Genomic DNA, 72089 nt, shown 5'->3' with positions numbered 1-72089 from the left:
GCGGACTTCGTCATCAGTCACATCTGACATCAAGTCAATCGCCGCATCTCCTGGGATACCACCGAAGTTGAGCTGTGAGACTTCCTCGATCAACTCTCGGGAATGTGGAATTGCGGCGTATAGCTGCTGGTAGGGGGGCGTGAAGCACATTCCCTATTGCAGATTGGGTTACGTAGCGACGCCCTTCTTGATCTCTTAGGACGTGAATCAATTTTCGGCGTCGATTTTGGCGCTCTTGGATGATATGGTACATCGACGGATGTTCATGAGGCATGCGATCAGCAGTACGAGATCGTACTATCGCTCCTTCCAAATGCCTTCGCATGAAATTGGAGAGTTGGGCCTTAGCATGGTTCATCCTTGTATGGCGCTCAGGGGAGGCTGGCATCGTGGAGCATTCTCGTAGGATCCTGTAGTAAAAGTCCATAGTGCTCTTCCTCCAGGCGACAACATCTTTGCCATACCGGAGTAAAGTTTTTCGAAGAGCAGGTTTTGCACACTGGATCCACCAGGATATGATAGACGGATATGTGGGTTGGCGTCTATTATATGTGATCCAAGTGTCTTCTATTAGAAGTCGACAGTCAGGTGAATTAAGAAGGGCCGTGTTCAGTTTCCATAAACCACGTACGTGCCATACTGCCTGTCTTGTGAGAACAACATCACAGAAGTAAGCCTCATGATCTGAGAAAGCAACAGGCCAGATTTCAGCCTGTCGAGTGTGGTGAATTAGGGATCGCGAGATGTAGATGCGATCCAGTCGGCTAGAGGAGTGCGCAGTGTAGTACGTAAAGCCCAAAAGATCACCGTGAACATGTCTCCACGTGTCGACAAATTGTAGCCGCGTGACTATTGTTTCCAGAGCTGCGCATGGCGTGTGACGCGGCAATTGATCCTGAGGTCGCTGGGTGCAGTTGAAGTCTCCACCCATGACCCAGTCATCGTGTGGTCCCATAAAAAGGGGTGTAACTTCATTCACGAAGAAGGCATTGCGTTCACGACGGTAGCTGGAGCCCGACGGTGCATAAATGTTGACGATTTGAACACCAAAGAGAGTAAGGGTCGTATCTCTGGCCGTTGGGGAGGTATAGGACATCTTCGGCAGGAAGACCTTCGCGTAAAATGATGGCAACACCACTACCGGTGTCCGAAGCGGGAGAAAGATGCACCGTGAAGCCATGTGGTGGTGAAAAATCGGCGACATGCACTTCCGGAAAAAGCGCAATATCTATGTCCGCATCATAAATCATATTGTCGAGCAGCGCTAGTTTGTGGGGCGCACGAATGGTCGCGAGGTTAATCGTTGCGACACGATAATGCTGGTGTTGGAGTCCCACAGGCACAGGTGGGGCTTCTTCTTCAGGAGCGAGAGGTCGTCGATCTTGCCGGTCCGCTGAAGAGGCTGCTATTGTGGAGAGTTTGCGGGCGCGGGCGCAACCGATGGGGGTGCCCCATCATCAGCACCGTCCACCCCAGTCCCTTCGATCTCCACGTCGTCTCCCCAGGAGACTGATACTGCGGTAGGGCATCGGCTGTGCACATCATCCACGTGGAGAGGAGACGTAGTTTTCGTCTCATCGGATAAGCTCTTTTCAACGTCGACCTGTGGGGGCGACGGCGCCAGTAAGGAGGGGTGTTCGTTGCCAGTGGTCGCCTGTGGCGGGTCTTTCGCATCAGACTTTTGGTCATCAAAGAGCGGTTTGTCGTCCATCTTCGGGTCTGCATCCCTGGTATCCATCCGTACAATGGATTCATCAGGGGGTGTACGGCTACGTTTCTTTCTCTTTCGTGTCGACCCTTGTTTTCGAACAGGTCGTTCAGAGTCCGATTGCGGGTGGTTTTCGTCTGACTCCGGACCAGTCTGAAGGAAAGCAGAAGTGGGTACCACTCCCGGATCAACGTCCATCTCAGTAGCATTTTCAGTCACAGTGCTGCGTTGATTCGGCAGGTCAGGATCTGGCGTCTGTGGCACCTCAGAAGGAATCTCAGAAGCGGTTGCATCTACCTGATCAGACGACGTCAACGGAGCCGGAAGACCCTGTGTAGAGGTGCTACCTTCCTGGGCAACCTTGGCATATGTGACAGGGATCTGAGTGATCACCGCTGGGGACGCTTCCTCGCCGACCGGCGTCTGGATCAGGCGGCGTCGCATGCAGGCGGATCTGACGTGGCGTTCTTGTCCACAATCCGCACATGTTCGGGGTTGGCCGTCGTACATGACAATGGCTCGCACGCCGCCAATTGTCAGGTATGATGGTATATGTTTCTTCAGTTCAATTTTGACCTGACGCACACCATTAAGGACATGGTAGGTCGTGAAGGTTTGCCATTTTTCCTCTACGTAACCGATGACGTTACCGTATGGTTGTAACGCAGAGACAACTTCGTCCTTCGGCACTTCAAAAGGTAGTTCAAACACCCTAATCGTGCTTTGACTGTACTCTGCGAGTTCAAGTGTTACAGCTCCGACGTGACCATCAGAGTATTTGAACTTAAGTCCATTGGCATGGCGGCGAATAACATCTTCACACACCTCGGTGTTTGTCATTTTAATATGAACGACACTACTCGTGATCGAAAAATGGATTCCGATAACGTGGTTAGGATCTAAACGAACTTCTTCACGTATGAACGTTTCCACTTCATGTGCACGAGGTCGCGCATGTTCAGCTGGGAAGGAAACTTTAAGGGTCGCACGGCGGTAAGCGCTCGACATGTTGTTCACGGTGGACGGACACAAGCCTTAAAGCTACGACGCGGAGGTAAACAAACACCTGCAGCGGAGCACTGGCCGGCGCGCGGGGCCGTCCGCACGCTGCCACGGCTAAGAGCCGACTGTGTGAGATTGCCGTGGTCGTCCTTTCAACGCCCACAGTGTCCACCGTGCTAACTGGATATCCGAATGCCGCCGTGCGCTGTGACGAGTGCGGTGGTGTCCTGCACGTCCGCCCTCGCTGGCCGGCTCGGCTCAGCGCAGGTATTCCAGCCATTCCGCGCGGCGTCAGCGGCGTCCGGAATGGCCCAAGGAACGCCGCGCGCGCCCTAAATTTTTCTAGGCGCTCAGAGATATGCAGCTCGCATGAATAATCGACGTTCCCCGCTTTCATCATAAGGCACCCTCTTTCTGCCCAGAAAAAAAAAAATATCCCGGTTACATGGAGGCGGTAAATATTTTACGTCTCGACCGCAGCCACGGGAGGCATGTAAATAACCCGCAGCGTGGGACGTGCAGGAATGTTCGATCGGAACGTGGGCACTTGCCACCGCAGCCGCCTCCACTGCCCCCGCCACCCCCGCCGTGCGTCTTCTATCGTCCCGAATGCCGCCTCTCTTTCCGAGCTGCCGACGTCGTACCCGTGCTAAGCGGCCTGTATTATGCGCGACATAAAAAATAAGACTAGGTCTCATATTCGGTATGACACAGGAAACGGTCTGCGTATAAATATAAAGTCAGTCAGTAGAGGGGCGGTTCAGGACTGAATTAATTAGGAGGCCTTACTTGATAGCGTTTCTGATAATGGCTTCATATTTGCCACCACGGTGGGGCCAAGGAAGAAGTATATTGCGTTCGCCATATGCCGCCACATAACCTTTTAGTACTCCAGCGAATAGGTTATTTAAGGCTTAATACCAGTCTTCGCAGCCGGGGTTACTGCCGGTTATAATTTGAACACGCTCTTGCTACACAATACTGCGCGATTTACAGCGCTGTAAGCCCAAAAATAAAATTAAAGGAAAAGTCTGTTTAGCTGCCTGCAGTGCTTCCCTTCGCATTCTTTGTTACTATTTGTTTCTTTGTAGTAGCTGCAAAATAAAGTGTATGACAGAATTCTCACGTGCGGCCTGAGGCGTCTTGTCACGGATCGCGTGGCTTTCCCCGTCGGAGGTTCGAGTCCTCCCTCGGGCATGGGTGTGTGTGTTGTCCTTAGCGTTAAATTCAGCAGTGCGTAAGCCTATGGACCGATGACCTCAGCAGTTTGGTCCCATAGTCCTTACCACAAATTTCCAATTTTCCACAATTCTCAAAGTAAAGGACGACTTTTTTTCCGAACAGTTCAACTGTTACATCCCAATAAACAGCATCTAAATGCCATTGTTCAGAATTGGTCTTTTAAAGTAATTGAGAGGTAGGAAATGTTGAGGCAAACGCAATAGATTAAATGTTGTCGTTGACATTCGCTGTTGCAAATCGGGACGTGTTCCTATCGGCTGCTTCTTTGACGAGACTTATGGACTAGTGATGCAATATCGCCAGGCGTGTCACATATTCCTCAAAAGTTTCCTGCCAGGATGTTCGTTTCAGTAGTAGACAACGAATTTGTCCTCTACGCGATGAGGTCTCATTTCGCTCTAGTGACGCCGTGAAAGACGGCCATTTTGGGGATACAGTTGATCGACTATGGTAACCTACCCTGTGGCTTCACCTTTACTTATTAGCATTTATAGGGTTTTGAGCCTCAATCGCTAAAAACGGAACCTTCTTCGGGTCACTTTCGTGTCCGTCTTTCCGTCTGAGGACCTTTTCCTCAGTAACGGGTAAAAGTATTAAAGTTGAAATTTATGTGACACCTTTGAGTCGTCGGTTCCTTGGCGATGTGAAGAAGATCCCTTTTCGTAAGACATGGCTAGAGCTAACAAGTTGAAATTTATGTCAAATACTCTAAACTGCCAAAGAAACTGCTCTAGGCATGAGTATTCAAATGCAGAGAAATGTAAATAGGCAGAATAGGGCGCTGCGGTCGGCAACGCCTATATACGACAAAAAGCGTCTGGTGCAGTTGATAGAACGGCTACTGTTGCTAAAATGGCAGGTTATGAAGATTTAAGTGAGTTTGAACGTGGTATTATAGTATGCGCTCGAGCGATGTGACACAGCATCTCCAAGGTAGCGATGAATTGGGAATTTTCCCGTACGACCATTTCACGAGTGTACCGTGAATACCAGGAATCGGGTAAAACATCAAATCTCCGACATCGCTGTAGTCGGCTTGCATGGGGGGACTTGATTCCAAATCCCAGACAGCATTTCGACCGAAAGCGTAACACTAGAGATCTGAAACGCTAGTGTACATATCTTACGACCTCAAGCAGCACATTATCTACTACTATTTGTGATCCTTCTCAATCAACTATCGCCTATAATCCAGTCGATATATCACCGAACTTCTGACATGGCATCGAGACAGAACGCGTTACAAATACTGGAGAAATATCTAGTGGTGGCGGCGTGAGGGATTTGAAAATACTGGTTTCCTTATCCGAATCACTTTCAAAATTCGGTAATTTTATTTCGAGGTTGCACCATCGGTGACGTGTAACGGCACTGTTGTTCTGATACTATACACTCCGCCGATCACCATCTATATTCAGGGTCAAGGCATTTGACTGGAAAAAGCCACTTCATTCAGAGGTAATGCCATACGTAGATTTATAAAGCGAGTATAACTTTTAACACGGATACTTGTGTGCACCTGTAGGACGAAGACCACTTGTGACTTGTGGTGGTAATATGGTTGTGTTTTTTAACGTCTGGCTGTTTCTAATAATATCACGCCTCTCTTTCTAGGACACGTGGTACCATTCGCAAGGAAACTTATCAGACATATCTACCAATTTCTATTTCCAGAGCCACAGTCGTCAGCAGGGTGTATTTCTGATACTTTGCTCATTATCGAATATCGTTCAACTGATACCGCAATCGTAACATTTAATTGTAAGTATAGTGATCAAATATATATGTGACCGATTTCGTAGGTTGATTCTGTCTATGTGTGCTTGGCACGGCGGCGGCGGTGACCAGTGGCAGAAATGATTTACGTTTCCCACTAACAGCAAGAGCTGTCCAAATGGCATGTTGCAATGCAGGGCTGCAGTTGACTTAACCACATCATCCCCTAGACGGCCGAATAGCGAAGTAATACTTAGTATGTGTTGGACAGCTTTCGTGATCACATGTTTGCGCTGGACCGTTATTTCCTCCCATGTAAATTGTCCGATTGACTACTTCTTCACATTTCCCGACTTTATTGGGTTGAGAGAAGATCGGTTGTGGTGTGTGTTGAGTGCATCTAGCAGGTGAAAGATGGGTGGAGGGCCGGCCGCGGTGGTCTCGCGGTTCTAGGCGCGCAGTCCGGAACCGCGCGACTGCTACGGTCGCAGGTTCGAATCCTGCCTCGGGCATGGATGTGTGAGATATCCTTAGGTTAGTTAGGTTTAAGTAGTTCTAAGTTCTAGGGGACTGATGACCACAGCTGTTAAGTCCCATAGTGCTCAGAGCCATTTGAACCATTTTTGAACGGGTGGAGGACATTTTTGCTGGTTCTCTTGACATTAGCAACACATTAATTGACTTTGTAGATTACAATGATGATTTGGAATCTACAATATTACCGACCTCGGTATTAGCGAGTGGAAATATCAGTTTAGTCTATTGTTTTCGAGTTTTCACGTAAAGGTCTTCGAAGACGGGATACGTTTCTCAGTCGAACGTAAAAAACCATACCGATTTTGCTCATAAAACTAAATGAAAATGGACTTTGTCTATTTTTGTGGAAAGAGGACTTTTATTATCATCGCAAATGTTTGTTTTCTTTTTTTTAATAGTTATAGGAGTTTAGTTGATGTTAAATAATCCAGCGCAGAACGGCGGGTGAGTTCTATACGAGAACATGGCTCTCACCTCGGTCCCTGCTGGAGCGTCCTACATCATGTGAAACAAAAGTGTTTTCTATCGCAGAACGAGAGGCCTATTGGAGGCATTGTGGACCTGTCTAGTCTGTGGTAGCTCGTCGCTGTAGCGGTGCCTCCTAACAATTAGGGGCAGCTGTGCCACTATACTTTAGACAACCAAGATGCATTTGGGAAAGCCAACCTTTTATCTTCTACCTGCTTTTGTGCTGGCAAAGGACCATCACCTCAAGGCGGATAGCAGCCAACACGTGTAGTTCCCTCCCTCAATCCATCCATCCACAGGTGGAGAGATGGAATCGATTTTCGGCAGTTTGTGATTGTAGATCGAGGAGAATGCACATTCAACTACCAGCCCCTCTGCAGTCCTTTAGGTCGACGATTTTCCCCAGTACATGTGCTTCATTATGACCCATTCAATACGAGTGCTTGTTTTTTAATGATAGTTTCAAAATGTAAATAGAACTGTGACTCCTTTTTTCCATAGCGTGTATTGACTTCGGTTAGCTGCGCTGCAGGGTGATTTTTAGTAGGTGTGTATTGTGAACTCTGGCGTCAAACAGCTATAGATGCTGTATGTTTGCAGGTAACACAATTTTTTAAACTCTCTCTGTCCAACATCAGCATCTAGTCACTTGAATGTATATCCCACCAATAATAATAAAGATGGTACCTTACACCTCAGTCTTCTCCCCCCTAGTTTGTAGGTGTAGGGTAGAGTTTGAGTGTTTCTCTCACTGGTTTAGAGTGGTATGGTGAAATTTTTCCCGGCAGGATGACACCAGTTGTAAGGTATTGTCAGTTTTTGCGGCGTATTGTGCTTTTTTACTATACTTGGGTAGCGCTATGCATATAGTTGTGCAATTAGGTCCGATCTTTGTGATTAATTAGGTAATTAGGATCGATATTTGAGTCAATTTCCCAACCAAAATAAATGAAGTACACTAAGCTAACCTTCCTCTCCCGGATCTGGACAGTTTCCATGCATTAGAGGGTGCACTTAGGCTTTCCATCCAGTAGAATCAGGGTTGGAGCCACTGATACATTGCGCTTTTTACGTGCATTGAGTGTTTGTGCGCTGCATTATTTTTGGGTGTTTATTCGTTGTGAGCATGTTTGCATAGCATTATTTCTGTGATCTATGAGTATTTTGCACGTGTGTATGCTGTGTACTATTTCGGTAAATTACGAGTTGTTTGCATCTCTGCACATCAGTGTACTGCATTATATATGAGTAGTTTCCAGGTCTGTAAACTGTGTTTTCTACCAGCATAATAAATAAACTAGGTGAAATCCGTCCCTAAATAAATTGTTCCAAAAATAAATAAAATACACTCCTTTCTCTCTCCAGAAGCCCAGAACAGACTGATTCCTGTTCCCACCAATTTTCCCCTCCAGACCGTCGGGGGGATGAGGAGGCTGGGGCACATGTGCCTGAGAAAAACATATGATGGCATCATGCTGCTGTGCTCCTATGGACTGAAATGCATGATCACATGACCTATCACAGTGCCCTCTAGCGGTGAACTCGCAAACTAGCTTAGTTCTTTGGTTTGGTGGATCGGAGGCAGTTGTCTGTTGTGTTGTGGGAGCTTATACATAGGTTTTAGAAATGACAGGCAATTCCAGCAGAGGCAGATGTTTCTATGCATTGTTTACATCTACATCTACATCTACATCTATACTCCGCGAGCCACCTTACGGTGTGTGGCGGAGGGTACTTATTGTACCACTATCTGATCCCCCCTTCCCTGTTCCATTCACGAATTGTGCGTGGAAAGAACGACTGCTTGTAAGTCTCCGTATTTGCTCTAATTTCTCGGATCTTTTCGTTGTGATCATTACGCGAGATATATGTGGGCGGTAGTAATATGTTGCCCATCTCTTCCCGGAATCTTTAATGCAAAGCATTTATTTGCAGGACCGTATTCTTCCTCTTCTTATGTTCAAGCATTAATGCTCGCTTCATTCTTCATGCAGCGAGCTGTGGATGCACTCCTCGGCTGAATGAGTACATGTAATACAGCTATTAAAACTCCCCCTGTCTGGCGCCAACATCTCGCTAATTGAACACATGCTCCTTCCGCACCAACAGCTCAACAAGCACTGATATCTCGGCCCCTTGTGGTGGTAACACTAAGCCACGAATGCTGTAGGTAGATAATAAATTTGAACAAATTTAAACAAATTTATACAAATTTAAACAAATTATATTCGAATTGAATGACATCTTGAGCAGTCTCTAGTGGGAACAACGCCATATTAACTCCCTTCAGCTGCAAGAGTAAGCTCTTAGAGCAAAATTCCCTCCAAAATTCGAAATTACCGCCCATTTTTCAAGAGGATGACGCACCATCATGCAAAAAAGTCCGAAAAATGGGGGGCAGGGTCCCATAGAAGCACATAATTCAATTTCTCGCCGAAATTGAAACTTCCACCAGTGGGTATGGCAGAGGGGCTTGGCACTTTCCCGCCAAAAGTCGCCATCTTGGATAACGGTACTTTCGTCATCATCTGACATCACGGCCGCCATGTAGGATAACGGTACTCGCGTCATCAGCCGACATCACGGCCGCCATCTTGGATGACGTCGGAGTGGGGTGGCACCCCGTTGTTACACTGCTTTCAAGGATCCAAGGATTCCCTCCAGCACTACTTCAGACATTAGCCAAGTCCATGCCACGTTGTGTTACGGAACTTCTGCGTGCTCACAGGGGCCCTACACAGTATTATACAGGTGTAACACGTTCTTTGGCTCTTCAGTGTATTAAGGGCCACGGCCTCTTGGCGCTGTAAATGATTTAAGGTCCTAAGTCAGTGCAGTCAAAAGAAAGGGCCATATGCCATACACAATTTCGTACTTGTGGATTCACTCATCACAACCTGTTGATACACTATGCATATAATGTCGGACTTGGTGGTCTAACGGTAAAGCGCTTGTGTCGAAACCGTTAGGTCACCAATATGTGTCGGACCATGGATTTTCAGAATTAGTTCTAACCCACGCTCACTCTCTTCGTTTCGAGGAGTTGCCAGAAACAAAAAGTGGTTCCGATTCCATATTAAACTATTTCTCCTTTCCTCCGTTGGAGAACAGGGGTAGCTCGGCTACACCCAAGTCGCCGAAGTGGCGTCCAATAGCAAGACTTGCACCAGGGCATCTAACTACACAAATTACTATTATTATCTATATACAATATTGTAAAAGTGTGCGTAAATCTCAGAGGACGTCTCCCACTCGTACATGTCCGACTTTTTAAATTAACGCATTTTTGACATGCACAGAATCGTAATAAAGTTCGTTAGAGGCGCTACAAGTCAAGGAGATATAGATGGAACATTCAACACTATTGGTGAATGCTTCTTGGTAAATGGCCCACGTCTATACATATTATTGTCTCATACTACCTTTTTGTGTGTGTATGTTATGCCTAATCTCAGGGACTGCTGTAGTGCTTTTGATACGATTTTCACAAATAGACTGATTCATGAGGAAAGTTTGTGTATATCAGTGCATAATGTGAACAGGTTGTTGAGCTGTAGAAGCTTAGTGCTGCTACCCATGCGAAGTCGGGGCGTGTCGACTGCATTGTGTAAGTCATTCGTTCTGTACGAGGCAAAATGTGTAATAACGAAAAATAATAGAGCAACAGAGTAAGGAAAAATGTCAGACTAAATGTCCAAACTTCAAATTAGAGCGTACTGATTACAGCTTAAACTGGAAGTCAGATATTATAGAGTTTCTTAAACGCCCAAGTCAAGCGACATTTTCTCAACCCGTAATTATTGATTATGTTGATGAAGCAGTCAGCAGATCGACTTACACTGCATAGTTCCATGTTTTAACATCACATGGAATACTTTTGGCTGGTAATTTCAGACAGACACACAAATCTTTCATTGGACAGAAACTTACTTTGTCAATAATATTCTCGAACCTCGTGCAGGCCGCTAGGCATACTAACCAACAACCTCACAATATATTTTCTCTTTCGGGGTGTGAATCTGACGACAAATTGGAAAGAACAGCATTCATGAACATATCAGTTGGTACAAAACAGCCTCCGGTATCAAAATTTTAACCTCATTGTTGCACAGAAAGGAGCAAAGAATGTATTCATAAAAACATCCGACTCCCTTCCTTGCGTGCTAAAGGGGCTGCCAAAAGACAAATTTAAAATAAAGTTAATTGAGAAATCTTTCTGCTTAACAGGTAAATTTCTGAGCGGATTTGTTTAGTTTACATTTATTAAAGTTTAATGTAGATAAGAATTAAAGTGAAAATCCAGTTACGTAAAAGGCCACCAGGAAGCAGTGTTTTCGTTTATAAAATACATAATAATTGTACTCCTATTGATACAAACGACTTGCCGAGTGTTTTATTGATTCTTAAAGTATTGTCAAAACCTTAAATTGGTATCATTAGTGCTGGGTTCAATTAACTATCCACTTCTCTCCGCAAGAGAACGCGTAATTGTTTCGACGTTATTGGAAACAGTCTTGCTTTCGCCACATTATTCCTAGGTATATCTCCACCTCATTCTAATTATCTAGTTTTTCAGTAGTAGAATTCCACAACATGTTAGCACGAATCGACTCATATTTTTGACAATGAGCACTATGAACTGAGGTACAGAACATTCAAATAAACAATAAAACAGTTCGTTTCATTTCACACACAACTTAGTTGGTGCAGTAGGTTTCATAGAAGCTTACGACCTCCAGTCACTAGTTAATATTGTTCCTCGTTCCAGTCCGACGTTGTTTCTCTATTTTTTGGCTCTCTTCATCTCCCCTATAATAACTGTGGTTGTTTGACAAGAAGTTCACCAACGGTAGTCCCACAATCGACTTCATGGACGCTTATCTACATGCTTGAGAATTATTCGTGGTGCTCTACATCTACCATCAGTCGAGGTCCAAGCGTAAAATGGGATGTGCATAGAATGCATACATAGTAATTCAGCGCTCAATGTTTGTGTTTCAAATTTTAAGCTACCCAACAACGCATCAGAGGTGAACACTCGTAACGAGTAGCCGCAAGGTGGCATCGTAACGTTAGTCGTGTCCATTCTTCGTGAGACAAAGAACTGCATTTGTCCGCGGAGGCAGAGTGGGTGTTTGTGCACAAATGCTAATCTCCCAGCCCGGTTTCCAACGTCCGGCGTTAAATCTCAACCCCACCCTCTCCCCGCTCGGCAGGATTTTGTAGAGAAAGGAAGCGGGGGGCTGTTAGGAGTGATTCATCTGCTTGGTGGGGACCGACGTCCGACATTAAGCCTTCCGCTCCATCGGCTTTCCAACGAGAGCTCTGCCGGCGCACAGTTTCACTCTATTTCTTATATTTGCATTCACACACTTACATGAAACACAGACGTTCCTTAACGTATAACATACGACTGCCCTCCCGCTCTATCCCTTGTCCGGTATAATGCTTTATTATACAGGCCGGTAACAGGAAGTGCTTACTATCTGTTCTGTAAAAAAAAAATAATGTTATTCACATGTTGTGTAAATGGGCAGTAATGTCTTAGATACGACGAATTTTATAATGTGTATAAATATTTCAATAGTATTTTTGTAACTGATATTTTCCGGCGTAATATTCCAGTCTGATTGGCTCTCACGTTAAGCGAGTTGCAGCCGTCCTTTCACAGGATGAGGATGCATTTGTGGACGATGAACTGGTTTGGTCTTTGTGGAAATCTGGAAATTTGTGGTAAGTTGCAGTGGGACTAAACTGTTAAGATCATCGGTCCCTAGGCTTATACACTACTTAAACTACCTTAAACAAACTTACGCTAACGACAACACACACACACACACCTATGCCCGAGGGAGGCCTCGAACCTCCGACGGGGCTAGCCGCGCGAACCGTGGCAAGGCGCTATAGACTGCAAGGTTATCCTGCGTGGCTTGGTTTTGTGACGTCACAGCGTGGAGTTATATGTAGAGTGAACGACTGAATAAGCCAAGTAAAATTTTTGTTTCGTGGAAAGTGGTCAGTTAGATGCAAGATGGCATTCTATTTCACAAACAAAATGTGGAAGACTCCATATTGGACTTCTTCGTTTACAGTCGAAGCTCATATTTGGAAGATTTTATAACAAAACTAAGTCCTATGAATATGTGACGTTTCAAAGCGCCAGTGCTTTGAAGATCTCTCGAAAACACATCAATATCGGCACGACTCCTTGTAATAAAATGACAGGAAGCATTATATTGATTGTTAATGAATTTTCGTATTTGTCATTATAGCTCGTGCTAGACTCTGAAGTTCGCGCTTGGAGGGTTCTTTCCATAATGCTACAAACTTTCTACTTGGGCAGAGATCTGATAACCTTGTTGGCCAAGGTATGGTTTCGCAACCACTAAAAGAAGTAGAAGAAACTCTCGCCATGTGTGAACGAGCACTGTATTGCTGAAATGTAGGCTCAGGATGGCTTGCCATGATGGGCAACAAAACGGGGCGTAGAATATGGTCGACATGCCGCTCTGCTGTAAGAGCGCCGCGGATGACAATCAAATGCGTCCTGCTGTGAAATGATATGCCCCCCAGACACAACACTCCTGCTTGTCACGCCATATGGCGGGCGACTGTGTAAGTAGGCTGTTTAGGTTTTTATATTGGTAACGCCACGTAGCGCTCTGTATGAAAATCACTGGCTGTGCTGTGTGCAGTCTGTGGCTAGTTTGCATTGTTGTTTGCTATTGTAGTGTTGGGCAGCTGGATGTTAACAGCGCGTAGCGTTGCGCAGTTGGAGGTGAGCTGCCAGCGGTGGTGGATGTGGGGAGAGAAATGGCTGAGTTTTGAAATTTGTAAGACTGGATGTCATGAACTGCTATATATATTATGACTTTTGAACACTAGTAAGGTAAATACATTGTTTGTTCTCTATCAAAATCTTTCATTTGCTATCTATGCCTATCAGTAGTTAGTGCCTTCCGTAGTTTGAATCTTTTATTTAGCTGGCAGTAGTGGCGCTCGCTGTATTGCAGTAGTTCGAGTAACGAAGATTTTTGATGAGGCAAGTGATTTGTGAAACGTATAGGTTAATGTTAGTCAGGGCCATTCTTTTGTAGGAATTTTTGAGAGTCAGATTGCGTTGCGCTAAAAATATTGTGTGTCAGTTTAAACACAGTCATGTATAATATTTCTAGGGGGACGTTTCATACGTCGACCCTTAGCCGAGGATACCTCACTGGAATCTTCTGATTTTTTCTTGTAGTTTGTGAAATTAGTGCAGCCTTTGTTTATTGCTAGCGCGTAATTGTAGAGAGAATTTCCTTTTGTAGTTGTAGTTTTTCATTCTTGTACAGTAAAACAGTCGTGGCATGCATGTAGATTTGCACCAAGGTTTTCGCAGCTGCGCTTGCAATTAACGAGATATTATTTTCAATGCTATGTTAATGTGATTTCTTATTTTGCTCTCCAAATTGTGCTTTTCTGTGTTGTCGTGTGAAATATTGTGACAATAATGGCGTGTGAAAAACGTAATACTAGGCTCCAAAGTGAACTGAAAAATGACAGTGAAGACGAAAGCAGTGTGTTAGCGCCGCCGAGTAATGAATTAACTAATGTTCAAAGTAGTAATTTGGTAATTGTGCATAGGGAAATGGAGCGGGCTGCAAATAATGGTGTAGGCACTGAAACAATTAGTGAACAGGGAAGCATTATCGATCGATCGGTCGGCAACAGCTTGCCTCAGGAATCCGAAATGACAGGAGACAATCTTGCAAATACTGTAGATTCACGTTTTGCGTCCTCGTCGTTTTCTCAAATAAGTCAAGACACATTTTCTGCTTTTCGAAATGCGAATATTGCCGGTTCAAATGCACTGGCGAATAGCACTGAGGAACATGTTTCAGACACCAGTGCATTGTTATTACAATTAATGCAACAAATGGGACAAAAGCTTCAAAAGTTAGACACAATGGAACAAAATCTTCAAAAGTTAGACACAATGGAACAAAATCAGAGACAAACACAGAAAAAATTCAAAAGTTAGACACAATGGAACAAAATCTTCAAAAGTTAGACACCACACTTGAAAAAACACGTGAAGATTTAACTACTGAGTTACATAACATTGAATCGAAATGTCAAAAAGTCTGTAATGACGTAAAAACACAAATTTGTGAGCATTTTCAACCTATTTTTTACGGCATGAAAATTCATTACAGAATCACGAAGCAGCCATAAAAGAACTGCAAACTATTGTTCATGAAAATCACGACACCTTGCAAGCTAAAATTGACTCAGTTGCATCTACCGATTCGGTTACGCAACTTGCAAAAACTCAGGAAAACTTAAAGGACACAGTAGATTTGATTTCAACACAAATGGACACTCTGAAACTTGGTTCAGAGAAACACACTGAGGAAATGTTTTCACTATCGGAAAAGTAGCCGAACTTTCGGATCAGTTCACTAAATTATCTACGAAGGTAGATGATGATCTGAATGACACAAGACCTGTAGCCTTCACTGACACAGAAGAGTATGAACAAATTAGAAAATTCAAACAAAATCAAAATCAAATCAATACACAGTACAAAAGAGAAATCCGAGAAGTACAAGATCAGTTGACGCAGGAAATACAAGAATTACATATTTCAGAGGACACTCGCGCTCCAATACGGGAAGAGGGACATAGAAATACGGAACAGCCACAAAATAATAACACGAGGCACTTCGGAAATTATGAAAGAAATTGGCAAGGTACACCGAATTTTGAGATGGAACCGCCGACACGACGTAACAATGACCGATATGCTACTCGCCAACACGATGATTTCATTACTACATTACTACATGTAAATTCAAAACATTTAAGAATTCTTGCAACGACATTCATCCACAATCACGGCTTCATCAATTCTCTCATTGTTTTCCTCCCAACTGGTCATTAGAGCACAGATTAGAATTTATGTGTGGCTACTTAGAGAATGAACCAGCTGAAAGAATGCGATCGGTCATTCACGATTGTCACAGTGAAGGAGAATTTTATCATGCCTTCCTCTCAGCATATTGGTCTCAAGCTACACAAGACCGAGTAAAACATAGCATCATAATGATGAAACATTTCGAACAATCTGAATTTTCCAGTCTTGTGAAATATTCTACATTACCGAGAAAGGTAGGTGCCTTCAAATAAAACAGTATTCAGTTTAAATACTGACTGCATTCTGATTTCCGTCAAATACAAATATTCTTGATCACCAGCTCTGTTCGGTCATGCAGATTTAATTAGCGAGACGATCTGAAGCGATAAGGACGTTTCCGCGTCCACGCGCCGTCCCCGGCCTGCCGTCGCAGCAGGCAGGCCGCCGCGGCCGACTGCCGCCCCGGCGCTGGTCGACGCCAATAAATCACCGCCCCGCCGGGCAGTCAGTGTGCGGCGCTTTTCCGAAAGCGCCGGCCCGCCGCTATGACACTTTAATATGTTTAGATATAGTCGCGCCGTATCAGGCCGGCCCGAGTAGCATGAATAAAATATGGCGGAGGCTGGTCTGGGCGGACCGTGGGCCGCGGATGGGCGGCGCTGCGCTGTCACTCGGTTTGAATTGCTAATGTCCGCCCGCGCGCTCCAGCCTCCCATCCGCGCCGCTACTGTGCGGTGCGGCAAGCGGGCGTCGCTCGCACTTTCAACACCCTCCCCGCTCTTGTTTCATCCTTTGATCCACTGCCTTATTTTTCAAACTGTTGCTCTCACACCAGTCCGCATTCTGCTCTCTTGTCAGTCAGTGAATATAGGTGAGTGTTATCATGGCAAACGTCGACCAGTGTCCGAAATAGTCCTTTTTTACAGAACGGATGCATAATAGTCGAATTGGCGGTGGCTGAAACGCGAAAGTTTCACTTTGTAGAGGAGTGTTAACTGATTCGAAACTCTCTGTCACCTTAAAATAGTGTGTTGGATTGGGGCTACATCCCGATGCTTTGCATTCCGCGGTCAGTGCTCTTATTGACTGGGCTATCCAGCCATTACCTCTCTCCTGCTTACTAAGCGTTGCAGAAGTGGTCGTGCGCACCTAACTGGGCTAGCACTCATGCTATGGAGTTCGGAAGACTGGAGGAATGAAGACTGCGTGGGCGCGTCGTGAGTCGTGTTTGGTTATCTAAGTTGGTCGCCTGTCGCTTATTTGGCGAGCATACCTTGCTCGGCATGTGTGCAGGTTAAAAGATTAGAATATTATTTCTGCAAAACGTCTCGATGTGGTGTTATGATTACTTGACTTGCTGGATTGGCCTCAGGTGATGTAGAGATGCCTGTCCTGAAACTGTAGTGGAGAAAATTATTCTCGCAGGATGATTTGCATCTGGTGATGTGGAGGTGAGCTATCCTCAGTCTGCTGTGGAGAAAATTATTCTCACAGCTGGTCTGGCCAATGTGTTGTCGGCCTGCCGTGTTATCTGTGGCACAGGACGAGCCGACTGAACTGACTTCTCGTAGAAGACACATAAAGTCTGCCAGATTCCGTCGCGCAAAAACGGAATTCCACTGTCTTCTTGCCGCAGACGAGTTGAATATAACTTCCGGAGCTTCAGAGTGAGTTTGCAAAGCTCTGTTCTGCACCCTCTGCAGTAACGCTATGAACCTTTCAGCGGCTTTCCCTCCACACCATGGTCGTGTACTCAGCACTGGTCTGCCGGCCGGTGGTGGCCGAGCGGTTCTGGCGCTACAGTCTGGAACCGAGCGACCGCTACGGACGCCGGTTCGAATCTTGCCTCAGGCATGGATGTGTGTGTTGTCCTTAGGTTAGTTAGGTTTAAGTAGTTCTAAGTTCTAGGGGACTTATGACCTCAGCAGTTGAGTCCCATAGTGCTCAGAGCCATTTGAACCATTTGAATCAGCACTGGTATCAACAGTGTTAGGTAGAGCGTAACGCCATGGTGCGGCAGCGACGACGACTGTGGATCAAGCGGCGTGTATAGGGCGCAGAGACACCATGCTGCTCTGCTTCTGACGTCACGTATGTATGGGTCCCAGGTGAGGGTCACCCTGAGGTACTTCACAATTTTCGTCCATGGGATAGAGTCTCCCATGACGTTTACAGATCTGGCGTCAGCTTTCTTTGGCTAAAGATTGCGACTCCGCTCTTGGATTGGTTGAATTTAAGTGGCCTCTTCATCGTCCATCTCCCAGTCCGTCGCACCCGACTTGTAGGCGGCTTCTCATTATCTGGACGTTTATGCTCCAAATGATAAGCACTTTATAATCCGCATAAAGCATCAGTTCTGCGCGAGTCACCTGCGATGCATTGGCAGTGTTCAGGGAGTACAGCAAGGAGGGCCGAGTACCGACCCCCGTGGCACCTCCCCCCCTCCCCTCCCCTGTATCGGCCACTATCTTCATGACCTGTTGTCTGCCCTCACAAGGAAAGTCCTTCCATTGAGGTGAGACCAAAAAAGTATTCAGACCAAAGAAGTATCCTATGCGATTTTGGTACTCCAAGTTCGAAGAGATTGCACAGGAGACTCTCATGCTACACGCAGTCAAATGCAGTGGACACGTCGAGAAACACTCCATAAACTTCCATCACCGGCTCCATCAGTAGCAGCAGTTCGTGAGAGGTGGAACGGCCGCTTTGAAACCCAAACTGTTCGTCTGGTATGATCCTCTCTTGAGTGATGTGTTGCATCAGCTTCTGATACTACAGCCTCTGTAACAGGAGAGGGATGAGCGCAAGCTAATGGACCTGTAGCAGTTTGCCTGACATGGGTCGTTGCCTCAAGCATTAGCGCAGCGTTTCGTATCTGGTTAGTGGGTGAGTTGCCATTCATGGAACAGCCTGTTTCCCTCGATGATCATCGCCTGTATGTGGAGCGGAAGTTGGGATGAGAAATCTCGTGGCCTTTGTGGCTACGTCAGAGTGTCTCCATCTGCTGCTCGGAGTGCTTTGCGGTTGAGAGATGCCAGTGCTGTGTCGGTTCCGCTTGCTCAGGGACAGGTACATCTACGAGTAAGCCGAACACCTTTTTTCAGAAGCGCTCGCCATCTGTGTTTCAGTGGTTTGGGCTGCTAGGTGGCAGCATTATGGAGATAAGATCCATGTCAAAATGATAGGGACTTGATCCAGTGACAGGACGTTTCCCATTGTGGCCGACTTGAACTGCCTGCCTGTCGAGCACGTCCAGCAGGCCTCTGATGGAAAAGCAGGTGGGATCGAGTTGCCTCACAGTGAATGTGCCATTTTGTTGTAAGACGAAAGAAGACGACACGAATTGGTATTTGTAAGGCGAGAACTCCATTTGGTGTTATTTGCGTTGAAATCGCTCACAGTGAAACGTCGTCCCCCATCGCCAGCATGGTATCGACGTCCGCCTCGTGCAACAGTCTTCTGGGCGGCCAGTAGACTATAACAAAGACAATCTTCCCGGTGTTGACAGCCTCCCAGCGATTTACAGCATGCCTGTCATGCGGTAGCAGCTGTAGTTGGCTGCCCACACGTTGACCCCTGGTTTGAAGAAAGTTTCCTGTACGACGTATGTGTCGATCGTGCCGTCCAGTATAAATAGGCGAAATGGGCCCTTCTAGGACCGGAGACTATTCACATTAAATGTGCAAACGGTTATTTCACTGATGTAACCTTATCAATGATGAGCCTGGTTGTTCCTGAAGGGTGGTTGTAACAGCATCAACAAGGACCGGTAGTTGACTTTAAGAGGTTTCAACTTCTGGTCTCACTCGAGTTGAGGCTAACTGTGGCGGGGACCTGCAGAGCCGGACATCAAACCGCCACTGGTCGTCGACTGCTCGCTGCTGCTCTGAGTGCTACAGCTGTGTAGTGGGGTTAAGATGCTAAGTATGCTAAGTACGACGTCCACTCCCACACACTGCCACCTGTGGTGTCGCTGGCGCAGCTGGTATGCCGGTTTCTGCTGTTGTCAGTGGTCGAATGCCTTTCCTCTGATGATGTCCATGAAGATGGAGCCTGACTGCACTCTTCTTGCTGCTTTTGTCTCTTAAATGTATTTCAACCTCTGTAATTTGCCAAATGGTTGCAACACTGGGCTGGGTCTTTCTTCTTGTTTGTGCAGACCTCGCTCTGGTATGACTCAGCGCGTTTGGTGTACCAGATTGGCATGAAGAACTACATGGTCCATGCCCTGGCAGGAGTAGCACTGAGCTCTTCTGCCCTTGATACGAAAAGGCTCCACTGCCACTCGGATGTCAGTTATCCTGTAGGTGGGAGATTTTTCTTCCAGTACTTAGACATGTCCCTGATCTTCCTTGCCAAGTCCATGATACTGGAGGACCGAACACCATAGCTCATGTTCTCCAGTTTCTTCTTCAGGTACTATGGTGCTATCTTTAGGAGTTTTAGAGGCTTTGTGTTATGTGTAAAACAATGCAGCTCTTTCTTGGCGACACCATCACCTTTTGAAATTCCTCGATCGTGGCGATTTGTAGGTAGTACAGATCGTTTCTGGCAACGCGGATGTCTGTTGTAGTGGCAGCCTGCTTTACCTTCTGCTGAAAATCCTTATTAGGGCCCACAGGCAGTGTTGTCCTCCGCAAAAGCTTCCTTATTTCTGCATACCGGTTTGCTTTCAGAAGCGCGTTTGATTGCATCGACTCGAGCACCTTCCGCTCGCTGACATCAAAACCATGTTGTGGTGCTGGTACACCGTCTTCTCTCTGTGTTCTTCTCTTTGGTTAATGACTGTAAGTGATGGCTTATGGGGTAGAGGGGGGGGGGGAGGGGGAGAATCGTCCTCACTTGTGACGGCTCGACTTCTGTTCGATGCCTGCATGTCCTCCATGGGCTGGTATTGCGACGTGGCTTCGGAAAAACGACCCTTCTGGTGCGAAGGGATTACTTCGTTCGCTGAAGCACCTCACGTTGCTACGTCATATGTGGCGGCGGACTGCACCGTGGCAAACTTGATTTTTGGAATGCAAACGGTCTCCGTCTCATATCGGTAGACCTGCCCACCAGTGGCAAGGCAGTGGCCACGATGAGGAATTCTTCAAGTCCACACCTACTCTGCGACAGCGTTTGGTCATGGCTACGTGCATTCGCGGACATGGCTGCGTTCGCGGTGCGACGCCAGAATCTGTTCGTGGTTGCTGTCTTGTGGTGCAAACGAGTTGGGATGAGAGCATCTGTGGTCGTGTACTTCATCCTTCCTCTCGAGTCAGTGTGTTAGTGGCGGATTTCGTTTGCAGCCAAGGCTGTGAACGTTGTTTTCATCTCGTCTGAGTTCACTGTGGGTTGAGGGCCACATGAGCCACCGACAGTAAAATCTCTGCCCCAAGCCGTTAGTTTCGCTATAGCGATAGTCTCTGATCACCCTGCAATATACAAGTTTCGAGAACACTACATTTTGCTGGGAAACGACAAGATAATTTGCTCTTTTAGAAGCCTCGCCACTCAGAGTTTCTAGCGGAGCACATGCAAGTCTACACCGCACCGCTGATCGAGCTGGACTCTATGTGGGCTCAGTTGATAAGTGCGTTTCTCGTGGAAGACAAGGTTACAGACTGGAGTGTCAGTCCGGCATGCGATTTCAAACTGCCAAGGAATTTCGAATCAGCTCACGTTCCGTTGTAGAGTGAAATATCCGTTCTGGAAACAATCCACTAAGCTGCGTCTAAGCCACTTCTCTGCGATATACTTTCGTCTAAGCAAGGAAGAGGAACACGGAAGTACTAAGGAATGAAGAGGGACGCTTGAAGTTCTCTAAGGCTATCGGTACTGCCTTAAGGAGTAGCTCAATGGGCAGTTCAGTTGATGAGGAATGGACATCGCTCGCATAGTCCTATCACCTTCAACAGATGAAACCTATCATTCTATCTACATAGTGTGCTCTGCCCTTTAGCACAATTGAGAACCACACTGTTAATGTGTAAGACATTTTGGCCGGCCGGTGTGGCCGTGCGGTTCTAGGTGCTTCAGTCTGGAACCGCGTGACCGCTACGGTCGCAGGTTCGAATCCTGCTTCGGGCATGGATGTGTGTGATGTCCTTAGGTTAGTTAGGTTTAAGTAGTTCTAAGTTCTAGGGGACTGATGACCACAGATGTCAGATCCCATAGTGCTCAGAACCATTTTTTTTTTTTTTTTTTGTAAGACATTTTGTAGAAGGCACTTTGCTATCTAAAAATGCAAATGTGATACAGTGTCAGTGATTATTACTTCATATCCATGCATGAACACAGCAAATGAGAAATAAAAATACTTCATTTTAAATCTAAACATTTTTTGACAGAATTGCTACTTTGTGACTCTGTGAAATGTTTCCACAAGCGTATTATGGAAAGAGTACTTTCGTTGTTAGTGTAGTACTGGGCTGTTTCATACAATTCATAGATGACATCACAGGCCGTTCACACTTCTGTGTATTTTGGTTGTGCTTATAAGTTTAGTGAGAGTGTTATCGGTATTCTTTTTTCACTTTTATTGTTTATAATGTACTTCAAACCACGTTTCTGAAATACATAATGGTTGTGTGTTATTACATCACTGGTTTTCAGTATGGTCATATATGTACACAGTTTTCTTGATGATATAATGATGCCTCATACTGCCACAGTTTGGTACTTTCTCAGATTTTTCAGCTGAATTTTCATCAATATTTCGATGTACTAAGTGTGTATTCTACAATTCTTTTTTGTGGCAGTTTTACGAGAGTAAAACTGTATCAGCATAAATAAAAACTTTGGTGCAATTGAAGTTGTCGCTGGAAGAAAATACTAGTCCTCAATTTAGGAAGGATTAGAATAATAACTTTACCTGTTGTTTCTGAATACACCATGTACTGGCAGGTTGCAGTTTCATATGCAGTTTATGTTCTTGTCTTTAAAATTAACAAAACATATAATATACAATAACTCAAAATACGCTCTTGCTAGTTAGCACTTTCATCCGCCTGCTTTTTTAGTGACATATCTATTATTTTACTCCTGAAGTTACAAAAAATATAGATGCTTACGTTTTATTTACATGAACACAACCAATTAACTTTCAGTACTTTCATTTATAGTCAACTCAGTCGCCTTAGCGTGTTTTAGCACCTTTATCAGTTTCTAAAACGATGTGTGCGCAACGATTTGGCTAAGACACAGTTAATGATAACTTCCGCAGTTTGACTGCGTGCCTCAGCGATACAGATAGCCGTACCGTAGGTGCAACCACAACGGAGGCGTATCTGTCTAGAGGCCAGACAAACGTGTGGTTCCTGAAGAGGGGCAGCAGCCTTTTCAGTAGTTGCAGGACAATATTGTGGTGGAAGGAGTATAGAAATGGAAGAGGATGTAGATGAAGATGAAATAGGAGATAAGATACTGCGTGAAGAGTTTGACTTAGCACTGTAAGACCTAAGTCAAAACAAGGCCCTTGGAGTAGACAAAATTCCATTAGAACTACTGATAGCCTTGGGAAAGTCAGCCCTGACAAAACACTACCATCAGGTGAGAAAGATGTATGTGACAGGTGAAATACCCACAAACTTCAAGAAGAATATAATAACTTCAATGCCAAAGAAAGCAGGTGTTGACAGACGTGAAAATGACTGAACTATCAGTTTAATAAGTCACAGCTGCAAAATAATAACACGATTTCTTTACAGACGATTGGATAAACTGGTAGAAGCTGACCTCGGGGAAGATCAGCTTGGATTTTGTTGAAATGTAGGAACACGTGAGACAATACTGAGTCTACGACTTACCTTAGAGGGTAGATTAAGGAAAGGCAAAACTACGTTTCTAGCATTTGTAGACTTAGGAAATCTTTTGACAGTGTTGACTAGAATACTCTCTTTCAAATTCTGAAGGTGGCAGGGGTAAAATACAGGGAGCGAAAGGCTATTTACAATTTGTACAGAAACCAGGTGGCAGTTATAAGAGTGGAGGAGGCATGAAAGCGAAGCAATGGATGGGAAAGGAGTGAGACAGGGTTGTAGCCTATCCCCCATGTTATTCAATCTGTAAAGGAAACAAAAGAAAAATTCGGAGTAGGAATTCTAATCCATGGGGAAGGAATAAAAACTTTGAGCTTCGCCGATGACATTGTAATTCTGTCAGAAACATCAAAGGACCTGGAAGAGCAGTTGAGCGGAATGGACAGTGTCTTGAAAGGAGGATATAAAATGAACATCAACAAAAGCAAAACGAGGATAATGGAATGTAGTCGAATTAAATTAGGTGATGCTGAGAGAATTAGATTAAGAAATGAGGCACTTAAAGTAGTAAATGAGTTTTGCTATTTGGGGAGCAAAATAACTGATGATGGTAGAAGTAGAAAGGATACAAAATGTAGACTGGCAATGACAAGGAAAGTGTTTCTGAAGAAGAAAAATTTGTTAACATCGTGTATAGATTTGAGTGTCAGGAAGTCGTTTCTGAAAGTAAGTGTTTCCTATGGAAGTGAAACGTGGACGATAAATAGTTCAGACAAGAAGAGAATAGAAGCTTTCGAAATGTGGTGGTAGAGAAGAATGCTGAATATTAGATGGGTAGATCACATAACTAATGACGAGGTATTGAATAGAATTGGGGAGAAGAGAAACTTGTGGCACAACTTGACTAGAAGAAGGGATCGGTTGGTAGGACATGTTCTGAGGCATCAAGGGATCACCAATTTAGTACTGGAGGGAAGCGTTGAGGGTAAAAATCGTAGAGGGAGACCAAGAGATGATTACACTAACCATATTCAGAAGGATGTAGGTTGCAGTAGTTACTGGGAGATAAAGAAGCTTGGACAGGATAGAGTAGCATGGAGAGTTGCATCAAACCAGTCTCTGGATGGACTGAAGACCACAACAACAGCAGCAGTCTTCACCAACACCAGTCATGTAAATAAACCAATCTCTGCCTCAAGGTGATGGTGAGAACCATCGAAACGCTTAGTGGCAAAATAAATAAGTAATTGACCCAGAAACTGTTTCACTTGGGTTTATCAACTGTCGCAGACTTCGTATGCCGACCCTTATGGATGAAATATTCATAGTAACATATGGTACCATATCATGTACTACATGGACTGAGTACACCTTCTGTCTTACAGTACGTGAAGGGAGGGGTTTGTGAAGTTTGGATTTCGTCTGGTGCCAACGATGCCTGCGTGCTCTCTCAGCGGATGCACTCGCTTAAGTTTTCTCGTTACGCTCTGCAGACAGAGAGATGAAGATTTGTTTGCCGCTACAAGCCCATCTCTTCTTTCCCCTAGCGCCGGTGAAATTGGATTTCCCACAAAATTCAGAATGGATTTTCCCCCTTTTTTTGTTCCTGCGCCATAATCTATTCCATTTCAGGGCCACGAGAGCCGCTGCGATTATGAATATTACTCCTCCTGCGTTCTCTTCCGTTTACCGGCGCTCCCCTACCTTTTAGAATGATTACCGCGGAAATAAATAGACTTGAAAATATAATAGGCCTTCTAAGGAAAATTTATGCGAGAATGCATTCCAGTGTTCTCCATCTCTCTTTCCTTGCTTCGTCGGCAAACATTTCCCGAGTGAAATAGAGCGATAAATAGTGAGTGAAGGAGAGATATAGTCAGAAAGGATAAACCCACAGCAAGGGCAGCGTAGATGCTGCGTAAGTTGATCTTGGAACCTCAAAAGCTGCCTTTGTCTTGACACGTAAAATAAAAGTTTATTTTTACTTTTTCACGACAGCTCAACTTCTAAATCTTCAACTAAGGAATTTATTTACATTTTGCCGATGTGCGAAACTTCCATTAGTACCTTAGGTTTTCCTTCTGTAAGTAAACTCTGAATGAGCAGACTCTGTTAACGCCGTCGTGATCGGTACGAAATTTGTCGTAAGGCTTTATAAATGAGGTGGTACAATGTTATACTATACCACTCAAGAATTTTGTCTAAATATACTGATGCAACGGAGTATTCAGTTTTTTTTCCGGTCTTTGAACTTCTCACTCTGGAACAGCTACCAACTCAAAGCTGGTTGGTGAAACAGTTAAATTTAGTAGAAACAGATGCGTGGCTGTTGTTTGGTGGTAATTAGTGTAACAGTTCTGGTCAACACTGCAGACACATGTACTAAACGGATATCTGTTGGCGGATATTTTCATCAGCATTTCATTTTTGTAGAAGTTGATAAAGAATAGTTTTTTAGTGTGATTTTATTAAAAACTAAGTGACTTCCAGATTCATAACCAGTTGAGGTAAGCTTATGGAGTAAGTTTGCTATCACCTAAAAGTCGTCTGCGCTGGATGCACTGGGGAAGTGATTTAGATAGTGGACGCACTGGAGAGGACGGTGATTCAGATTCCCGTTTGGCCAATCTGATTGATGTTTACCACAGATTTCCTAACTCTCTTAGGGCATATATCGGTTAGTCTGAGTCGAACAGACCTGATTTTCTTCCCCTTCATTTCCGAATTCATCTCTGTTGCCGTCGCTGTTGGTGGGGGTGCTACATCCGTATCTTTCTTCCTTCCTCTTAAAATTGAATCCTTGAATTTATTTTTGAGTATGTGAGCATCAGAAGGCGTGTTCCGGACTCTCCGTTGAGACTGTTCCTGAAGAGATGGTCAATAACATGGAGACTATTCTGACAGATGATCGGATTGTTAGCGGAGAGATTATTTAAGTTCCAGTCACTCCTCGAATTTATGAATGTGGAGAAGCTGAGTTCGTGTGAGGGGTGCTTTTGTTACTCCACAAAAGATCGAAAAAGTTCATTTAAAATATTCACCTCACTACTTTGGCCGATGTACCGTTTTTAGCATGAAGTGATGAATCAACGTCTCATCCACTAAAATACACCGGACTACGGTATCACATGAATTTCTTTCGTAACTTACTTTCACAGTGCCTTGTATTACTTAATTCTCTCGTCGTCTTTGCACTGGTACGTACACTCGAAGTCTCTGTCTGTTTCCAGAATTCCTGTGGCTGTGACAGGAGCCAGTGCTCCCCTGTGTTCTTCAGATCATCGACCGAGTTGAAGCGCTTCCCTTTGAGATGTGCAGGTTTACGGCGGACGCTCCCACATGAACTCGGCCATTACACTTTGTGTGATATTGGAGACATGTGGACGCGCGTTATCGTGGACCAGAATCACTCTCTCCGTGAGCAAGCCAGGCCGTTTGCTCATGATGGAGTGCCTCACCGTACACGTCAGTGTTAATGGTTTTTCCTTCCTCGAAGAATCAATATCGGATCTCGCACGTCGAAAAAGACGGTAAGCACTAAGTACGTGTTCATAGATATCTCACTACGTTATCGAAAGCAGCACATAAAAATTTCAGTCTTGTCGTTTCGTACCTTTTCGTTTGAACACTCCTTGTATATGACCTCTGTTGGTCCATCGTGGACAGGGGACATCGGGTGGTTAAGTAATTGTCAATGTCAATGACAGGTTAAGATGTTATTTTATGTAATTTTGAAGGCTACCAGTTTCAGCATTTCAGTGTGCCATCTATCCAGCATGCATCTCTCCAAATAAACGGTAATGTCACATAGAGCCATAAATCCCTGGATGCCGTGATTTCAATCGTTACACTACTGCTTCAGTCGAAGACTTGATAATGACATAGTTACTCTGCTGTTGGTGAATTTCATTGACATTGACCTTGTATATGATGTTATCTATCTAATCTTACTTTTCATCGCTGACCATCCAATACAACGATATACACTTGTTCGATGTTTTTACAAGTGGCTGGAGTTTTGTGTCACTCTCAAGGAAGTGTGTATTAATTCTCTGGCCTATCTCTTAACTGCTTAAAATGAAGTTACGTGCTCCATATAAGCCATCAGCTTTGAATGATATTCAGTTTACGATAATCTATCCAAACCAGTTCATGATGAAATTATATTCTATTTTATCCCTTGAACGAAACACACAGGACACGACTGCTCCAGAAGGCAAATCTCCTCTTGCAAAGTTAATGACTTACGATACTGGGTAACGTAACACAGACACGTGAGAAACAAAATTCCTTTGCTATCGCCACTGCATTTTTTTCCAGACAGATAATTCTCACGTTGTCCTTCTGTTGAGCTGGTTGACGCAGCAGGTCGGTCCATCCCATTGTCAATCTCTGCTGGTTCATGGTCGGAGCGCTTCCTTTACATCGAAATTTTTCGTACTTCATGTGAAGGCATTGAGTCTCAATCTTCAACAATACGGTCATGCCGGACCTCCTATTTAAACAGCTTTGTACATGCGGGAATACATATGTGAAAGATATAATTAATAAAATATTCCGTGCTGTTATGCCGTGACCAAGAGGATTTCACTTTAAAATCCAAAATTTCGTCTCCTTCTTTGAGTGTCCGATTCACACCCTGGCTCGCTATTGTCTGAAGGAAAATTCCGCTTACGCGTGCTCCCGCGCAGTGGCGTGAATTCAGATGCTTTGAATACCCGAGCGCAACTGGCAGTTGACGGCTCCTTTGTCCGCTGTTGCTATCACCTCATAGTGGACAACTAGTACACAGCACCGGGATCCAGATGACATTCAATTTCACGCCGTCCTCCTTCCTATTGGAATTCATTGAGTCTATGTCCTATTTGTACAGCTTTTCACGGTAACCCCCTGTGGCGCCAGTATTTGAGTCCTGTCAAAATAAATGAGGCGGTCTCGTAGCTGCAAAGCAATTTCTGCAACAGCTGATATGTCAACAGTTGTCCTTGTGCTCTGCTAGTCGTTTTTTGACCCTTCTTGTAGTACCCATGTACACTTATCCAGAACTACGTGGAATCAAGCAATTTGTGAGTATCCATGCCCAATTTTATATGATCATGTATCTTCCTGGTCGGTTTGCAAATTACTGCAATCTTCCTTTTTCTATAGTTTCTCCTATGATGTCAGTAAAGTCACTAACGAAAGGCAGGAGAACTTTTGAATTCCCAGGCACTTGTGCACCGCTATCATTTTTTGCGCGTTGGTCTTCATGCTCTTCTTATCCCAGTGCACGAATAACCATTCTCGACCAACGCTTTGGAGAAGAGTTTTAATTCCGCGTCTAGCAGCTCTGGTTCGCAGATGCTCCCTGCTCTGTCCACTAACGCATTTGTAGGGCCTCGATTTTTTTTGTGGATGGTGCTTCAAATCCCCGTTACCTTCACTGGGATATGATTCCCCCTACCCCCTTTAAGATGTCCTAGGCAGATTGGGTCGAAATGTCGGTTTTAATGTGAAGTCCATTCGACCACGGCATAAGAGCCCGGAATACTTTATTAATTGTGATATTTTGAGTGGAAGTTAACATTTTACACATGAAAGATATAATAAATTGTTCTCGCCTACGCTTAGAATATGATGAATGGCGCTTATGTAAGGTAAGAGTCGTCTATGGCACATGGGAATATCTGCCTTTTCTCTAAAATTGATATACACTCCTGGAAATGGAAAAAAGAACACATTGACACCGATGTGTCAGACCCACCATACTTGCTCCGGACACTGCGAGAGGGCTGTACAAGCAATGATCACACGCACGGCACAGCGGACACACGAGGAACCGCGGTGTTGGCCGTCGAATGGCGCTAGCTGCGCAGCATTTGTGCACCGCCGCCGTCAGTTTCAGCCAGTTTGCCGTGGCATATGGAGCTCCATCGCAGTCTTTAACACTGGTAGCATGCCGCGACAGCGTGGACTTGAACCGTATGTGCAGTTGACGGACTTTGAGCGAGGGCGTATAGTGGGCATGCGGGAGGCCGGGTGGACGTACCGCCGAATTGCTCAACACGTGGGGCGTGAGGTCTCCACAGTACATCGATGTTGTCGCCAGTGGTCGGCGGAAGGTGCACGTGCCCGTCGACCTGGGACCGGACCGCAGCGACGCACGGATGCACGCCAAGACCGTAGGATCCTACGCAGTGCCGTAGGGGACCGCACCGCCACTTCCCAGCAAATTAGGGACACTGTTGCTCCTGGGGTATCGGCGAGGACCATTCGCAACCGTCTCCATGAAGCTGGGCTACGGTCCCGCACACCGTTAGGCCGTCTTCCGCTCACGCCCCAACATCGTGCAGCCCGCCTCCAGTGGTGTCGCGACAGGCGTGAATGGAGGGACGAATGGAGACGTGTCGTCTTCAGCGATGAGAGTCGCTTCTGCCTTGGTGCCAATGATGGTCGTATGCGTGTTTGGCGCCGTGCAGGTGAGCGCCACAATCAGGACTGCATACGACCGAGGCACACAGGGCCAACACCCGGCATCATGGTGTGGGGAGCGATCTCCTACACTGGCCGTGATCGTCGAGGGGACACTGAATAGTGCACGGTACATCCAAACCGTCATCGAACCCATCGTTCTACCATTCCTAGACCGGCAAGGGAACTTGCTGTTCCAACAGGACCATGCACGTCCGCATGTATCCCGTGCCACCCAACGTGCTCTAGAAGGTGTAAGTCAACTACCCTGGCCAGCAAGATCTCCGGATCTGTCCCCCATTGAGCATGTTTGGGACTGGATGAAGCGTCGCTCACGCGGTCTGCACGTCCAGCACGAACGCTGGTCCAACTGAGGCGCCAGGTGGAAATGGCATGGCAAGCCGTTCCACAGGACTACATCCAGCATCTCTACGATCGTCTCCATGGGAGAATAGCAGCCTGCATTGCTGCGAAAGGTGGATATACACTGTACTAGTGCCGACATTGTGCATGCTCTGTTGCCTGTGTCTATGTGCCTGTGGTTCTGTCAGTGTGATCATGTGACCCCAGGAATCTGTCAATAAAGTTTCCCCTTCCTGGGACAATGAATTCACGGTGTTCTTATTTCAATTTCCAGGAGTGTATAAAACAGCAATGTTAAATATTTCAAAATACGGATTTACCTCTACACCGTAAAAAAAGACAGTAACGCGTCATGGAATAGTTTCGAAGGTACTATAGGGAGCCGTAGAGATAAAAGCTGTAGAGGAGGACGGAGCTCGAACATCAAACAATCAAGTAATCACGTACATCGCGTGTAAGTCCTAATCTGAATTGAGCGAGTGACACAGAACAAGTCTTGCCGGTCGTATCAGTCCCACGTCCACTCGCCTGCTCCTCTCCCCCCCCCCCCCCCCTCCCCCCTTCCTCCAACAAAAATGTAGCTTAAACCTGTGTGACTGAGAAATTATTTTTTGTGGATTTGTTTCGACAGTTGAGGATCGTCCTGACTCGAGCAAACAACTATATCAATTGGAAACATAAAGTCTATAAACAGATCCTCGATTATGTTCGGCAATTTGTTAATTACCACATCACTAGCGCAATCTAGCGGCTATAGCTCATGTCTCAGTATGTCCATTTCCACCGCCGTTAACTTCTGTTTCATCTTCTTCGTTTCTGCTCTAGTTTCTGTTGCACATGTCAAAACAGGATACACCATTAATTTATATATTTTTATTTTCCCCTCGCCGGCCGCTGTCGTCAAACGGTTCTTGTAGCTTCAGTCCGGAACCGCGCGACTACTATGGTCGCAGGTTCGAATCCTGCCTCGGGCATGGATGTGTGTGATGTCCTTAGGCCATTTAGGTTTAAGTAGCCCGCCCGATTGGCCGTGCGGTCTAACGCACGGCTTTACGGGCGGGAAGAACGCCTGGTCCTTGGCACGAACCTACCCGGCGGATTTGTGTCGAGGTCCGGTGAATCGACCAGTCTGTGGATTGTTTTTAGGCGGTTTTCCATCTGCCTCGGCAAATACGGGCTGGTTCCCCTTATTCCGCCTCAGTTACACTATGTCGGCGATTGCTGCGCAAACAAGTTCTCCACGTAAGCGTACACCACCGTTACTCTACCACGAAAACATAGAGGCTACACTCGTCTGGTGTGAGACGTTCTCTGGGGGGTCCGCCGGGGGCCGAACCGCACAATAACCCTCGGTTCGGTGTGGGGCGGCGGAGAGGTGGAGTGGACTGCGGTAGCCGTCGTGGGGTTGTGGAACCACTGCGGCTGCGGCGGCGACCGAGCCTCTCCGTCGTTTCTAGGTCCCCGGTTAACATACAATACAATACAATAGGTTTAAGTAGTTCTACGATTTAGGGGACTGATGACCTCAGATGTTAAGCCTCATAGTGCTCAGATACATTTGAACCATTTTTGAACCATTTTCCCCTGAGTGGTTATATATTTGTTTCTTTAAGCAGTAATTTGCAGGCATCTGTCTCCCCCTTACTACCTTTGTCACTTGATTTTTCAGTTCTTTGTTAAAGATTTTATTGCTGGTTATAACAGTTCCTAGACAGTTAAAGTTCATCACTTGTTCAGTTGACACACCATCTACTTCTAATTTACATCGTACAGGTGTTTTTGATATTATCATACTGTCAGATTTTTAGATGATGTTACATTGTGTAGCTGTTTTACTAAATTGGTGAAGCAATCTTTGTGAATTATCCTCATTACTGGGTATCAGTATAGCATCATCACCAAAAAATATAATATTTCCCTATTTATAGCCCAGTTTCTTTCTTACGTCATCAGCGGTGTGATTCATTACGAAGTTGAACAGGAGTGGACTTATTGAGTCTCCTTGTCGGATTCATTCATGTAGCATGATTGCATATGTGAATCTTTCGTAAGTTTTAATTCTGCCTGAGCGCACTAATTATTAGACTTGATACTTCTGTCAGAAATAGTATGTTCCAGTCGTTAGCTGTAGCTATGTCGTTGTTATTTTTATGTATTCTAGGTTTTTCTGTAGTCTTGACGTTGAACCTTTCAAGCCAATGATCGTGATCCTTTTTTTGTTTTGTAACAGCTCTGATGACGGCAGTAAGCCGAAAGCAGTCATGGGGAACACCATAGTAATGTGCGATCGAGACAGAATTTATGAATAAAGACAACTGTAATTACACGTCGAGTAGTATCTATAAGTTCCGTGGAATTCAAAATTTCCTCGTAACGCGATCGGAATGTGGGCGTACAGCGGCACCATAGCTGTGGCAACTTTATAATCACTCTGGCGGTTTAGACTCAAAGCAGTAGCGGCCGGCGGTGGGCTCGCCGCAAGTTGGCTAATGCGGGATCGAGCGTCAGAGCTTCGCCAGCCTCGGCGGACGACTTGAAGCTTAACCCTGGCGGATTAGCAGAGGTCACGAGCTGCCGACTATGCGGGCCCGCCTCAGGGAGTTGGTGCTTCGTCTCTGCCGTGCTGGGCGCGCTAGGCAGGAGAAGCGGAGCCACGTGTAGGGATGGTCGCTCCTGCTACCATGCAGTCTACACCTACGTGATTACTCTGCTATTCACAACAAAGTGCCTGTCGGAGGGTTCAATGAACCACCTCCAAGCTGTCTCTCTCTACGGTTCCACTCCCGAACGGCACGTGGTAAAAACGAGCACTTTGATTTTTCTGTTGAGCCCTGATTTCTCTTATTTTATCTACCATTTCTCCCTATGTAGGTGGTTGCCAACAGAATGTTTTCGCAATCCGAGGATAAAAATGGTGATTGAAATTTCATGAGAAGATCCCGTCGCAACGAAAAACGCCTTTGTTTTAATGATTTCCACTCCAATTCTGTGGCATTGCCTCCCGCCGGCCGGAGTGGCCGTGCGGTTCTAGGCGCTGCAGTCTGGAGCCGAGCGATCGCTACGGTTGCAGGTTCGAATCCTGCCTCGGGCATGGATGTGTGTGATGTCCTTAGGATAGTTAGGTTTAATTAGTTCTAAGTTCTAGGCCACTGATGACCTCAGAAGTTAAGTCGCATAGTGCTCAGTGCAATTTGAACCATTGTCTCCCCTATTTCGCGATAGTACAAAACGAGCCACCCCTTTTTGAACTTTTTCGACGTGATCCGTCAATTCCACCTGATATGGATCCCAGGCCGCACAGCAATACTCCAGAATAGGGCGGACAAGCGTGGTGTAAGCACTCTCTTTAGTAGACCTGTAGCACCTTCTGAGTGTTCTGGCAATGAGCCGCTATCTTCAGTTGGCTCTACCCAAACACTATCTATGTGATCGTCCCAACTTAGATTATTTATAATTGTAATCCCTAAGTATTTAGTTGAATTTACAGCCTTCAGATTTGTGTGACTTATTGCGCAATCGAAATTTAGCGGTTTTCTTTTAGTAGTCGTGTGAATAACACCCATTCAGTCTGAAACAAACATCTTACATCCTACCAAAACGTGTCACTTCCATTACGCTATTTGCTTATCAGCTCTGTCTTAAATATTTAAGACTTTGAATATCCCTCTCCATCCAGTTACCCAAAGGCAAAACACTGATCACCACGTAGTCGTTTCTATACTGTATTGATATTAACGATACGAAAAACACACAACACAATATGAAAACTGCACCGACGGCAGCAAAGTCCCTTTAATTGCGCAGTCGAAATTTAGCGGTTTTCTTTCAGTATTCATGTGAATAGCATCACACTTTTCTTTATTCAGGGTCAAAAATGGTTCAAATGGCTCTGAGCACTATGGGACATAGCTTCTGAGGTCATCAGTCTATTCAGGGTCAATTACCACTTTTCGCACGATACAGATATCTTATCTAAATGATTTTGTAATTCGTTTTGGCCATCTGATAACTTTACAAGACGGTAGATGATAGCATCATCTGCAAACAATCTAAGACGGCTACTGAGGTTGTCTCCTATGTCGTTAATATAGTTCAGGAACAACAGAGGGCCTATAATACTTCCTTGAGGAACGACGGATATTATTTCTGCTTTACTCGATCATTTTCCGTCTATTACTAAGAACTGTGACTTTTCTGACATGAGATCACGAATCCAGACGCACAAATGAGGCAATATTCCATAGACACGCAGTTTGGTTAGAAGACTCTTGTGAGGAATGATATCGAAAACCTTCTGGAAATCTAAAAATATGGAATCAATTTGACATCCCCTGTCGATAGCGACTCATTACTTCATAAGTATAAAGACCTACTTGGGTTTCACAAGAACGATGTTTCCTGAATCCGTCAATAAATTGTTTTCTTCGAGGTAATTCATAATGTTCGAAGGCAGCATACGTTCCAAAGCCCTACTGCAAATCAGCGTTAGTGATATGGGCCTGTAATTCAGCGGATTACACCTATTTCACATTTTGGGTATTGGTGTGACTTGAGCAGTTTTCCAGTCTTTAGTTACGGAACTTTCTTTTGCTAAATATGGAGATATTGTGTCAGCATAGTGTGACAGGAACCGGGCTGGTATACAATCTGGACCGGAAGCCTTGCCTTTATTAAGTGATTTAAGCTGCTTTAATACATGGAGGATGTTTCTCATCCTGGCAGTTGTTCTTGATTGTAATTAAGGAATATTTACTTCGTCTTCTTTGGTAAAGGATTTTCTGAAAACCGTGTTTAATAACTCTGCTGAGGTCATTGGTGCCTAAGCTTACGGACTACTTAAACTTACTTACGCTAAGGACAATACACACACCTATTCCCGAGGGAGGACTCGAACCTCCTATGGGGGGAGCCCCGCGAACCGTGGCAAGGCACCCCCTAGACCACGCGCGTAACCCTCGCGTCCCTCCCTTCTGTGTTCTGCTGCTAGTGCTGATAATTCGTATAACTCTGTTCTCAAGAACGAATCTAAACTGTTGACAGTATGAACGAGTTATGATAAATCTGTTTGTAGGTTGGCCCAGAACATATTTTTCAAAAGAAGACATACATATTTTTCAAACGAAAACACCGTCTGGTTAAATTTGCCCAGACTAAGTTGCAGTCTGAAACAGATTCGTTCTTACTCTCATCGTAGGACTGCGTTTCTGCGGAGAAGTTTAAAGGTAAATGTAAACTGACTTTTTCTTTTGTTCTGCTCTACTTTTACATAATCATTCAATAATTCGCACTTAGATGGTTGGTGAAAGGTTCATCGAACGATTTTCAATTTCTCTACCGTTGTAAATGTGCGATTTGTCTTATTTCATTACGATGGTAATTTCTGCCTGTGTAGGAGGGAGTCAGCGAAATGTTTTCCCAGTCTGAGGAGAAAGTTCGTAATTGAAATTTCACAGAAAGATCTCGGTGCAACAAAAACAGCCCTTATTTGAATTATTGCTACCCCAACTCGTGCGTAATATCCGTGACACTCTCTCCCTTATTTCGCAGTAATACGGAACAAGTTGCCGTTCTTTGAAATTTTTCCATGTCCTCCATCAATTCTATCTCGTAAGGATCCCATAAGGCCCGCTTATACTCTATAAAAGGGCAGACAAGCGTAGTCTAGGCATTCTCTTTAGTAGATTTGTTGCATGCTTTAAGTGTTTTGCCAACAAAACGCAGTCTTTAGTTCGCCTTGCCGACAACATTTTCTGTATAACATTTCCAGTTTATACTGTTCGATACTCCGAGGCTATATCCCAGCTGCATCGAAGGTTTTTAGGTTTTGAGGTTTATAGTGTAACTAAAATTTGACGGAGTATTTCTAGTACTCAAGAGCAGAAACTCCCACCTTTTACTACTCAGGGTAAATTATCACTTTTTGCAGCATATAGATGTTTTGTCTAAATCATTTTCCAATTGGTTCTGATCTTCTGATATCTCTATTAGGCGGTGAACAACAGCATCATCTGCGAACAGTCCAACAGGATTGCTTACATTATCTCCGAAATTGTTATATAAGTTACGAGCAATAGCGGGCCTATAATAATTTCTTACGGTATGACAGATATGACTTCTGATTAACACTATGACATTCCGTTTGTTAGTGCGACACCCCATAGGCACACAGTTTGAGTAGAAGCCACTAGTGAGGAAATAAATTTTGTGTGATATTGTGTATTAGATGTAGCTTTTAATATGACTGTCGTAATCAACTGAATGTAAAATATGTAGAATACCTGTGGAATATCTTATTGCAAGATAAATAATACCACACTCAATGCCATATTCTGTTTAAGGTGTGAAAGTCGTGTCAGCAATTCGACTTAGGTGTCCAATAAAGGTATAGTAAACAATAGACTATTCCATTATCGCACTTTACTTTGTTAGCAAGACGTCACGAAAATGACGCTTCAGGAGCTGGCCGTTTGTTTTGAGAGCATCATTGGTTGATGGAGATAATTTCTGCCTAACAGCAATTATTGCATTTCAATTATAACCCGGTGGAGAGCTAGGGGGGCTTAAGTATTGAGAGAAGTCGGCTAAAACGGCAGCGAAAATTGCCGACTTTGAGAGAATGTTGCGAACTTACTTATCGGAGGAAAGGCATTTCGAGACAGCGAGGCCCGTGCTTCTCATTAGGCCGGTAGCCGGTTTCATTACACAGCACAAAATCCGAATTGAGGTTTTAATTGGTTTTCGGCGGGGAGACTGGCAGGAGGGACCCGTGTAACGCCACCTTTAATTAAGCTCTCAGGTGTTTGCTATCGATTGCGTGCAAGCGGACATGCGACCGCCCAGTCAATGAGCGAAAAGTTTTTCCGCAGATGACTTGCGAGAGGATATCAAATTTTACACATTTTGCTGTAGCCGGGTAAACGTATCACACCGTCTTATTCAATTTGGTTTTTATCTCCCGCCACCGGGGTTCATCTGTCAGTGTGTATAGTGCTTTCACACTTTCACGTATTAGAACATATTCTCAGCTCGGACATAATGAGGAATCTCACACAGAACGACCTCCTCCATGCCATCTAGCATGGATTTCGAAACACAGATCATGTGTATCCCACTCTCACCTTTCTCGCATGACGGCCTGAAAGCCATGGATCAGGGCAGACATATGCAGTACTTCTCGATTACCGAAATGCATTTAAATCAGCACCACACCTACGCTTATAATCAAAAATACGATCATATGGGATATCAGACACACCTAAGCTTATAATCAAAAATACTATCATATGGGATATCAGACGAAATGTGTGAGTGGACTGAGGATTTCTTGGTAGGGAGGACGCAACATGTTACCTTGGATAGAGAATCGTCGACAGATGTAGAGGTAACTTCGGTTGTTCCCCAGGGAAGTTTGTTGGTAACCTTGTTGTTCATGTTGTACATTAATGATCTTGCGAAAAATGTTAATAATAACTTCAGACTTTTCGCAGATGGAGAAGTTATCTACAATGAAGTACAGTCTGAATGAAACTGTACAAATATTCACTTAGACATTGATATGATTTCAAAATGGCGCAGTCGTTGGCACTTTGCTTTAAATGTTCATAAATGTAAAACTGTGCACTTCACGAAATGAAAAAACTTAGTAACCTAAGAATATAATATCAGTGAATTATAGTTGGCGTCTGTAAACTTAAACAAACACTTCGGTGTAACACTTAGTAGGGACATGAAGTGGAACGATCACGTAGGTTCAGTCGTGGGTAGAGCAGGTAGCAGACTTCGATTGATTGGTAGAATAGTAGGGAAATATAATCAGGCTTCAAAGGTCAACTGCTGTTTGTATGTGAGAAATCGGTTGGAAACTTTCCTCATGACAGCACTTTGTAGGCGTCGCCATCGGCGCCAACCTTGTGTGAATGCTCTGAAAAGCTGATCATTTGCTTATCACAGCATCTTCTTCCTGTCAGTTAAATTTCGCGTCTGTAGCACGTCATCTTCGTGGTGTAGCAATTTTAATGGCCAGTAGTGTATTAGTCCATCTCCTTCCCTTTCTCTGTCCATCCTCTCGTTCCCCTCTGTTCATGTCTTTCTCCCTCTTGTCTCTCCACATTATCACCTCCCCCCCAATAGGAAGTTACTGGTTATTACACGCCCCCCCCCCCCACCCCTAAAGCATTTCATCAAGTTACCTTCCATTAGGAATGTGGAATCTAGATTTGCTTAACAAAACCTGAAAGGAAAGGACGACTTGCTGTGGTCCATTACCATTTATTAAAAGATAGTAAGTAATATGAGAACAAGTTACGCTGAAATCAATCTAGGGGGTTTAGAGAGAGCTTTTTAACAGCAGTTTTGCCCACGTAAGCACCATGCCTATTGGCAGTAACCATCGGACGAGCAGCACAGGGATAAGAGTATTAAACATTCTTCCGCATCGTTATAAGACGCATCCGTGGACTAATTCATACTATTACGTAAAATGAAGATGGAGAAAGGATGGAAAAGGAACTATTGATGTCAGCTATATCGTGATTTCATGCCGAATCAGCGGCGACGAATAAAAATGAGAGTGGGACCGGGACTCGAACCTGGGATTTCCTGCTTACTGTGGAAATGAAGTCGCGTGCTTCTTGACAGAGCGTAGTGGAATGATGCGGGAGACTCGCAGAGCCTTACGACGCAAGGTCCTAATGGAGGTGGTTTGCCGTTCCGTTTCTCCGACCGTAACGAAGATGAATAATATGACAATACCCGGTCGTCTCGCGACAGGTGAAAATCCCTGACTCCGCCAGGAATCGAAGTCGGGACCCCTTGCTTGGGAAGCGAGAACGCTACCGCGAGACCACGAGCGGCAGACCTAATTAATATGCAGTTCCTTGCCATCTGGAGGCAGCGTTTATCGCAAATGCACGGAGTATCTCCGCACACTCCTCGTCCTGCCTACATTCCTACCTAGAGCCATCTGACCATGTCCTGTATGCTCGCTAATTTTAGATTCCCGCTGAAGGTCGAACGATATTGTCCATCGAGAGTGAAGATTGTGGATTCATTGTCCATTGAGTCGAATCAATTATATAAATGCGCGATGGCTATTCTTTGTCCGAAAAGCATTAATGTAATTAATCTTTACTACTTAGCAGCGTTTTTTGCTGTTCTCTTTGAAAAAGTGTTCCATTTTAAATGCCTTTCACTTAAGGTTCGCCGGCCGGGGTGGCCGAACCTTTCTAGGCGCTACAGTCTGGAAGGGCGCGACCACTACGGACGCACGTTCGAATCCTGCCTCGGACGTGGATGTATGTGACGTCTTTAGGTTAGTTAGGTTTAAATAATTTTAAGTTCTGGGGGACTGATGACCTTGGCAGTTAAGTCCCATAGTGCTCAGAGCCATTTGGACCATTTGAACTTAAGCTTCTCCAAGTCTTTAACTATTCTACTGCTCCTCAATTTCTCTAGATTGCTTTTTGAAAAAAAAAATTGTACCGGTTCCTCAAGTATTATACATTGAGTTTATAGCTCTCGACGGATCTCAATAATTTTACAGAAAGTGCCGAAAAGTTTGGACACGTAACGTAGACCAAAAATTCCAGTGGGATCACTGGATGACTTAAAACACATCTGGTAAATATGGATCTGTTTGACCGATTATGTTCGTCTGTTATCAATATTTCATTACCCGAACTCAGCCAAATAGGGATTTTCTGAGCAAATAATATTGTGCTTTGAACGCGCTCGCCCTGTTTCGCACGTACACGCCGGTGAATAAGCCAGTGCTGATATGTCACGCGGCCTTTGTGCACGAGAATTCTTTTGTGCGGTGGTGACGATAAAAATACTCGAGCTCTGTGTTTTATGCAAACATTTGCCCATTATGTGCGCGTCTAGCGTTCGCAGCTGCTTTGGCCGGTCGACAGCACCGCAACGATATTTGAAATAATGAATGACGAGCAGGTTTCATATTTCACACAGCAACAACGTGTGTGATTTTCGGAACCGAAATAACATAGTGACAGCGGTAATTTGCGGTAGGAACAATTAGCTCTGATAATGTATGCGCGTGTCTGTGCCACTGGAACTAACATCGCATCGCTGTTTCCTCGCCTTTTTTTTTATTTTGCGTGATTGAGGAACAAAGTAAATGTGTTTTAACTGTGGATGAAAACACGAAATCACTAGCTGACTTTTGTATTGTCCCCAGATTTTCTGCTTTAACATATTGGCAGTTTCAAGCACGCACAAAATCCGTGAGCCACGTGTACGCATTTCACAGCAAACCGATTTCTGTATATCGGATGACGGTAGTCACTGACACTATTACGACAACAAAGCGCAGCTTAACACTGTAAAGTCTCTCGTCTGCGTTTATTCTCTTAACGTAAATGTCCATGAAATCGGCACCATGAACCATAGCAACAGTCTCCACTTCCGTTAGTAGAAACAGCACAGAAAGCTGATGACATGCTGCTTATTATTTCCAGTTTTTTTAATAAAAATTATTCTTGTCAAAGAACTGAGTTTAGTGTATTAAGTATTGTAAATGATTTTGTGTGAAGTTAGCAAGTAGTGACGAGAAAAACACCGTAACAAATCTTGAAAATCAGGGACGTAATGTGTTGAAGCCTGCACTCCTCCTTTTTCTATCTCCTCTTCAATTTCTCTTCTTCTTCGTCAACTAGAGCCTCTTATTCTTCCCTTTTTGCGTCATCTTCCAGCCCCTTCGGTTCCTCTTTCTATTTGATTTCCGTCTTCCTCTTTCTTTTCTTACGTTAACCCTTCCCCCTATCCTGCTATTCCTAAACTTCTACTTACTCCTACTGCTTATGTTCCCTTGCATTTTTCCTCTTCTTTTTTCTATTCCCAGGAGCTGTAGTGGCCTTATGGGTAGAACGCTGGCTCAACGCCCTGCAGTTCCCCATTAGTACGTTAGTTAGTTTCATGTTCCGTGAATCATTTGTACGGTATATCGTAATGAATTGGAACGACTTTACATTCGCATTGCCCATTAACTTGTAAATATGGCTACATCCTAAACATGTATAATTTTTTAGTATACACAAATGTGAGTTAGTAATTGCTACCCAACTACCTTGTACACATTACAGTAATAGAAATTCTTTTACGGAATAGAAGGAGTGAGACAATCAGCTTCGCCGTTTCGGAGATGTTCAACGACGCCGAGTCATACCAATATACCCTTTTTCTAAGTCGCTTATGTTAGTGCCACACGTGTTTTCGATAGAAGGATTCCAAATTAGCCTCTTGCTCTGGTTGTTTAGTTTCCTTATCATGCCACATTCCCGCATTAAACGTCGTGGTCGTTAATGATAACAAAGTGACAATAAAGTTAAGCATCGTGAGTCTACAGTGTCGTTCATCTCGTCTTACACTGCTTCGTAATTGTAAATATTTTACGGTTGAGGGTAATTGCAGTAAACGGTTACCATAATTGAACATGAACGTTTCTTTTTGCCTGTTAAGTCCAATATATTACTTTTAATTTCTGGGGCACATCGTTGCCACTACCTGCTGGCACGGCAAAATGGTTCAAATGGCTCTGAGCACTATGCGACTTAACTTCTGAGGTCATCAGTCGCCTAGAACTTAGAACTAATTAAACCTAACTAACCTAAGGACATCACACACATCCATGCCCGAGGCAGGATTCGAACCTGCGACCGTAGCGGTCACGCGGTTCCAGACTGAAGCGCCTTTAACCGCACGGTCACACCGGCCGGCTGCTGGCACGGCAGCGCAGCGTCTTCGGTCAGGACACTGTAATTAAAAAAGAACTTAGTGAAGTTCTCATCGATTGAATCTGAAAGTGTAGTGTGGCATCCGCACAAAACTACTGACACAAAAACGCCGAAGCAACACACAGCTCAGCCAGACCCGGATCGAGTCCCCATGAGCGATTAATGACAGCTGGCTTGATACACCGGCACATCAGTGTGATATTAGCTAGTTTTCCTCGTTCATTTAGACCTATTCTGGGCTCGTCCGCAGTCTTCACCTAATACAATCCACCAACAGTTAAAATATGTTAACAATGTGTAAAGCCTATGCGCTGAATTCGTGTTTCTGACGTTAATACACAGTTCTAAAAAATTGACTTTGCGTGTCAACCGTACTCCATTGGGCAATAAATGCAGACTGAGTACGTTACCAAACTTTGAATCTGAAAGTGTAGTGTGGCATCCGCACAAAACTACTGACACAAAAACGCCGAAGCAACACACAGCTCAGCCAGACCCGGATCGAGTCCCCATGAGCGATTAATGACAGCTGGCTTGATACACCGGCACATCAGTGTGATATTAGCTAGTTTTCCTCGTTCATTTAGACATATTCTGGGCTCGTCCGCAGTCTTCACCTAATACAATCCACCAACAGTTAAAATATGTTAACAATGTGTAAAGCCTATGCGCTGAATTCGTGTTTCTGACGTTAATACACAGTTCTAAAAAATTGACTTTGCGTGTCAACCGTACTCCACTGGGCAATAAATGCAGACTGAGTACGTTACCAAACTTTGCGTTTGACTTCCAAAACCGAAGTAAACAATAATATATCATTGTATTCTTGATCATTTATAAAAAAACAACTTAAATGTTCGATACAAGGTGGAAACATTCATCCTGTCATCCTGGCCGTTTTTCACCGGACTTTTAGAGCTTCAACAACGTGTATACCCTCCGTGAGCATTTATCACTATCTGACACCTACGTGGCATGCTCCTTATAAGTCTGCGAACGTAGCCCTGTATATCCTCCTCCGTTCTTCAATGAGAGCCCTTGAGAGCTCTTCGAGAGTATCACACATGCTCGATGGGGTCGGGACACATCACTGGCCATTCCTTTACTTCAATATCCAGGCTTCACAAGACATCCCTGGCGCCGCCCATGGCGCTAGCCCTGCCATTGTCGTACCTGAAAATGAATTCAAGGCCACCACCAAATTCAGCAGCCAACATATGGTCGAAGAGCATACTTTCAATTAACTGTGTGGCAGTAAGACGACCATACACTACAAGATACGTGTGGCAAGAAACATTGATGCCTCTCCACACTATCACAGAACCTTGGCTGAATCTATTTCCTGGAGAATATGTCGTAGGTACCTTTGACCACAGTGTCTCCAGACACAAACACGATCATACTTTGTGTAAGAGGAAATCTGGATGACTAACCATCGACAAATTTGTCAGTTGACATGGGAATGGCAGAACTGAAGGCGAGTTCCGATATGGTGTCTTCTCAAGTCTGGTACTTGAACAGGACGTCTCGGTTGTAAGGACCTTTCTCGTAACCTCTTCCTTACTCTCTGATCTGTGGCGCTTCTGAGGTCGTCTTGCAGTGCTCTGGCGGTCGTCATACGACGCCGCAACGCAGAGGTGGCCAGATATCTGTCTCCAAGTGGAGTTCTAGTGTAGCGACGATCTTGCCCAACTCTCCTTTTGTGCTGACCTGTCACCCTGTAGCGTGTCCACAATCTGTGGATGACAGATGGTGCAACACTATGTCCTTCTTGAATAAACAGCCTTGCATATGCTTGGCTGGATACAACGACCACAAATGACCACTGCCTTCTTTGTGCCTCAATAAAAAACACTTGAACGGGTACTCACTTCCTTCCGAGGAGTCGCCTGATGTTGTAATACATAACACACCTAGTAGATTGCGAATGAATTTAGTTGTTCCATACTTTTAAAGTGAGGGTCTCAAGCTAAGCATTAAGACCAAAACTGCCGGCTGTATCAAAATATATTTAACATGCCAGACGTTGACACACATGTTCCCCTAATTCTTTCGAGCAGTGTACTTTTACAAATGCAGTAATTTAAAAGCTACTTGTGCTTGATTGTAATTAATAAAAGGCTGAAATGTAACAATAGTAAAGATATTTGTAGTAGAAGAGGGTGTGCAAAATTTTTTTCGACAAATACCTTCCAACTGTAAACCGCCTACCAGTGAGAACTATTTGCTGTTGTTTGCTGATTTGTTATTGACAATAATGAAGACGCAACCAAGCATTCGCCCCCTCTCCCTCCAGTTCCCCCCCCCCCACCCCCTTCTTTTGACCTCGTGCAAAGATATTGTCCGCAGGGCGGCGAAGTTTTCTCAGGGATGTACCATAGTCTCCCTGGATCCAGGCTTTCCGCTCACTGGGACATAACTCAGCCGGCGGACCATGGACAGCTAAGCAGACCAGCACTGCCTTTGCTGAAAGTTAAATTGCGATTGCCCGCTGGCCTGATATAGCGAGCCGCGACCCGGTATTCCAACTTCTCCGCCTTTCTCTACAGATAAATTCCATTGAGGAACGGATATTAACTGCTGCGAAAGAAGATAGCGCCGAGTCGTGGCCCGGCCGGGGCCTTCACTTCCGACCCGACTGCGGAGGGAAATTCCGCTGCGGTCTGCCTGTTCGGTTGGCCCTCCTGCAGCCGCTATCGGCAGTCACTCGACAGAAAAAAAAAAAAAAAAAAAAAAAAAAAAAAAAAGACTACAGAGTACCATCGAATGTTCGGCTGTTTCTCAGCCTTTCCCCTTAGTGTTACACACACCTGTTGTAGACATTTTGTGTCAAAGGATGGCCGCAACCCTGCGTCAGTGAGTGTTGTTATTTGGCATCTTGCGAACATCAGTTTTTCACGCACACCGCATTTCGTATTTACATACGATGGAGTATCGTAATGTTCTAATTATCACCATCAAAACTTATTTGCTGTTGTTGTTGTTGTTGTTGTGGTCTTCAGTCCTGAGACTGGTTTGATGCAGCTCTCCATGCTACTCTATCCTGTGCAAGCTTCTTCATCTCCCAGTACCTACTGCAATCTACATCCTTCTGAATCTGCTTAGTGTATTCATCTCTTGGTCTCCCTGTACGATTTTTACCCTCCACGCTGCCCTCCAATACTAAATTGGTGATCCCTTGATGCCTCAGAACATTTCCTACCAACCGATCCCGTCTTCTGGTCAAGTTGTGCCACAAACTTCTCTTCTCCCCAATCCTATTCAATACTTCCTCATTAGTTATGTGATCTACCCATCTAATCTTCAGCATTCTTCTGTAGCGCCACATTTCGAATGCTTCTATTCTCTTCTTGTCCAAACTATTTATCGTCCATGTTTCACTTCCATACATGGCTCCACTCCATACAAATGCTTTCAGAAATGACTTCCTGACACTTAAATCTATACTCGATGTTAACAAATTTTTCTTCTTCAGAAAAGCTTTACTTGCCATTGCCAGTCTACATTTTATATCCTCTCTATTTCGACCATCAGCAGTTATTTTGCTCCCCAAATAGCAAAACTCCTTTACTACTTTAAGTGTGTCATTTCCTAATCTAATTCCCTCAGCATCACCCGACTTAATTCGACTACATTCCATTATCTTCGTTTTGCTTTTGTTGATGTTCATCTTATATCCTCCTTTCAAGACACTGTCTATTCCATTCAACTGCTCTTCCAAGTCCTTTGCTGTCTCTGACAGAATTACAATGTCATCAGCGAACCTCAAAGTTTTTCTTTCTTCTCCATGGATTTTAATACCTACTCCGAATTTTTCTTTTGTTTCCTTTACTGCTTGCTCAATATACAGATTGAACAACATCGGGGTGAGGCTACAACCCTGTCTTACTCCCTTCCCAACCACTGCTTCCCTTTCATACCCCTCGACTCTTATAACTGCCATCTGGTTTCTGTACAAATTGTAAATAGCCTTTCGCTCCCTGTATTTTACCCCTGCCACCTTTAGAATTTGAAAGAGAGTGTTTCAGTCAACATTGTCAAAAGCTTTCTCTAAGTCTACAAATGCTAGAAACGTAGGTTTGCCTTTCCTTAATCTTTCTTCTAAGATAAGTCGTAAGGTCAGTATTGCCTCACGTGTTCCAGTGTTTCTACGGAATCCAAACTGATCTTCCCCGAGGTTGGCTTCTACTAGTTTTTCCATTCGTCTGTAAAGAATTCGTGTTAGTATTTTGCAGCTGTGACTTATTAAACTGTTAATACTGTTAATTCTCCTCTATGTAATCACCATGCAAATTTATACCTTTTTCCCAACATTCCTTGACCTTCCGTTTATATTAAGTACAGGAGTCTGTAAATTTTGGCTTAAGACACTCGTCCATTTAATTAATGACGTCATCTTCCTTGTCAAATTGGCGACAGATTCTTCATTTCCGGGAACAAGGAAAGTTACTTGGCGAGAGACAAGGAGAATAGGGCGGATGCTGCAAGATCTCAGAGCCACATGCTCTCGTTTTGTTAATGACACCGAGATGAATGAACCAGGGTCACCTACAAGACGAACGCGTCTGGAGAGCATAGCGCGGTGTTTCTTAATCAGTATGCGAAGGCACACGATGCCCAAGTATTACGGGAATCAGTGATAGCGAGTAAGGGACTAATGAGTAGATGACGCTATGTCAGCGGTGACCAATAAGCTGTGAATTTGGTTCGGAAAGGAAGCGTGCTGAGGTAGCCATAGAGGATAGCCGAGGCGGTTAAGGCGACCGCTCACGTGAATTGGGAAAGGAGGGTTCGAGTATGGGTCAGCCACAAATTTTGGTCTTTTAGCAATCACACTTTTCAATGCCCGAATTTGGCTAATGTCATTAAAACCTTTGACATTTCTTAATAGAGTTTCGCATAACTTGTCGAAAAGATAACTGTTGTATCTGAAAGCGTTGTTTTGACCCTTGTGAAGGTAACCTGTGAGTATTACTCCACGACAGTCCTAAAAAACTGAATGCATGGCTCTACAAGCTGACTTATGCACCTGTCTTGTGGTTTAGATTTTTGTGGTAAGGTTCTGTGGGACCAAATTGCTGAGGTTATCGGTCCCTAGGCTTACACACTGATTAAACTGACTTACGCTAGGGACAACACACACACCCTTGCCCGAGGGAGCACTTGAACCTACGACGGGGGAAGCTCCACGAACCGTGAAAAGGCGCCTAAGACAGCATGGCTACCCCGCGCAGCTCTGGCTCGTCTGCCAGGGATGTGTGACCATTCCGAAACCCCTTTCCACCTCAGAATAGTGTCATTAGATGGGCAATCATGTCCATAAACAGACGACATCTCATCACGGATTTCTAGAGCACTGTAACCTTTCAAATTCAAAAACATTGTGACACTATGAGCCTCAGTTTCCTTTTTTTATTTTTTTCGGTCTTACGCCTCCTTCACTTCTGATACTGCTTGTAAACAAAGAAATAAGTAAAGGACAAAATTAATTGTAATTTTCAACCTTTTATTTTTTTCGGTCTTACGCCTCCTTCACTTCTAATACTGCCTGTAAACAAAGAAATAAGTAAAGGAAAAAATCAATTGTAATTTTCAACATGAAGCACTGAGTGACCAATGATAACACCGGCAGCATAATAATTTCCGGGTGACAAATAGAAATTAACGATACCACCCGCCCGGCCTCACGGCGTACTCCATCCAGAATAGGTAAATAAAGATGAGATAGCACTGCAATAGGAATTTAACAAAGCGCTTTGACCTAAGTGGAAAACAACAAGCCTGGAGTAGACAACATTCTATTGTAATTATTATTTACGAAAACTAAGCGTGACAAAACTAATCTCCGTACATCCATCTTCTAGTGGATACTGGGACAACAGTTATTATTGTATCTATTTCTAGGCATTATAAAACGATCAGCGGTGTGGCCGAGTGGTTCTGGGCGCTACAGTCCGGAACCGCGCGACCGCTACGGTCGTAGGTTCGAATCCTGCCTCGGACATGGATGTGTGTGATATCCTTAGGTTAGTCAGGTTTAAGTAGTTCTAAGTTCTAGGGGACTTACGACCTCAGAAGTTAAGTCCCATAGCGGTCAGAGCCATTTTTGAACTCATCCGCAACCGATTTCAGTGTTACACTAGCCTACAACATCTTCCGGCCCATACAAGTGAATGAATGTACAGTAAAGTGTATGTACTGTCGGCATACACATCAAAGGCGATAAGAAACCTCAGTTTAGCGGACACAGATGCTTTGAACCTTCTGCAGAAATAGCATAAGCACCGAAACCTCCTACGTGTGAATGAAACCAGCCAATAGAGATCATGCTATTACCATTACTACGCATAAGATGACGGAACTACTCTACTCGCTATGCAAGGTGGAGAAATACCATCAGATATTCTGATGAATGTAATACTTCCAGTTACGAAAATGACAGGTGTTTAAACTTGCGAATGTTATTGAAACGTTAGTTTAGTAAGTCATGGTTACTAAATATTGGGACGAATTATTTACAGAAGAACGGAAAAAAATGGTAAAAGTCTACATCGGAGAAGAGTAGTTTGGGTTTTGGAGAAATGTGGGAACACGTGATGCAGTACTGACTCTAAAACATTCTTAGATGGTAGACTGAAGAAAGGCAAACCTAAGTTTATAGCATTTGAAGTTTTAGACAGAGATTTCTAGAACGTTGACTGGAATACAGTTACTGAAGTTCTGGAGGTAACCGGAGTAAAATACGGAGTGTGTATCTTTATGTTCAGCTTGCACAAATAGTAGACGTCAGTTAGGACTTAAATGGGGACAGTACTGCGAAGAGAATGCGGCAGAGCTGTAGCCAACCCTCATGTTATTCAACCACTTAATAGAGCAATTATTGAAGGAAACTAAAGAGAGTTTGAAATTAAAATTCAGGGATAAGGGTTAGCCGGAATGAGATTGGCAATAAACATAAAATCAGAACTGAGGAACATGGAATAGATGAGGCTGAGGAACCTGCTACCATGGAAGGAAAACAAAATGTGAAGGTCAAAGCAAGGACAGAGTAGAAAGCAGGAAAGACAGGTTAAGATAGCATCCCTGTCACAAAGAAGATTACGTGTTTTAAACATAGACCTTAACTTGGGGAAGAAATTTCAAAAAATGCGCGTTTGGAGCACAGCATTGTCTGATTGTGATTCATGGACAATGGGAAATCTGGAACAGAAGACAATAGAAGCGTTTGAGAGGTAGTGTTGCAGAAGGAATGTTGAAATTCAGATGGGCTGCTATATAAATGTGAGAAGGTTCACCACAGACTCGGCGAGGAAAGGAAAATATGGAAGACACTGGCTAGGGGCAGGATGATAGAACATCTGTTAAGATATTAGAGAAACATCTATTAAGACATTCGGGATTCTGTTTTTTGCACTAGAGGGAGAAATGTAGAAGGTAGCAATTGTAGAAGAAGACAGAGATGAAACACACCCAACAAATAATGCAAGACGTACGCTGTATCAGCGTACAGCATACCTAGGCCAGGGGCTGCTCAAAAACTCAGTCCCAAAAGGAAACAGCAACTGTCAGGGAAGGCACTAATTCTTATTGCAGTTCCCAAGGCCTTTCCTACAGACAGCTGTGACCGTCTTATAAGCGCCCTCTGACACTGTTATCTAATCTGTTCAGCGGCCAGTTTCTGGATGGTCATAACAGCGGCCGGCCAATGTGGCCGAGCCGTTCTAGGCGCTTCAGTCTGAAACCGCGCGACCACTACAGTCGCAGCTTCGAATCCTGCCTCGGGCATGGATGTGTGTGATGTCCTTAGGTTAGTTAGGTTTAAGTAGTTCTAAGTTCTAGGGGACTGATAACCTCAGATGTAAGTCCCATAGTGCTCAGAGCCACTTTGTCATAACAGCCAGCTACCTCCTGTGAAGGTACCGCTGCAATCCTTGTGACGTTGAAACCAAGACCCTTTCTAATGGTCACAGCCTTGGTGGTAGCCACCAACAATTTCAGTTTGAAAAGCGTTACGTTTAAATTAACCATACCTAAAATTACTCCTGTAAAATGAGATTAGCGTCTCTCTCTCGTCTGTGGTACACATAGAAAACAGCGAGGCAATTTTTTTATTTTCATTTATTACTTAGTACAAATCTGGCCTCATAATTCGCTCCTTAAAGCTAGCGTGTGTGAACTGGCGCACGAATGCACAAAAATGGTTCAAAAGGCTCTGAGCACTATGGGACTTAACAGCTGAGGTCATCAGTCCCCTAGAACTTAGAACTACTTAAAACAGAATTAGAATGTCTTTGGCAAACCGAAAAGTTTTTATTTCTTGTCCATGGATTTTAATTCCTACTCCAAATTTTTCCTTTGTTTCCTTCACTTCTTGCTCAGTATACAGATTGAGTAACGTCGGGGATAGGCTACAACCCTGTGTCACTCCCTTCCCAACCATGTCTTTCCTTTCATGCTCCTCGAGTCTTGTAGTGGTTGGACGGTACCAGACTGAAGCGTCTAGAACCGCTCGGCCACTGCGACCGGCGCGAATGCACATTTATGTGTGTGTCCGTGGGTGGGCGGGTGTGCGTATGTGTGTGGGAGAGAGGGAGAGGGAGAGAGAGCGGCTGTATACAAAGAGGATAAGATTCTGACAGTCATAATTAGAAAACAGTGATTGACAGTTCCATTATCGATATTGTGCCACATTACACTGAAAGCGTGCAGCAACCAAGCCGTTTGGTTGGTACATTTCTATAACGCCGATAGTGGAACGTATTGGATACTGAATATCTCAAAAACATTCACAACAGGCGCATATAAGTGATGGAAGAAAACGTTACAGTGATCACGTATCTGATAATAATTTCATAAGAAGCATTCTTACATCATAGACGCTGAACACAAGAACCAAGTCTGATGAAATATCTCATGGATATTTACGTGAAGCGGTGTCGGTATGTGTAATGGAGACCACTGCGATGCTGAATGGGAAACGAAAAAGTAGGCACTTTAAAAAACCGAAATTCTGAACTAGAAGAATTAGAAACCCATTTCTATAATTTCAAATAAAATATTATATAGAAAGAAGGAGACATGTTTGGTGTGGCCGTACGTTTATCTGAGGCATTTTAAAATGTACTCATTAACAGGGTTCATACGCTTTATAAGTAAGAATTATGCTTCACAGAAGCGTGATATGTATCTGATGTTGACAAATGAGTGTACAACTCTCCTAAAATACGTACGGCATAGATGACACTGGAGCTGTGGTCTCCAAACTAATCCGTAAAGATCTGAAAATAAATAATTAAAATAAAAACAAAGCGAATCGTGGAACACCTGATTCCAAAACAAATACTTTTTGAGTAAAATTCTTCATCAAAAGTCGTGGAGAACAATGCTTCGTTGCACGGAAAGCCTATTTAATTAGCATATACAACAGTCTGTGGTTATCTGTGCTTTCAAAAGGCCAGTTTCACAATATCAATACATATCTCTAGCAAATACCACACAACGAATTTCACTGTTAGCTTACATGGAATTCACTCCATTTAATAAACGTTAATGAAATGTAGCTCACGCAAGGAATTCGAAAAATTATATCACGTTTAAACCACAAGTGCTTTCATGTGAGATCCCCTATAATTCAGTATACACAAACTATTAAAAGAATTTTGTCCTCCCTGTTGTCAGTGAGTCCCTGCGTACGTGCGACATTCGTGCTGTGGTAACTATAGAGTAGATACAGTTTGATCACCAGGAGTAGTGTTTTCAGCCGCCTCACTCATTTCTCTTTCTGCAGCTATAAAAAAGCCAGTTTGATGATTATATAACTGCTACGTGTGGAACTGAAGCAACCGCGTTGTTAAAATCAGCCTGTAATCCTTGAAAAGTGACCTATAACCGCTAAACGGGTCTAAAATGTTCTAGTAAGGAAAGATAACGACTCTACGAACCCTCTTTTTCCTGTTGCATTAAATCTCTTTCACCCATCAGTAACTCTCACGTCACGTCAAAACAACTATGGATGTGAGATTGCTTCATTTCTTAATATTCATTTAAACAGAAAAAAGGAGGAGATCTCCAATATCTTAATTTGTATAAAAACATTTGATATGCTGTGTTAAGTTAAAAATGAAGTGAACAGATAGAAAATTAAATAAAGAAATACTTCAAAGAACATGACCGAGAGAATCTAGCCGGACGGTGGCATGGATTAATGGGATTTCTGCTGCAGCACCAACGAATGGTTAATTCAACCTTGAAAATAATAGTCAATGGGAAAAGAATTGGGACAAACAGAGACCAGAATATTCAAAGTTGGGATTACTGAAAGTTGAAAAGATTAGCACAAGACAGAGAAATATGATATGAAAAGCTGGAGGACACCATCAGACTAGCCTAAAGACAATTCTGTATCGATGAAATCTACACGGGCTCTCAGCCGAGCCGTATCGTGTTGTCACAACGTTTCAACAATTTTCTTAGTCGTCATCTTCAGAGGAAGTGAACATTGCCTCAAGATGGCGAGCAGAAAGAGAATATTCAGTCAACGAAGTTCGACGAAAAAGCCTATATTCCCATATAGCTATGATATGTTTAATGTCTCGTGTTTCTAGTATGTCCGATTCATTTAGGGCTTCAACTCTCTTTCGAAATGTACATTTCAAGATTATAACCTCTCCAGTTTGCAAATCGTCTCGAATTTTAGCAAAAAAATTCTAAATGTAAATTTACGATGTTTACAACATTTTGGCAACGAATGTTTGCATTTCCTGTGGTTAAAAATTAAAAAAAATACCTTTTTGATTTTGTACTGTCAAGTTATTGATGTAGAGCGCCATTGCGGGTATCTCCCGCCCTTTTAGGCGGCAAACATTTCAATGGCAGATGGAAGGTAAACATCATAAATCCCTATTCACAATTATTTTTACGTTAAAATTTATACTAGATATTATTCCCGCAAAAGTAACAGTGGTCTCAACATTGTTTACTGCCGAATGGAAAACAGATGAAAATGTACGCCGAAAACCCGAATTGTAGTGCTTGAATATGGATTTTAGGTCCAAATCGCGTCGTAAATAAAAAACATCTAGTGGTTGGTTACGTAAATCTACTGTTACACACCTTAACCCAAGGTTTGCTGTCACGTTACGTACATAGACAAAACTGTCAATCAGTAACGTAAACGCGTTTCGTTCTCCGTCGTGCGTAAAGAGAACATTACGAAACGGTGGGCATCCCACGACATTAACTTTCTCGTTGATCTGTTTGGTAGCAAAGGGTAGATAAACTCGAATCACTTATCACTGTTTTCCGTGCGATTTTAGCCCAGTACCCCAGGGAAAAAGAATAATAGAATATAATTTGTCAATAACTGCCGTCGGATGTTAACTGGAATTTGTCTCCTTGTAGAAAGAGCGCATTAGTAAATGACGCGGGCAAAATACTATCGTCTCCCTGTTGTGAAGGAATTCCAGTTATTCAACTCATATATCAGAACAGTTATTAAGGACATGCTCCCATAATATAGTGCAGCGAGGGTTTACGTTCTGTAGAGAACTTCAAACGTGAACATTTGTGTTAGGCTTTAACGTAACTAGCCGGCCGAAGTGGCCGTGCGGTTAAAGGCGCTGCAGTCTGGAACCGCAAGACCGCTACGGTCGCAGGTTCGAATCCTGCCTCGGGCATGGATGTTTGTGATGTCCTTAGGTTAGTTAGGTTTAACTAGTTCTAAGTTCTAGGGGACTAATGACCTCAGCAGTTGAGTCCCATAGTGCTCAGAGCCATTTGAACCATTTGAACCTTTAACGTAACTGTTATTGATAGTGGGTCGGGTGAGTGATTCAGATTCGCATCGAGTGTGGTGTCGTGGATACAAGTTTCTTATCTAGTGCTTAGCTAATTAATAGAGTGACGGATTCGTCGATACCATGTTAATCTGCAGTCAGTTTCTGGGAACTTCACTGGAGGTTTAGTACGAGAGACATACTAACCTAGAAGTGCATATCCGTTGCCATCATGAGCTTTACTTCCAGTTATGTACTTCTAGAAGCCATACGTGTGATACATCGTTAGTACGTCATTAAACCACAAGAACTGAATCATAGTACGAAGAAATAACGCAAATACATGCACGATCTTCGAACTGGAGGCCTTTGATACTAGGACAAAATGTACGTACTTAACATTTACAGTAAAGAACAAGCTACAGTGCCAGGCATTGTGCGGAATGTTTGATATCTGCCAGACAAAGTGAATGGCCCTGTGGCTTGCTGATTCTCACAGCGAAGGCAGGCCGCTTGGGAGACTGCAGTCACTTTAAGCAGATGATGATGATTTTTGGTTTGTGGGGCGCTAAACTGTGTTGTCATCAGCGCCCGTACAAAGTCCCAATTGTTACACACTCCAATTTTTTTCACAGTCCAATCTAGACACTGTCACAAATGATGCTGATGATGATGATGAAATGATGAGGACAACACATACACCCAGTCCCCGGGCAGAGAAAATCCCCAACCCGGCCGGGAATCGAACCCGGGACCCCGTGATCACTTTAAGTAAAAGGACATATCTGAATCACTGGGTGTCAACGGAGTGCGACGAATGAATACGTCTTCACATGCAGCATTCATAAAAATTAGGTTTAGGTTTCCTATTCTGACTTTTGCGAATATGCATCAATTTCAAAAGAAAAGTTTACTAATAACAGTTACATCATAGATTATGCTCTGATTTCTTTTTAAACAACAAATTAAAGCAATATATCTGTAATGCATAAAGTACTTAAAATCTAATTGCAAAATACATACGCTTACCATTTCAATACACTTAATTTTCTGCAAGACATATTTTAGCTCTTAAAACATGTGCATATGCGTAATGAATAAATATTTCACGTATTTAGTAATTTTTGTAACGTTTAAATACCTATTTACAGTCAGCAGGGGGAAAAATCCTTAATTACGTAAAAAGATATACCGATTTTGCAGTTTGTACATTGAAAGCTGCGGGACTTCCCTTTCACGAAAACATAATTAAGGGTTATATACAGTCAGCAAAGGTATAATTTTACCAAGCGCGAATAAAATTGTAACATTAAACTCTAATCACAAAGCTTGATAATACACAATGTTCTTCGTTTGTTTGCCCAGATAAAGTTAAGCTGTACTTAGTTACTTCGATAAACAGAACTTCGATATTTCTGTTAAAGTTCGATAGGAACTAAATGTTTATCTATTTGAATTTTTAATTCATTTCTTCAAGCAGATTTTCGAAAACTTCATATCTTCGCAGTATGAAAATATGATTAGCTGTGACAGCGGTTGTTATATTTTGCGATAAGTTTCCCATTGTGTCTTTGGAGAATTCATGTTCTGTTGTTTGAGCTCAGTTTTCACTGTTTCAACTAGCTCTATTTTCGACCACGACTCGAACTGTTCAAACAGTTTATGGCAGAGTTCGGGAAATCTCCGGTTCTGTTCGATCTTTCCATCGGCCCACCGTCTAGTGACTTTTGTTGGAAATTTATGCTCGACCTGCCTTAGCGTTTGTATGACGCTGTTGATTTTAATAATAAAAGTAACGATGAAACACGGACAAAATATCTACTGGGATATATGGCATATGTAACAGCGGCAACTCATCAATAAACAAGAGTTTGTAATAAAGTTACTCGTCCCGCGATCTAGTGACGTCTAAAGGCACTATCTCCAATACACGTATTGCCACTGTAATTTATTTTCGCGATATAAATTACAGACAGTTTATCGACAGGTATTTCGTTTCTTAGGCATTTAAATTTTGATTAATTTTCTTGATTGTTTCATCTGAACGTAGAAATTTGAAGTAAATTGGCCAAGAACTTTGAAGTAAATTGATCAAGTACTTCTCGATATGTTTGGTAACAACGTTTCTCTTTTGTATATTTATATATTGTGTATATTAAAAATATGTAGCTATGTCCGCCCAAACGTTTATCAGTGGAACGTGTAGAAATCTGAAATAAATCAGGCAAGAGCTTTTAGAGATTTTTAGTAAAAACCTTTCTCTTTTATATTTTACATGCATATTACGAAATCTTACGTAAACAGTGACCTTCCTCTTGTCTTGAGGGATAAGTGTAGACAGTTACCTTCCTCTTGTCTCGAAGAAAAAGCGTGCAAAAATTCATCAAGATTTGTAGATTTCTATCAATTACAAACAAATGGACACACTTTTTTATATTTCTAAGATAGGGCACGGCAAACCTACGTTTCTAGCATTTGTAGACTAAGAGAAGGCTTTTGACAATGTTGACTGGAATGCTCTCTTTCAAATTCTGAATGTAGCTGGGGTCAAATATAGGGAGCGAAAGGCTATATACAACCTGTACAGAAACCAGATGGCAGTTACAAGACTCGAGGGGCATGAAAGGGAAGACGTGGTTGGGAAGGGAGTGAGACAGGGTTGTAGCCTCTCCCCGATGTTACTCAATCTGTATACTGAGCAAGCAGTAAAGGAAACTAAAGAAAAATTCGGAGTAGGAATTAAAATCCGTGGAGAAGAAATAAAAACTTTGCGGTTTGCCGATGACATTGTAATTCCCTCAGAGAGGGCAAAGGACCTGGAAGAGCAGTTGAACGGAATGGACAATTTCTTGAAAGGGGCATATAAGATGAACATCAACAAAAGCAAAACGAAGATAATGGAATGTACTCGAATTAAATCAGGTGATGCTGAGGAAATTAGATTAGGAAATGAGACACTTAAAAGTAGTAGATGAGTTCTGCTATTTGGGAGCAAAATAACTGATGATGGTCGAAGTAGAGAGAATATAAAATTTGGACTGGCAGTGGCAAGGAAAGCGTTTCTGATGAAGAGAATTTTGTTAACATCGAATGTAGATTTAAGTGTCAGAAAGTCATTTCTGAAAGTATTTGTATGGAGTGTAGCCAAGTATGGAACTGAAACATGGACTATAACTAGTTTCGACAAGAAGAGAATTGAAGCTTTCGAAATGTGGCGCTACAGAAGAATGCTAAAGATTATATGGGTATATCACGTAACTAATGAGGAGGAACTGAATACAATTGGGAAGAAGAGTTTGTGGCACACTTTGAAGAAGGGATCAGTTGGTATGACATGTTCAGAGGCATAAAGGGATCACCAATTTAGTGTTGGAGGGCAGCGTGGAGGGTAAAAATCGTAGAGGGAGACCAAGAGATGAACACACATGGCAGATTAAGATGGATATAGGTTAAAGTAGTTACTTGGAGATGTTGAAGCTTGTGCAGGATAGAGTAGCATGGGCGGCTGCCTAAAACCAGCGCTAGCTGGTAACCAACAAGTCTCTAACAGCACAAACGTCGTGTCTCAACGTTTCCATTCTATAAACAGATCACTATCAAATGCTTCATTCACTCAGTGTCAGGCTATAGAGTAAACAAAGAAATTGTGTGAACTTGCACTGTATCACCTCTCCTCTCTTTGCCGGGCAAATTCTATTAGGAACCAAAGCCCGTCTATGTCAATGTAACAGTAGTTTTATCGGCAGCTCAACTAATGATGCATGTCTCCTCTGCGGGAAAAGGGCTGGTTCTTTGTCAAAAATAGAAATTGGTTTGAACATCAAGTTTATTACTACGCTTAGTCGTATTGAAGATGGTAGTTATTGTGCCCTTGCATTACTTTGACTTATCGACTAAATGGTCTACAAAGGTACGATGCATCCTTGCAACTTTCTTGTATGCACTTTTATAGAGTATGAAACAAACAGAAATAACCCGAGCTGCAGATTTACGGACTGTCTCTTACACGCTCAGACACAAACTAAAATTAATAGTAGCTAATTTTCTATGCTTGTGATACCAGAGATAAACCCGTTTTTTTCCCATCTGGAAGAGCGTTAAAACTGATATGCGACGCTGTTGAAGCGGTGGTACTGTGGCGGCAGATTTGTCCCAGCTGTTTAAGAGCACGCCCACACAATACCCGATGACCAGCAGTTTCAGTAAGAGAAGCTACGTTCCTGTTCGGATAAGTGCTCATCTCACTTTCATTTACGAAGGACTCGGTTATTCCAGTACAAATGGCTCGTTTGTTATGCATTAAAATCCTCATCCATTTAGGTGTAACAGAGTTATGCAAATGTCCTTGTTACAGAGGTCGTACGGTGTTTCGCCGCAGTTAGCTACACCCGTGTCTCCCTGCCTAATGAATGAAAGCACACAGCGTTCCAGTCTAGGGACCGCCGGTGTATTCTGTGGACTGGCGAACTATACAATCTTTCTCCTCCTGTAATGGAAATCATTCTCGAGGGTTATACCCTCACCTAATATGGTCAGCTGAAAATAGATGGGTGCCATCTGACAGGAACTGAGAGCCATTAAATGCCAAGAGAAAATATTAAAATGAATCGAATGCCTTTTTATTTCTCATTCCTGTTGCCGAGAATCTATGTTGAACTGACATGCTGTGATGTATCTTATTTAGATTGCGTTTGTATCTTATTCAGATCGAGTACTTTGTGATATTTTTACCTCTCATCGTTCGCGCAAGAATCCAGCTCGGGCCTTTCAAAACGCTCTGTCACTTTTCTGCATTCTACTCGCTGAAATAAGAAAATGTGAAAGGGATACTCAAGTATCATAGAACCCCATTTTTTTCGCAATTCTTCCGCTGGCTCATTAAGAAGGAAAGGGTACTGGTGCTATATTTTGTACTTAGGTAATAATTTAAGTAATAAATTAACATAATTTGACTCGAGTAAGCAATTTAAACGAACCGCAGTTATGATATTTAAATGAAATAATTAAGTAAATGATGTTTATAGATGAAAGAAGTGTTAGTAGTATAATATTTGATGCATTTAGATGTGTATCTGGTTGGTCTGATGGTTGTCTCGGCATACGATCATTTTTACTATGGCTAATTTAGCAGCTTGTAATTTCTCGATAGTTTGCAAAGATTAAATTTTTCCTTGAAATAATGAGAAAATCAATTTGCTTTTCTCTGCATAATTCCAGACAGAACAGGCAAACATATTACTATATGTAATGAGAAAACCAATTTGCTTTTCTCCGCATACCTCCAGACAGAACAGGCAAACATATTACTAATGTTTTGCTTGACTGTGCACGACATGTTAAAACTAGCAACCGTTCGAGGGCGCAGTACTGTAACTGACGTCCGTTGACAGGATATATTTTAATTATATACCATTTGATGTACTATAGCTCGTGCAATACTTCGTGTTCCATGAAATGTGTACTGTCTGAATCTGAAGGGAGAAAGAAAAGAGAGAAATCAAAACACAAAATAAAACTAGCAAAATGATGAGAGAAGACGAACCGTTATCGCTGGATCAGTAAACACAAGTCACGTTTTATGCATTTTCATACTGCCTTCCTTGTATCAAACACCCGATCTGAGTAGCTGAGAATCCAGCGTAGCAGTTCCATGATTCATAGCAGTTGTACGCAATATTTTTGACATCGGTGAAGGGAAAGAGTGAAATCTTCATGTCTGTACAACAGTTACGTAGGCATTGTTAGAACGTTTCTTCGTGTAGTGGTATTCTGATGCAACCACCATTAGGTCTAACAATCGATAACCATTAAATACTATTTATTCGATTTCCTATTAAGTCTGATGTATCCATTCTATTGTAAGTCACGTTTACATTATAAAGAAAGAATTAAATCTGTTATATCATTAATATAGCTCCACTGTTGTTTCATTTCAGTTTTTCTAACGTACAGTCTTTGCATTTGGTGGCCGGAGGCTCACAACGTTAGTTACGTTAAGAAGCTCCAAGAATAACAATAATACAGAAAAGACCAAACAAACGTCAATGCACTGCGATCGAATTAAGTTAATAAAAGCGTTCCATATCGTCTACTTAACAGGTCTTCAAAGGTCTGTTTTACATTGCTCACTGTTATGAATGCTCTTAAATATGGGGAAGGATAGTAAATTGTGTTATTTTACGAGAGAACCACGAAGTGGAAACTAGAGACAAACCTTAAATTGCAAGAACTTTGTTGAGAGCGGTACCTAACGTAGAAGAGACAAAACGGAGAAATTTAAATGCCGTATATCGAGTGTAGAACATGAATCCGCACTTGGAAGTTACTGAAAAGAAAAAGAAAAGTCTATCGGAATATTTTTTTAAATTCAGATGTAGGAATTTGTTTCGATTCCATGTTTGATGAGGCAACTGTTACGAAATGAACATTCGTATACATGAATGAGAGATTTATATCACAGGTGATCACGGAAACTTTGTAAATCATGTTTTACTTCAGAGTCTCTACGTTTTCTTTGGTCTAAAAAAATCTTTACCTCCTCTGTTGCTTTGGCATAACTTCTTCAGAATACAGCTTTTCTTTACTAAAGCGCGACAGCAGAATGAGCCATAAGCCGGTGTTCAGAGGTTGGTGAGAGTAGATAACGTACGAGAATAATCTCATGTGATGCCACCTCGAGCCTGCTGTTTGGACGAACAGACAAATAAAATGAAGAAGTATAAATAGCGACTAAACTGGTATGGGTGATGCTACATTCTCCTGGACAAAGGTATGCGCTCTCAAACCAGATCAGATGACACTGGTTTATATAATCATCACTGCAGCTCAATATTTTATTGAACTTTACCCTTTCATTCATTTCTTGTGATTTAATACTGCCTTTTAAGGTACCAATATTCCGTCGCGCCTGGTGGTCTAGAGGTAAAGCATGTGCCTGAACACCAAGAGGTCACGCTATCAAACCCGGTCGGACCACGAAAACTTTCAGTCTGCCTTTAATCTAACTTTCTCTTCTCACAGATCTGAGGGATCGCTGGGAAAGACACGTGGTTCAGATTAAACGTTACACTGTAGGCCTCCATTCCCCACTTGAACAACCGGGATAAGTTGTTGAAGTGGCATCCATTTGAAAAGTTGTCACTCGGCTTTTGAGCCATACGAATTTATTATTATATTAGTGTTATAAATGAAAAGAAAATAATCATGGTGGCAAAGTGTACTACTAACACTCGTCCTGTGCACATATACACTGTCCAGTCATATTAATACACTACTGGTCATAAAAATTGCTACATCACAAAGATGACGTGCTACAGACGCGAAATTTAACCGACAGGAAGAAGATGCTGTGATATGCAAATGATTAGCTTTTCAGAGCATTCCCACAAGTTTGGCGCCGGTGGCGACGCCTACAACGTGCTGACATGACGAAAGTTTCCAACCGATTTCTCATACACAAACAGCAGTTGACCGGCGTTGCCTGGTGAAACGTTGTTGTGATGCCTCGTGTAAGGAGGAGAAATCCGTACCATCACGTTTCCGACTTTGATAAAGGTCGGATTGTAGCCCATCGCGATTGCGGTTTATCGTATCGCGACACTACTCCTCGCGTTGGTCGAGATCCAATGACTGTTAGCAGAATATGGAATCCGTGGGTTTAGGAGGGTAATACGGAACGCCGTGCTGGATCAACGGCCTCGTCGAGATGACAGGCATCTTATCCGCATAGCTGCAACGGATCATGCAGTCACGTCTCGGTCCCTGAGTCAACAGATGGGGACGTTTGCAAGACAACAATCATCTGCACGAAAAGTTCGACGACGTTTGTAGCAGCATGGACTGTCAGCTCGGAGACCATGGCTCCGTTACCCTTGACGCTGCTTCACAGACAGGAGCGCCTGCGATGGTGTACTCAACGACGAGCCTGGGTGCACGAATGGCAAAACGTCATTTTTTTCGGATCAATCCAGGTTCTGTTTACAGCATCATGATGGTCGCATCTGTGTTTGACGGCATCGCGGTAAACGCACATTTGAAGCGTGTATTCGTTGGTTACACGTCTCTGTCACCTCTTGTTCGCATTGGCGGCACTTTGAACAGTGGACGTTGCATTTCAGATGTGTTACGACCCGTGGCTCTACCCGTCATTCGATCCCTCCGAAACCATACATTTCAGCAGGATAATGCACGACTGCATGTTGCAGGTTCTGTACGGGCCTTTATGGATACAGAAAATGTTCCACTGCTGCCCTGGCCAGCACATTCTGCAGATCTCTCACCAATTGAAAACGTCTGGTCAATGGTGGCCGAGCAACTGGCTCGTCACAATATGCCAGTCACTACTCTTGATGAACTGTGGTATCGTGTTGAATCACATGTCAGTTCTAGTATAATATATTTGTCCAATGAATACCTGTTTATCATCTGAATTTCTTCTTGCTGTAGCAATTTTAATGGCCATTAGCGTATGATCAGCTGTCAAAACCCTGAATAACCACCTTTTTCAGCGCAACGTGGACCACTCCGAGACTGTGAAAGGCTGTGAAAGTTATCGACAGGGATGTGGAGGCACGGCGACATCAGTGCCGTGGTTTCTGTGCTACGTTTCTCGGTTGAGTAACCAAGGCACGAACAGACCGATAGAGGTGGCCGCACAAACACTCGATTGGGTTTAAATCCGGGGAGGTTGGTGACCAGGAAAGAACGGTGAACTCATCGTGGTGAATTTCGAACCAGGCATGTACACTGCAAGCTGTGTGACAAGTTGCATTTTCCAGCTGGCAGCTGCCATCGTGCCGAGGAAAAATTAACTGCAAGTTAATCCATTGTGCCTTCCAGAACTATGTAATCACCCAGAGAATGCCACGAAAAGCCTTCCTCAGACCATAACACTCCATCATACAGGCTGGACCCTTTGTTGTAGGTTGTCACACCGATGGAGCATAAGAGGTGCTTCATCTGAAAAGGCCACCTGTTCGCTCTTAGTGGACGTCAGGTTGCGGTATTGGTGTGCCTTTGTAGCCTGTGAACAGCACTCAGCCTGAGTGCATGAGCGAGGCGCCTTCTGCGGATTCCCATATGCAGCAACGTTCGCTGGATGGTCGGCTAGGAGACAGTTTTGGTATTCTCTTGGTTCATCTGGGAGTCCAGTTGCTCAACAACTGCGCGCCTATTCGGCCGTACACGTCTGCACAGCCGTCGGTCACCCCTATTATCTGTAGCTCGTGGGGCACCAGATTTGCCACCGAGCCGGTTTTGGATGGCGCCATTTTGCCGTGCGCTGTACGGTTTAACCACGGCGGTACACAAACAGTTTACAAACTTTGCCATTTTTTGGCCCGAAACCCAATGAATAAGACCGCTTGGGCGTCAGGCAAGTCTCTCCGTTTCCGCATTAAGACAACGACTGCACTGTTTTCCACGCCAATTAGACTCACCTTATATGCCCTCCATTGCTAGTGCTGCCCCCTGGCGTCTGCGAGTGGTTATTTCGCGTTGACCTCGAACCTAAGCAATGTTCATATTTAATATGACTGCACCGTGTGTTAAACCTTTCAGACACACCGGCTGCAACTGTGTACATTAAATTTTACTGCCTCTTAGTTGCAACAGAAATATTTTCCCCTGTGGAAACCTCATGTACACATTTGTGAATATTCACTCTTTTTATCACAAACAAGTGCTACCAAGTGTTGAGCTTCACTGTAAAAGCACCAACAAGTCAATGCAGCAGTGCACAGCAGCTTGTGGCCGACAGAATACAGAAAAGCGTTTAGTTAGTTATATTCCACTATAAAAATAAGTATTATTATTGTTATTTTGCATGGAGTTATTCAGTGATCCGTTTATTTTTTAAAACAGTGAATATTTCAGATGTAGTTCTTTTAGTCAATAGCTGGCCGAGGTGGTCTCGCGGTTCTAGGCGCTCAGTCCGGAACCGCGCGACTGCTACGGTCGCAGGTTCGAATCCTGCCTCGGGCATGGATGTGTGTGATGTCCTTAGTTTAGTTAGGTTTAAGTAGTTCTAAGTTCTAGGGGACTGATGATCTCAGATGTTAAGTCCCATAGTGCTCAGAGCCATTTTTTTTTAGTCAATAAAAATAAGCTAAGTGTTGAAAGGATATTTTCAAAAATGGGTACATATTTTTATACAAATCTGGTACCTAAATTAATTTAAAAAATCAGCTAAGAGCACTTACAGCATAAAGAAAAGTTTTCCTTCCTCCTCAAAATCTTCAAGTCTGAAAGGGTTAAGAAAGTTAACGACTTGTTTACAATTCCACTCAATTATCGGTAGGAGTATAATATTTAGGAGATATGGTCCTGATCATTCTGCAGAAATAAATAAAAGGCTGTTTATTTTACGCGTTTCATGAACGTCTTCAGTGGCCTGTAATAGATGTTTGTTCCATGCATGTAGCAGTGCGTTCTATAATGATGTTTCGTAGATGAAAGCGAAACGGATGTGGCACGAAACAAACTGCCTTTCATTTAGTCGCATAGCTGGGCCACGTCCCCAAGGATATAGAAGCAACTAATGAACAACGGAAAAAAAGAATGTGTAAACATTTGCAAGCAGAAACAAAGTGATACAAGGTAGCTACGTGTCTTGATTATGGACTGCCAAAGTAGCCAGGAGTTGTTATGTATGCATGTAATAACGCATAAAGGCGGAAAATATATAGCTAAGTTACTTATGTCAACCACACATGAGCACTGGCTGATCACAAGGTAATCAAGCGACAACGCGATTTTACCACAGTACCCTCTCCACAGTTTTCTGACTCTGAAACCCGGCGTATGAGACGTTTGATACGTGGCACTATGAGGAACACAGCTAATGACATCACTCGTTTGCAGCGTTGAGAAAGTAATTGGATTGGTGTCACAGTAACGAGTCATGCTCGGCGCGAAATCGGACATCTGCGTGGTGAACGGCTTCTGTGAGGGTTCTGCGATCGCCGTGTCGTGTTACCCAGGGCTCTTCTCTCTCTTTCTCTTCCGGAAACATTTCACAATTTTGCTGGAGGAAAGTATGAATTTTTCATACATCGATTTAATCTACTCCCAGTGGGAACGGAAGACAGTCGAAAATTTCCCGCGGGAGCCGCTGGCCAGAGGCGGAACATTTAACTTGGCTGGCTCGCGGAGTCATCCATTCGTGATCAGAGCCGACGAGCCTCTGGAGCCATCCAGCTGTTCCAGGGCAACTTCACCGAACGCCCCTTCTCTCGCTGCAGCCGCACGTCGCCGACTACTTTGAACTCAAGGGCGGGCAGTAACTTAACCTTCCTAGTACCAATGGTGTCAATATGACCCCATAAGCTCAACGGGAATATATACCTACATTGTTTTCAAAACTGTTAATTTCAAAATATGTGACTTTCTCCCTCCGAGGCAGTTCTGTCCAGTGGTGTTTCTTACTTTTTTTATATTTGCAACACATTAAAAGTTATTCACGGTTTTTTTTGCACTGAGTACCAATGAGATCTACAGTATTACAGATGAAATTGATTGTTTCTTGGTAGCATTTATGAAAACAGAACAATGAATGATATGTTGAATAGCTGTTATGCGAAACACTTGCAACAATGAAAATATTATGTGTTATTTATTTTTGTACCCGTTGTTAGGGGTTCTTGTATCAGCTGTTGTTGTATCCTTCCTAGTACCACTGGGGTCAATTTGACCTTATAAGCACGTTGGAAAATCACATGTCCCTTGTTTTCAAAGCTGTTTTTTTTTCTCAAAATGTATGACTCTCTCTCTCTCTTTCTCTCTCTCTCTCTCTCTCTCTTTCTTTCTCTCTTAGTCAATTGTATCCAGTATTGTTTTGTTCTGTTTTATATTTCCAACATATTAAAATTTGTTTGTGGTTCCTTGCACCGAGTGCCACTGGGGACAATATAACCCCAATCTAAATTTCGTTTTGTCTCTTGAATATAATACTTGCGGGAAAAAAATAATTATTGTTACTTTGAACAGCTGTAATGTATGAACTCCTTGAAGTTCATTACATACTGCCCAGATATCCTGTGTAAATTACTTTGGGTCTACATGACCCCAGTGGCACTCAGGGAAAGAAAACCAAATCATGGTAGTACAAGGGTTAAACACCTTTTGAATAATGTATCATCAGGCATATGAAGCATTACGATGGAAGTTTAGCAAATGTAGTATCAGTCTGAATAAAATGCCAGCACCAGTTGCACTTACTTTGCATTTTACTTTGCATTATGATCAAAGAAACAAGCTGACAGTGCAATATGTTTGTATGCAAAAGTGTTGGCCAGCCACTGCGTAACTCAATAAGATTCTGCAAAGAACATTGGTGGGAAAAATGCTGTAGACTAATAAGAGATACAGTGTCGTTGAAAACTTATCATCTATGATAAAATCCGCTGAGTTGTAAAAAGTATTGATTCCTAACACGTGGCGTGAAACAGGATATCCTTTTAAATCCTAGATGTGCCAGAAAGCTTGTTTTAACTTTGTTTATGCACCCTTTATGGACTCACATTTCAATATGTACCTGAAAATGGGACTCTGGTCCTGAAAACGTGCTCTACTTTACTTTTAGGAATGAATAATTTCTACAACTGTAGCGGATGTCATCAGCGACGGTGAATATCAACAGCTGTGATTGTCCCGTCAAAAGAATTTAAAACTTAGTTTGTGGCCCGCTACTGAGTTTTACTCTACCGAATTGTACGAGTATTTACAATGAAAGTAAACAGTAGGTTAACCAGTGCTGTGTGAAAATCATTCGGAATGTGAATAAAATTACTTCAGTAGTGATGCGAGATAATGTTGTTTCAGAACTGCAATATAAGAAATGTTCAGTGCTAGCAACGTGATATCTAAAGCAGTGACAAATATGGTAAGTTAATAGGTTGGAACAACTCACTGTATGTCGTGGTCCGTAAAGTTAGTAGCATAGGCAGCATTTGATGCTTTCCTTTAGATACTGGTCATTAAATGTCAATAATGCCCCTGTTGTATATTTGTTAGCATCTTTTCCAGCAAACATTTATCTATAACTGCAAGCAGATTGTTACAAACCGTGTGTATGACCGTAATTAATCCAGATTTTGCGGTATAGAGCTAACGAGGATTCTATTTCCGTATGTAGGGGTCTCTGCTGGCTCTCACACTCTACCCTCCCCTGCTGTGGGTTATCAGTTCCATTTTCCACAACTCCTCATCGGTCTCCCCGTTGTTGTTTCTGGCCATTCACCTGTAACTCCTTGTGTAATATGTACAATTCCTCTTTTCACATTCGCTGCACATGTCAAAATACTTGAATTTTGCTCTTGAATGGTCTCCGTACGAGTTTGTCTCGGATTTAGACCTCCTGATCTTGTTCTCTCCTTTCAGACTGAATCCCTACTGCCTTCATTTTACCTTATATTCGATCAGTCATTAGCATTCGTAGCCATAGATCAACTCAGGGATACTGGTGAATATGTGTAGACCTACACTTGTCTCCTTTGATAACTCTCTAGTGTTCTGTCTGATTGCATTAAACCGGCGGCCTATCGTAATTTCTTATTCCAATTTCCAATTAGAGCTTATGAATCAACAGCCTTATGGACTGCCTTTCCGTCTAAAGTATGCAGTATTAGATAATAACCAGCCCTAATCATCCATTATTCACATCGGTTTCTTTCTTCTGTGGCGATGCCGACTCATTAGAGGCCTCATAAAATCATAGTTGATTATTTTAAAACTTATCAGATAGATCCTGATGTTCAGCATTTTAACTTTCTTGCTATGTTGATCATCTGGTAAACACACACCACTTTGGCAACAGCTTCTCGAATTCTTTACCTTACATCAGATTCTGCAGTCTTGCGACTAATCCTGTTCGCACTGATTTTACTTTACTATAGATTCCTAACGTATCCGTATTACCTAAGTCCACAGTCATTTACTGGTTTCTATAGATCGGCTGCAGCACCCCTGTCAGATTCCAGCTTCACATCCAAAATCTATTGTGATTTGTGTAAGATTGAGTGTTGCAAAGCCGAAATTAATTCAACTGATAATGTTATTAAGTCAGGTCGCTGTAATTTAAATATTTTCTGTGCTTGTGTTCTGTAAGAAACATACTCTTCCGTAACGCTTCTTTGACAACAGTATTAAGCCTCTTCAGACTCTCCTAATAACTGTTGACCTCTGTCCCATAATGTCAAGCAGAAATTCAGTCATCAGCCGAAAATTTGTAGCATTTATCCTTTCACCCAAGACAGTTTGGTCTTCTTAGCACTGATGTACAACATTCGATCGATGATAAGAAATATGTAATTGCAAATAAATGAATTAAATATTTAAATCCTGAATCTATTCATTAACGTACATGCAATGTATTATAATTACACTTCGCTGAAGGTGAGGTGATAATACTGGCGCCTTAGATTATAGCTGCTGTACTTGAATCACCAGAAAACTTACCTTGAGTGCGAACATTTCGAAAACTAATTTTGTGATGTACCAATACTACTTCTGTCGTTATTGTGACGTGTTTTCACAGTTTTTAATCCCGCGTAAAGCGTGTTATAGGTAGAAATAAGCCAGTAGATACCACAGATTAACAATATATGGCATGCAATTTGCAGGACATCACATGTTCGTCTAGTTTTCGTGTGGATATAAATCAGGCCTCACATAGTAATGTCAACAATTTGTTCGATGCAGACTGTCATTTTATATGTAAAGGAAGGCAAATATAATGTTACTGCAGAAAACCTTGTGGACAGGATCACATCGGTGGAGACTAGTCATATGGGGAGCTAAGAAGACGTTTCGGCTGTATTTAATCTTTTTATTATCAGAACACCACCAGTTTCGCGCTACTGAAAACCATATCCTCAGGTGACTTAATTACATGTCACCTGAGGATGTGGTTTCTAGCGCCACGAAACCGGTTGTAAGCTGATAATGGACAGATAAAATGCAGGTGAAACGGCGTCTTCATTTCCAAGATTATAGACTTATTGGCTGCTAGTTACTGGAAGCTTCGCTAACAGATTTTCTGTTGTATTCAACTCACGTACTTTACCAGCAGCTATGAAGGGGAACGTTACAGGGGATAACTACAGCCAGAATGAGACTATACAGAGAGACGTTTGAGGTGACAGAGAACGATAAAGGAAGGATTAAAGGAAAGGGATGAGTAGCGGAAAAGGGGTGGGTGGGGGGGGGGGGGGGAGAAGGAAGAGGCACGCGGAAGGGAGACAGGCAATCCGAATTGCTACTCTCACCAGAGGAGGAGAAGCTGGGACATTTTCCGCCTGGAAACTGATCTCGTAGTACGGATAGACGTCCATTTGTTTCCATTATCTTGAAAGGCGCTTACAGTAGTTCCCGCATCTGCTAAACTAGAGCCAGAGACAAGCACGCAGCCGACCGGCAGTGTAAGCGAAATTAATAACAGAGGGGTTTCAAGGGAGATTTGGCCGCGGGCATAACGGGCCACGGAGGGGGAGGGGGGACGGGGTGAAGTTTAATTATTAGCGACGGGGGGTGGAGAATGGCGAGCGCTGCCGCCGCGGGCAGTTGTACGCCGCTACCGCCACCGCCGCCGCCGCCGCCGCCGCCCCCGCGAGGGCCACGCGCCCCCGACTACCGTGGTGGCCCGTGCTGCGTCCCGCCTCCACTCATCCCCACCAGACACGGCCTGCAGGCACGCCTGCGGATATTTATTAATCTACAGAGATGAGGCCGCAGCTCATTCCACCCGCCAAATTGCTCCACTGTATTAAGGTCCGGGAGCGGAGCCGATGCGCCGTCCGTCGCGACGGAAACGAGCAATGTTAAGCGGCCGGTAGGGGCACGAGGATTGGTTCGTCATCGTACGGGCTCGTCGCCTTCCGAAGGATACGCGAGAGGTCAGCTTATACAAAATCACTTGAACCTGTCCTCCCTCACTGCAAAGTGTCACTAAGGGTGTACAGCAGAGCCCAAGTTAATCTTGTTGCTCTGGTAGTCTTATTCCTGAACTGAAAGCTGAACACGTTTGTTCATGAGGATTAGGAGCAACCATTAGTAACAATGAAGGAAAACAAAACTACACACACTTACAAGCGCTGTTCCTCTCTGCATTACGCCATTTTTACTTAATGTTTTCGATGTGTTAGCTTCTATTTTCTTTTGTTGACTTAAGTGCAACATACAATAAAATACGCGAAATTTTTAGTGAATTATCGATTATTATGAGTAGTTAGTGTGGTAAAATTCGAACTTACAGTTTTCTTATGGTCCATTTATGCAGACTCTCACATATGTTAAACACCATACATAATTTTCTGGACACAGTATTCATCGCGAATAACTTAAGCAAACAAAGAATTACGAAGATATCTTTAGATGTAATCGACAGAGATAATCTTATGGGTCATCCACAGAGTAAGTCACCCTTTTGTACTGAGGTATTTATCTTAACAATCTGGATCAAAATTTATTATATGTATTTTGCAAAGGTGCGTATTTCAATGTGTTACTGTTTTTGTTTAAGTATATTAGTTAAAGCATCTGAAGAAATTTAGTGATTCACTTTCAAGGCTTAATATTTTATTTTCATATTTTATGTAATATTATTATATCTCCAGTGCTAACAAATCCATTTTCTGCCCCTTATTTAGTCGGTGGTGGACTTCGACATTTTGCTCAACTTTCCAAATGGGTTCTCTGTATCATGTACGTCTGTTGCTATTGCTGATGTGTGTCTGTTACGCGTGTAGGCTGCAGTGTGCTCTGTGTACCTGGTGTTGATATTACGGCCTGTTTGTCCTAGGTAGAACATGGAGCATTCCTGGGGTGTTACTTTGTATATTCCAGAGTCTGAGTATGGGTCATGCTTATATTTTATATTATGTATTAGTTTTGTTGTAGCTTATTAGGTGCAGACACAAACTCAGAAGAACTGGAGATATATTCACATTAGAGAAAAGATGAAGATAAAATGTCAAACGAAAAACTTTAAAGTGAATCAATAAATTTCTTCAGATGTTTTGACAATATAGTTAAATAAGAATGGCAACACATACAAATAAGCAACATTGTAAAATAGATGTTAGCAATTATGATCCAGACTTTTAAGATAAATACTCTCTGTATAAAAGCATATCATACTCTATGGATGACCTGTAACACTATTTCTGTCGACCGCATCTAAAAATATCTTTGTAACTGTTTGCTTACGTACGTTATTCTCGATGTATACTGAGCACAGAAAATTATGTGACATGTTTGACATGTGTGAGACTGTGGACAAATGAACCATAAGAAAAAAGTAAGTACAAGCTCTTCCACGCTGCGTCACTAACAACGCATAAAAATCGATGATAGCTAACTAAAAACAAGCATCATTTTTATAATGCAGTGAAGTCGACAAAACGAACCAGAACGTCACACATCGAAAACATTGCGTAAACGTGGCACAATATTCATAGAAAATGCAATGAAAATGGGAATCATTTGCTAAAACGCGTCATGTAAAATATAAAAGAATGAAAATCGTGAGTGGTAGAAAAAAAGTTATTTATAAACAGAACCTATTGTTTTCACAGTCGCAGGAATTCATAAAACCATTTATGATGGACTAAATCAGAAGTGTGGACTAATTATTCATGCATAGTTCAGCGAGTATTGAAAAAATAAACAACTAAGTCTTCTTTTACAATTGGAACGAAAATTAATTTGGGAACTGATTTCGTAAAGGTACGTTTATAATTTAATGACGCTGTGTATCGATTTTAAGACCTGATGATAGGTATCCATAAGCGCATCTTGAGAGGTTAATTTGAAAAAAAAATGGCGAAAGATACAAGTGTATAATCATTAGTATCAACATGGACGCAGATCTCCTCAAAAACTTCTTGTCTATGGTGACGAAAACTATCGTTTTGAATATAGATACCTGGTTATGAAAACGTAGATGACGAAAGATCCGCAAGTTCTTAAACAGTGATGCCTATGAAAAGAGACTTGTGCAGCTAAGTGGTGCGGATAAACAGAAATTGTGTTGGGAATATGAAGAGAGCAAGAGACCCGTTATCATGCACATCGAGCCACTGAAATGCATTATCCTGTTGTTAGAATATGTAGGACAGAATTCGCGTGACTTTCTTGATGTCTTGATTCTCCGAAAAATGAGGAACGTCGTCTGGGAAGAAGTTAACGAAAAAGCCTGTGTTTCCGAAAGTGAAGTGTTTAATACAAAATATAGCGTGCTGTAAGTGCAATTTGGAAATATGTCTTTAGTAGCGTGTAGCATGCAAATTCAGTGAGCCTTTATATACTACATATAACGTTTTTCTTAAACATAAAAATAGCATTTTCCGGTCAAAGCACATGTATTTTGGACTGTACGTGATTTTGTATTATCTGTCATGGGTTCTCGTTAAGTACGTTAATCGAAAGTTTCCTATGTCCTCA

Source organism: Schistocerca serialis, chromosome 6 (genome assembly GCF_023864345.2).
Source record: "Schistocerca serialis cubense isolate TAMUIC-IGC-003099 chromosome 6, iqSchSeri2.2, whole genome shotgun sequence".
NCBI classification, from domain to species: domain Eukaryota; kingdom Metazoa; phylum Arthropoda; class Insecta; order Orthoptera; family Acrididae; genus Schistocerca; species Schistocerca serialis.
The sequence above is the reverse complement of the archived record's forward strand: the minus strand, read 5'-3'. Positions refer to the sequence as shown.